The following is a 72,089-nucleotide window of genomic DNA, read 5'->3' as shown; positions in this document are numbered from 1 at the left end:
CACTGAAGTGCTCGACTAACACCATTACAATTTCAGCTTACCTTTTACCCTGGTTAAACTCAATTCTAACGTATTTGCTAATTCGAAATGTACGCCCTTCCTCTGTCTTTATAAACTTTCATGGTAAATTGGGACTCATTTTCAAACCCCAAAACCTCTTTAATAGTGCTAAGATGCATTTCTCTCACTTTTCGTTTCATCATCCACAAGTAACTAAAATGAAACAAATTTTCTGACCTAAGTTTTATTTAAAGATGTCGGACAATAATTGCCAAGTGTTGGAATCTACTCGGACCTTTTTTACCCCTAATCTGTCCACATCTGTCCAAATCCTGAATGACAAGCCATCAAACTGCAATGACATCAATGTCGAACCCCTCTGTTACTAAAAACCAAACACCAAAGAAAGCTTACCTCGCCTTGTACTCTGTTAAAATATGAGCAACAGAGAACTCACAAATTCCACCATTCAAAGAAAAATAACAATACATTTTTATGAACCCGAATAGTGAACACTAAACAACAACTATTCACAAGTACAAAACCCCCTTTTCTTAACTGCTTACTATCTGACTACAACTCAGAAAAACTCTGATAATATTAATCCACTTATTAAACGTTACATTAACTTAATGTCAACACCGCATAGCCTTTGTCTTCCCCGCTGTCTTCAGTCTTCCAGCTACTGATCTCACTGGGTCACGTTCATTCTGTTTTGTTTTACTGTAAATAAAGTATATTGGATGGAACATTTTTTTCTAATTTGAGACCAAGATGTTAGATGTCCAGTTAGCTTTCCCATTACGTTTCAAAAAAGCAGGTTTTCTACTCCCCATGACACATTCAATACTTATTGTTTGATTGGCTTCCAGGTGTTAAAGCAATAACGTTCAGCTTCCAGTGGTATCTGGTATCCTGGGTATGATTCAAATTGGTCGCATTGGAAAGTAATTTTTGGCATCGCAAGTAAGAGTCCCAGCACTCTCTCTAATGGATGTGATAGATTAGGGGGCATTCTTATTTCTGGCCAGGTATGTTAGATATCTTACCCGGTTTATCACCATCCTCAAATCTCTGTTTCGCAAATGAGACTTCCTTCTTTGCTGTCTGGTTCAGCCCAACATTCAAAGTAACGCTGAGGGCTGTAACCTGCTGCAACTTGGTTACAAGTGATCTGTCACGGTATGCTGTTTCAGCCGCATTCAGGCAGGCCTTGAGCATACGCTGTTGCTCTGCCTTCTGCCACTTCTGGGTCCCTGAGTAAAACATAATTAAACCCCTCGCATACGCCTTGGCAGTATTTGAGAGCACTAATGGATTACTGGCCGTACCCAAATTAATGTCCCAAAAATTTTTGAATTCCCCCGAAAAGTACTCACTAAACTTGCTATCCTTCAGGAAGAAAGGAATCATGCGCCAGTGACGTGAGCCTGTCCCCTCACCTTATCCTCCATGTCCACTGCTGCATGATCAGAAATGGCTATCTTCCCAATTCTGCAGGACAGCACAGAGTTCAAAAAGGTTAACAGGGCAAAAAAAATGCCAATCCTCGTACAGCACTTATGTGGCTGAGAGGAAAAAGTGAAGTTCCTCTCCACAGGGTGGAGACAACTCCACACACCCACCAACCCCAGCTCCCCGTTCAGGTCCACCAGCTGCCAGGATTGCGGTGACATACCCACAAGACCCGAGGGCATCCTGTCCACTTCTGGGTTAGTAAGTCGGTTACAGTCTCCCCCTATTGCTGTATGACGTGTCCCAAGGGCCATCAACCTGGAAAACGCATCTGTTCAAAATTTGTGGAAATGTGCCAGGCGCAGCATACATTCAAATTCCCATACATACCTCCATGAATTAAAGCTTTAAGAATCATAAACCGCCCATATTCATCCTTAATTTGGTCTCAGAGTTGAAATGGGAGATTCTTCTTGATGAGTTAGTAACCCCTCTGCTTTTCGAATTCAAGGATGAGAAAAAAACACACGTCTGAACACTCAGAGCGGCGAGGAGAGAAGGTGTAGTGAAGCGAGGGCTGCCGGGAAGGTAAGGGCTTAATTTATTTTTGGGCAGTTGCTAAACCCGAGATACTGTACATGTAGCATTACCCTCCCGCCCACCTCCAGTAATCGGGAGGAGAAGACTCGGTAAGGTAAGGTTTTTATTTTTTCTTTATCTTTCTTTTTCATATATTTAAGTGCATTGTTTGTGTTTACTTAGTTCATATAAAGCTAAGCAGACAATGGCAGGGGACCTCAGACCCGTGGCATGTGCCTCTTGCTTGATGTGGGAGCTTAGGAACGTGTCTGACATTCCTGACTCTTTCACTTGAAAATGTATTTCCAGCTGCAGCTCTTGTTTGACCGCATGAAGGCTCTGGAGCTGCGCAAGGACTCGTTGTGGAGCATCTGCGATGCTGAGGAGATCGTGGATAGCACGTTTAGTGTACTAGTCACACCACAGGTTACGATTGCTAAGAGACAGAGTGAATGGGTGACCAAAATACAGAAAAAGGGTAGGAAGGCAGTGCAGATATCTCCCTCTAAAAACAGGTATAGCATTTTGGATGCTGTTGGGGGAGATGGTTCACCAGGGAAGGGCGGCAGTTGCAGGACCATGGCACTATGTCAGGCACTGCTGTTCAGAAGGGCGGGAAAAATACTCGTTGGCCCACAATCATAGGGGATTCTATTGTGAGGGGAGTAGATAGGCGGTTCTGTGGCCGAAAACGGGACTCCCGGGAGGCATGTTGCCTCCCAGATGCTCGGGTCAGGGATGTCACCGATTGGCTGTTGGGCATTCTAAAAGTGGAGCGTGAACAGCCAGTTGTCTTGGTGCATATAGTCACCATTGATCTAAGTAGGAAATGAGATGAGGTCCTAAAGTAAGAATTCAGGGAGCTCGGATAGAAGTTAAAGGGAGAACTTCAAAGGTAGTGATCTAGGATTACTACCAGTGCCACGTGCTAGCCAGCGTAGAAATGAAAAAAAAAGGCAGGATGAACATATGGCTTGAGAGATGGTGTAGGAGGGAGGGATTCAGATTTGTTGGACATTGGAACCGTTTCTGGGGAAGGTGGGACTATTACAAAAGGGACAGTCTACATCTGAACCAGACCAGAACCAATGTATTTGGGGAAGTTCTTGCTCCTACTGTTGGGGAGTTTTTCAACTAATGTGGCAGGGAACTGGGATTCAGAAGAGTAAACAAGTAGGCAGCGAGGTTGAGACTGGAGACTGTAAGAATTATGAAGATGGCATTAATAAAGTGAAGAGTAGGCAGAGGGCAGATGAGTGCAAAAAACTGTTGGCATGAAATGAATCTACTTTCATACAAAGAGTATAGTGTGTAAGGCAGATGAACTTAGGGCTTGGATTGGTAACTGGCAGCATCTTGTTATTGCAATCATAGAGGCTTGGTTGAAGGAAGGGCATGATGATTGGCAATTAAATGTTCCAGGATATAGACGCTTCAGACAGGAAAGGGAGGGGAGCAAAAGTGGGGGTGGGGGAGTGGAGTTGCATCGCTGGTCATATCACGGTTGAGCAAAAGGAGCACACCATGAAGGTCATGGGTAGTGAGGCATTATGGGTGTAGCTGAGAAATAAGAAGAGTGCAGTTACAGTGTTGGGGCTGTTTTCCAGGCCTCCCAACAGTGAGCATGTGGTAGAAGAACAAATAGGTAAACAGATTATGGAAAGGTGTAGAGGCAACAGGGTAGTGGTGCTGGGAGATTTTAATTTTCCCATTGATTGGGATACACTTAGCGTCAGAGGTCTGGATGGGGTAGAATTTGGAAGAAGTGTCCAGGAGAGTTTTCTACTGCAGTATGTGAATAGTCCAATGAAGAAAGGAGCCATATTGGACACAGTACTGGGGAATGAGCCAGGGCAGGTGGTAGAAGTTGCGGTGGGGGATTTATTTGGGAACAGTGACCACAATTCTGTAAGTTTTAGAATACTCGTAGATAAAGTAGAGAGTGGTCCTAAGGGAAGAGTACTAAACTGGGTCAAGGCCAATTATAAGTTAGGACGGACAGAGTCGTCAACTCTGAATTGTTGCCGGTGCCACATGACAGTGAGGCAAGGAATAGGGAGAGAGTGCAGTTGAAAACGTGGCTGCAAGGATGGTTAGGAGGGAGGGCTTCAGGTATTTGGACAATTGAACTGCATTCTGGGGAAGGTGGGATCTGTACAAGCAGGACGGGTTGCACCTGAACCAGAAGGGCACCAATATCCTGGGAGGTAGGTTTGCTAGCACTTTTTTGGGGGGGGGTGGTTTAAACTAATTTGGCAGGGTGATGGGATCCGGACTTGTAGTCCAGCAAGTAGGTTAGCTGTTTTACAGGATGTCCAAGAATGTAGGGAGGCTGTGGAGAAGGTAGCACTGACAGGGAATACTTGCGGACACAGAGATAGGTTCAAGTGTGTATACTTCAACGCAAGGAGTATCAGAAATAACGTGGGTGAACCTAAGGCGTGGATCAGTACTTGGGACTACAATGTTGTGGCCATCACTGAAAAGTGGATAGAAGAGGGACAGGAATGGTTGTTGGAGGTTCCTGGTTACAGATGTTTCAGTAAGATTAGGGAGGGTGGTAAAAAAAGGAGGGGGTGTGGCGTTGCTAATTAGAAGTGGTACAATGGTTGCAGAAAGGCAGTTCGATGGGGATCTGCCTTTGGAGGTAGTATGGGCTGAAGTCAGAAATAGGAAAGGAGCAGTCACCTTGTTGGGTGTTTACCAGAGACCCCCCAATAGCAGCAGAGATGTGGAGAAACAGATTGGGAAACAGATTTTGGAAAGGTGCAGAAGCCACAGGGTAGTAGACATGGACGATTTCAACTTCCCAAATATTAGATTAGATTAGATAACTTACAGTGTGGAAACAGGCCCTTCGGCCCAACAAGTCCACACCGCCCCGCCGAAGCGCAACCCACCCATTTCCCTACATTCATCCCTTACCTAACACTACGGACAATTTAGCATGGCCAATTCACCTGACCTGCACATCTTTAGACTGTGGAAGGAAACCGGAGCACCCGGAGGGTGGTCCACGCAGACACGGGGAGAACATGCAAACTCCACACAGTCAGTCGCCTGAGGCGGGAATTGAACCCGGGTCTCTAGCGCTGTGAGGCAGCAGTGCTAACCACTGAGCCACCGTGCCGCCCATAATTGGAAGCTCTTTAGATCAAGTAGATTGGACGGGGCAGTGTTTGTGCAGTGTGTCCAGGAAGGTTTTCTAACTCAGTATGTAGATTGTCTGACCAGGGGGAGGCCATATTAGATTTGGTACTTGGTAACGAACCAGGACAAGTGATGGGCTTGTTAGTGGGTGAGCATTTTGGTGATGGTGACCTCAATTCTGTGACTTTCACCTTGGTTATGGAGAGAGATAGATGCGTGCAACAGGGTAGGTTTTACAATTGGGGAAGGGTAAATACGATGGTGCAAGACAGGATCTGAGGAGCATAAGTTGGGAGCATAGGCTATCAGGGAAGGATGTCGTTGAAATGTGGATCTTTTTCAAGGAACAGATACGACATGTCCTTGATATGTATTTACCTGTCAGGTAGGAAAGAGATGATCGTGTGAGGGAGCCTTGGTTGACGAGGGAGGTTGAATGTCTAGTAAAGAGGAAGAAGGAGGCTTACATAAGGTTGAGGAAACAAGGTTCAGACCGAGCGTTGGAGGGATACAGGATAGCCAGGAGGGAGCTGAAGAAAGGGATTAGGAGAGCTAAGAGAGGGCATGAAAAATCTTTGGCGGGTAGGATCAAGGATAACCCCAAGGCCTTTTATACATATGTGAGAAACATGAGAATGACGAGAACGAGGGTAGGTCCGATTAAGGACAGTAGTGGGAGACTGTTTATTGAGTCAGAAGAGATAGGAGAGGTTTTGAATGAGTACTTTTCTTCAGTATTTACAAATGATAGGGACAATATTGTTGAAGAGGAGAGTATGAAATGGAATGGTAAGCTAGCGGAGATACTTGTTAGGAAGGAAGGTGTGTTGGGCATTTTGAAAAACTTGAGGATAGACAAGTTTCCTGGACCTGACGGGATATATCCTCGGATTATGTGGGAAGCAAGAGAGGAAATTTCAGAGCCGTTGGCAATGATCTTTTCATTTTCACTGTCAACTGGGGTGGTAACAGGGGACTGGGGAGCGGCGAATGTTGTGCCCCTGTTCAAAAAAGGGAATAGGGATAACCCTGGGATTTACAGGCCAGTTAGTCTTATATCGGTTGTAGGCAAAATAATGGAAAGAGTGCTGAGGGATAGGATTTATGAGTATCTGGAAAGACACTGCTTGATTATGGACAGCCAGCACAGATTTGTGAGGGGTAGGTCTTGCCTTACAAGTCTTATTGAATTCTTTGAGGATATGACCAAGCATGTGGATGAGGGTAGAGCAGTGGACGTAGTGTACATGGATTTTAGTAAGGCATTTGATAAGGTTCCCCATGGTAGGCTTATGCGGAAAGTCAGGAGGCATGGCATAGTGGGAAATGTGGTCAGTTGGATAGAGAACTGGCTAACCGGTCGAAGTCAGAGAGTGGTGGTAAATGGTAAATATTCAGCCTGCAGCCCAGTTACAAGTGGAATTCCGCAGGGATCAGTTCTGGGTCCTCTGCATAGGGATCTTGGGGTCTATGTTCACAGCTCTTTGAAAGTTGCCACTCAGGTGGATAGAGCTTGTAAAAGATCTGTGGTGTATTAGCGTTCATTAGCAGAGGGATTGAATTCAAGAGTCATGAGGTGATGTTGCAGCTGTAAAGGACCTTGGTAAGGCCACATTTGGAGTACTGTGTGCAGTTCTGGTCGCCTCACTTTAGGAAAGATGTGGAAGCTTTGGAGAGAGTGCAGAGGAGATTTACCAGGATGTTGCCTGGAATGGAGAAAAGTTCATATGAGGATAGGTTGAGAGTGCTAGGCCTTTTCTCATTGGAACGGCAAAGGATGAGGGGTGACTGGATAGAGGTTTATAAGATGATCAGGGGAATAGATAGAGTAGACAGTCAGAGACTTTTTTCCCTGGGTACAACAGAGTGTTACAAGGGGACATAAATTTAAGGGGAAGGGTGTTAGGTATAGGGGGATGCCAGGGGTAGGTTCTTTACCCAGAGAGTGGCAGAGTGGCCTGTGGGAGTGGCAGAGTCAGAATCATTGGTGACCTTTAAACTGCAATTGAATAGGTACATGGATAGGTGCTTAAGCTAGGACAAATGTTTGGCACAAGATCGTGGGCCGAAGGGCTTGTTCTGCGCTGTATTGTTCTATGTTTTATGTTCTATATCAAAATTAGGCAGGAACTTGTAAATGTGGATTGGACACAGTTATTTGAAGGGAAGTTCACATTTGAGGTATGGGAGGCTTTCAAAGATAGGTTAAAGATAGTGCAGGATAGGCATGTCCCATTGAAGGCAAAGGATAGGAAGGGCAAGATTCGTGAACCGTGGATGATAGGAGAAATTGTACGACTAGCTAAGTGGAAAAGGGAAGATTACATAAGGTCTTGGCAACTAAGAACAGAATGGGCCATGTAGAAATATCGGAAGATAGGACATCTTAAACAAGGAATCAAGCGGACAAAAAGGGGCAATGAACTAACTTGAGCAAGCAGAATTAAGGCGAATCCCAAAGCATTTTCTTCTTATATAAAAGCAAGCGGGTAACTAGTGGAAGGATTGGTCCACTAAAGGATAATGAAAGAAGGCTGTGTGCCGAACCTGAGAGAATGGGTGAGATTCTGGATGATTACTTTGCAATAGTGTTCACTAAGGAGAGAGACATGATTAATGTTGAGATTAGAGATCGAAATTTGATTAGTCTGAATCACGTTGAAATAAGTAGGGAAGATGTGTTGGGTAGGCTACAGGTTATTAAGGTGGACAAAACCCCAGGACTGGATCGCATCTATCCCAGGTTGCTGAGGGAGGTGATAGATGAAATAGCTGGGGCCCTGACTGGGGAATAGCTGGGGACCTTTGTGGCATCCTTAAATACAGGTGAGGTGCCAGACGACTGGAGGGTTGCTCATGTTGTCCCCTTGCACAAGAAGGGTAGCAGCGATATTCTAGAAACCTACAGACCAGTGAGCCTGACGTCGGTGTTGGGAAAGTTGCTAGAGAGGGTACTGCGGGATAACATCTATTTATATTTCGAAAAGAATGGGATTATCAGTGATAGGCAACATAGTTTTGCGCAGGGGGGATGGTGCCTTACCAAGTTCATGGAGTTCATTGAGGAAGTGACCAAGTTGATAGATGAAGGAAGAGCTGTTGATGTCATATACATGGATTTTTGTAAGGTGTTTGATAAGGTTCCCCATGGTAGACTACTGGAGAAAGTGATGTCACATGGTGTGCAGGGCATTCTAGCTCGGTGGATAAAGAACGGGTTGAGCAGCAGGGAATAGAGAGTAGTAGTTGAAAGGAGTTTCTCGAAATGGAGAAAGGTGACCAGTGGTGTTCCACAGGGGTCAGTGTTGGGGCCATTGTTATTTGTAATATGCATAACTGATCTGCAAGAGGGCACTGTTGGTATGATCAGCAAGTTTGCAGATGACACGGAGATTGGTGGATTAGCAGAAAGCATAAGGGACTGTCAGTGAATACAGCAGGATATAGATGGACTGGAGAGTTGAGCGGAAAAGTGTCAGATGGATTTCAATCCAGACAAATGTGTGGCGATGCATTTAGGCAAAACTAATTCTAGAGCGAATTATACGATGAATGGCAGAGCCTTGAGAAATGTTGATGAAGAGAAATCTGGGAGTGCACGTCCATTGAACCGACGGTTGCAGCACAGGTGGATAGAGTGGTCAAGAATGCATACAGTATGCTTGCCTTCATTGGACGGGGTACTGAGTATAAGAGCTGGCAAGTCATGTTCACATTGTATAAGACATTGGTTTGGCCACGTTTAGAATACTGTGTACAGTTCTCGTCGCCACATTACCAAAAGGATGTGGATGCTTTGGAGTGTTTACGAAAGTTTATGAGGATGTTGTCTGGTATGGAAGGTGCCAGCTATGAAGAAAGGTTGAGTATGTTAGGTATATTTTCATTAGAAATAAGGAGCTTGAAGCGGGACCTGTTTGAGGTTTATAAAATCATGAAGGGTATAGAAAGGGTGATAGAGACAAGCTTTTTCCCTTTGTGAAGCATTCAGTAACGAGAGGTCACGCTTTCAAGGTGAGAGGTGGAAAGATTAAGGGGGATACACGTGGCAAGTACTTCACACAGATTGTGGTGGGCGTTTGGAATGCGTTGCCAGCAGAGGTGGTAGAGGCAGGCATGGCAGATTCATTTAAGATGCGTCTGGATAGGTGCATGAGTAAATGGGAAGCAGAGGGATACAGATGCTTCGGAATTCACCGAAAGGTTTAGGCAGTACATTTGGATTGGCTCAGGCTTGTTCTTTAGTTCTTCTTTGTACTCCCTGCTGTAACTTGAAATGCTCCTTACTGGTTAGATGTATTTCTTGCAGCAAGACGATATTAGTCCTCTTTTTTTTCAGGCTTGAAAGCATCTTTTTACTCTTACGTGCAGAATGATTCCCCTTAACATTCCAGGTGCACCACTTAACTGAATGGTTAGCCATAGCCATCTGAAATAGTGCATGACCCCTGGGAGGACGAACCCCACTCATAGCGTGCCGAGGGAAAACAGCAAACAGTTTGCATAAATTTAAAAATGCAACTTCCAAACCTACCAGATCAAAACTTCTAACATCTACGTCTACAACAGACCAACATCTAACACATTTGAAAGGAAACTTTGCCCCCTTGCCCACAGGGGGCTCTCATACTATCCACTAACCCCTTCATGTCACCTTCCAGCTGAAGCTGTTTTCCAAAGCCGGACAGCATCTTATAACAAGAAAAATATAAGTGTGAACTCAACCTGTCCTATCCATGCTTTAATCCTCGGTACTCCTGGTTAAAAAAAACAAAGCAAAACACCTCCGCTTCCCCCAACCACATCCCCATCCCTTATCAAGGGAGAGAAATGATAAAAATAAAAACAAAGGATAATGGGAGGAGAGAGAGAAGGGAGAAGAGATCGAAAAAAGAAGAAAGGTAGAACACCCACAAATATATATAAAAAGGATGAACAGGTAACCCACAGAGAAAAAAATAAACATTATTGTCCATTTTAAGGTTTCCAGGAAGTAATTTGCTTTTTATGGTGAGTCAAAATTAAACACGGATGCTCCATGGCTGAAGTGTAGTATCTTCCAGAGTTCTGGATATTCAAGTCCCTCCGCTGCCTTTTTAACTCATCAAAGGCCTTCGTTTTGCGAATCACGGTCGCAGAAAAGTCTTGGAAAAGCATAATTTGCAATCCTTTGTATACCAGAGTTTATGGCTCCTTCCAATACCGTTTGCATATCTCTGTAACTGCTGGTGTCACACTAGGACGGGGTGGGGGCGTTGGTCGGTTTAGGGCCTGTGCACTGTGACTGGTGGGTCCACTCACCCGAACGCGGCCCGACCCTACTCCCAGCTTGAAAAACTGCGAAGCCATTGCTCCAAGAAGCTGACCAGCTTCTGTTCCTGCAGCCCGACCAAGCAGATGTTCTTCCGACAGCTTTGATTTTAGAGCTCATCGACCTGCTCTTCCAAAGCCCGTACCTGCTGTTCCAGGCCCTGGACCTGAGACGCCAAGGATTTCACAGGCTGCAGTCCATTGCTCCACCTCCACGGTGTGCTGCCTGAGATGCTGGATTTCCTGGCCATGCTTCTGCAACATGACTGAGATCAGTTCAAGCCTGGCCCGTGTGTACTCCATCGCTGAATCGATCTTCTCCCAGAGTTTCAAGACGAGGCTGTGCTCCACAGGTGAGTCCCCGGGAGCGCTCGCAGAGGTCGATGATGCAGCCGCAGACATGTCCTTTGCCGTAGGGGAGTGCCCTACTTGTTGCAATCCTCGCAGTCCCCTCCCTTTACACATTTCTCGAACAATTTTAAACTCATACACAGCAGTGATGGGCGTCAAAAACTAATGATATCGACCACAATAGGTAATAAAGGGAGAGTGAGTGCCTACTTTTTTTTCTGGGGTCTAGTGCAGAGCTCAGCAAGGCGAGCGTACTGAATCGCTACCAACTTGAATCCACCCACCTATACCTTCTTAACAACCCTATCATCCTGTCAGCTTACATGGATCTATGCACATCGACACTGAGGTCTCTCTGGTTATCCTCATGCCCATGAATCTTTCCATTAGCCCAGTACTTTTTACTTCTGTTGCTCCTTCTGAAGTGTACTCATTTAACTGCATTTGCAAACTCTAAGCCCAGCTGCGAATGTTATCTATGTCCCTCTGTAACCCCCAACATCTTTCGGCACTATCGATAACTCCAAAGCCTTCGTGTCATCTGGAAAATACTAAGCCATCCTTCTGCACCCTCATCTAGGTCTTTTATAAATTTGACAAGCAGCATGGCCCCAAAACAGATCCTTGCGGTTCGCCATTAGTAACTGAACTCCGGGATGAATATTTCCCATCAACCTCCACCCTCTGTCTGCTTTTAACTAGCCAATTTCTGATCCAAACCGCTAAAACGCCCTCAATCCCATTCCTCTTCATTTTGTGGAATAAACTCCCGTGTGGTACCTTATCAAACACCTTTCTGAAATGCATATCCACCACATCAGCCTCATCCTCATCCATTTACCCTCATCCACCTGTTTGGTCACCTTCTTAAAGAACTCAATAAGGTTTGTGAGGCACAACGTACAGTTCACAAAACCGTGTTGACTATCCCTAATCAACTTATTCCTCTCAAGACATTTATAAATTCTATCTCTTGCAACCTTGCCCAATACTCTACCCACAACCAAAGTGAGGCTCACTGGTCTGTAATTGCCAGGGTTGTACCTACTCGCCTTCTTGAACAAGAGGACATTTGCTCTCCTCCAGTGTTCTGGCACTACGCCGTAGCTTCACATTGGTTGGGTCAAGATCCTGAAATTCTCTCCCTATCGGCATAATGGGTCAACCCACAGCAAGTGGACTGCAGCGATTGAAGAAGGCAGCTCACCACCACCTTCTCAAAGGCAAATCGGGATGGGCTGTCAATGCTGGCCAGCCAGCGATGCCTAAGACTCACAAACATATTTTTAAAAGCTCTTGAACTGGGATGGTATGGAATCAGATGAAGGAAATGGAGTTTGTCACCGTAACAGAGGGCAGTGACGCCCATGCTCCCGATATATAAATAGCAAGGGCAGTGAGGCAATGGGTCATCGCTGAAACTCAGTTGGTTAAAATGGAGAACCATGAGTAACACTGCCAGAAGCAAGGAGGTAGACAGTAACTGAATAAGTTCCCTGATGCAGTTTATAGTAGTTTGCAGAGTGAATATCTGGATTCAGAGTCTCAATAGGAGTCTCAATAGTCTCAATGGTGGCAAGAAGTGAAGACTATTTGAAAGAACAGTAATGCAGTCATAACTGGTTTATAAAAAAAATAGTTGGAGAGCGAGACTTACCAGGGAGACCAACGATAGACAGGAAAGGATAATAAAAGTATTGAATAATGCAAAGAGCAAAATAGATCCACAATGATAATGACAACCGATCATAATATGTAGGAAGGACAGAAAAATCATTGGATAAACTCCGTTCCATTGTTGGAATATTCCAGTCTAATGTTCTCAGATACTGATCTCTTCTCCCCTTCGTTCTGGAGGTGCTGGTCTCTGTTAGTGCGGTCGGTGATGTTCCCACCCATACAATGGAATAACACATTGAACGGAGCTCATTTATCATTAAAAGATGGGAACTCTCCACTGGGTTAATTATAATCCATGGAGATCGGCATTAATCACAGTCACTGAACAAACAGGCTCAGTTAATCTCTTCGTTACATCCCTTTTCATATCACAATAAATGTGAGCATTTACTCAGTCTGGATGGAAAGCATGAGCGTTACTGACGGATGGACCATAAATCTTTCAATCTATTTATTCGTTTTTCCTTGCATGTGGGCGTATTGCTGGAACACTGCAGGGTTGTATATCACCCACCCTGTTTATAAAAGGAGACGTGGATAAAATAACAAAGCAGCTACAAAAAATGACTGGTGGGGAAATTTCTAGAGGCTTTAAAGTAACGTACGATATTTATTGACAAATGACATTCTGTGACGCTACTCCTGGGTGCAAGTGCCTAGTTATCACATCCTTTCAAAACTTTGAGACAAAGCATTGGGACAGGTACTTAGGAAAGAGGGAAGCAATTCCCTCCCAATGTGCCTGTTACAGAAGGATAGGAGGAGGCCATTCAGCCCACACTAGCTTATTCCCACATGATGAGGTGGAAAGATGGAATGTTAGTAAGTTTTGTAAAGGGAACTATTCAAAATAGAGACAAGTGTTATGAAGCTGTATGAGGAGTTAGTGAGAGGGTACCTGGAGAACATTGTGTTGTTTGAGTTTCTGTAACTGAGAAGGGAGAGACCTTGATTTGATGCAGTTTACCAGCCGTTCATAATCCACGGGTTGCTGTGTCATTTAATGTCTCGGGCCTATTACAAAGGGTTAGTCAGAGGCCTTTCAACATCTTGAGCCTGTTGCACAGGGACAGGTGATGATCTGATACCTGAATACAGGCTGAGGTGACCAGTTGTAGTCAGGGGTGACCATTTAACAGATGCTTTTCATAATCTAGGTGGTAACAAGGCTTTGAGATGCAAATAACATGACAAAATGACTTCTGGGCTGCAAACTGACAATTCTGCTAAAGCCGTAGAAAATGGCTTTTATGTTTCTGAGTGCTAATACAAGTAACTAAGCACAGTCTGATTCAATAATGATTAGCAGACAATGCGCCACTTAAAGCATAGAAATAACACAGCTGCATAAGGCAGTTTTAGCCGGCCTTTGGGTGCAGGTGCAATGGCTCAGTTAGTGATACAAGAGTGGCCTGAGTGTTGGAACATAAAGTTGGTTCCCAGGAAATATCATCGGACCAAGGAACTGTCATATAAAGCAATATCACGTATTGATTGGCAATTATCTGAATGTACTATTCGATCATGGCCTGTATCCTTCCTTAAGAATAGCATTATAAAAAGTCCTTGTTTTCAGCTTTGTGCAGTTCCACCAAGGAACACGGAAGTGTATAACCTCTGTGTTTCTACATGCTCCATACTCGGCCGTATGAAAAATAAAGAATACATTCTTAACCGCCAGATCAATTACGAGTGTTTATTGACCGATCACTGAAGCGAGAGACTTTGCCGGGGGCCAGATCATCATCTGGTGGCGTGACTCGGATTCGGCATGGACAGATTGGAGACAATAGTGTAAGAGCCTACAGACCTCCACGATTGAGTGTAGAGAAATTAGCCGGCCAGACGTGAGAATTTTCTCCATTTGGTTTTCCTCATATTCAAACGTGGTTGACTCGGCCCCTCACTCTCTATTATCCAAGGGCAGCCCGAAATGGTCGTAATAAGAATACATTACGAAATGAAAAAAAAGAGTCTGGTACTCTAGGGAGTTGACCAAAAATCTGGCACACCAGAGCAGTATCAACTGGTTCAAGATTATCGAGCTATCAATGCTATTGCACTGCCTAATCATGCAGTGGTCTCCAATCCAGCTCATATTCGGGTCTTGGTACCATCAGACACTAAATGCTTCACTGTTGTCAATCTGCAACATGTTTGTTTTTTTCTCTCTGCTTCTTCATGAGGACAGTCAGCACCTATTTGTACTTACTTTTATTGGCCAGCAGTTGATATGGACTCGATTACCTCAGGGCTTCATACATTCTCCGATCCTTTTCTCAGGCCTTACAGAAATAATTGCAGAATCTCACCGTCACAGGTGGGTCTGCACTGATCCAATATAGACATGACCTCCTTGTTGCCAGTGTAGATGAAGAATCTGGTCACTCCGATGTTGTCCTCCTACTCATCTATCTGAAACGTCTAGGCTATGTTCCTTCTCCCGAAAAAGTCTCAATGTTACAGCGTCAGGTAATGTTTTTAGGTTTCATGCTGTCAGCTTATTCACGTTCCCTTGAGCAGATCCGTATTACTACTATCGTCAACTTCCCAGTCCCAACAACGTGAAACAGGTTCGCCCGTGGCTGGGTATGGTCAAATTCTGCCGACAATGGATCCCTAACGCTGCCCTCCTCGATCAGATGTTGACCCCCTTTATTTCCCGTGAAGGTACCTTCGAGCTCTCCTCAGAGGCATAGCAAGCCTTCGACAAACGAGCCTTGTCATAAGCTCCAGCTTTGGGAAGACATCTCTATGACAGACCTTTCCAACTTTACTGCACGATTCTAGATAACTGTGCTTCCTCAGTTCTCACTCAACTACATGGAGATCACCACTGCCCGGTTGCCTATTTATCTACTAAACTTGACTTTGTTGCCTTAGGATCTCCCCGTTGTACTCAGATCCTTACCACTATTTATCTTGGATTACAATCCAAAGAAACCCTTACACTTCAGCAGGACATTGCCATCTACCGTTCTCATGTGGTGATCGCCCAGTTGGGATAATTGTAAACTCAACATTTGACTGGGGCTCGCCAAAACCGTTACGAGATTTCCCTCTTCAACAACCTTTAGGCATTGTACCACCATTAATCCTGACGATTTCCTTGCACATCCCCCATTACCCATATCAACTTCAGATCATGACTGAAATCTCATCAATGAGGCCATCCAAATTCGTCCAGATCTTTCCCTTGCCCCTATCGCAAACACTGGCATCAATATGTTCACTGATGGTAGTTCGTCTACTAACCATACAGGTATTCACTTCTCATGCAACGCAATAATTGATGACCGTGGCTTCATCCTGGATTCAACTTCTTTTGAGATTTCCTTTTCTGCTTAACAAGCTGAACTTTTTGACCTGATCAGTCCCTGTGTCTTTGGACAGGCCTTCGAGTTAACATGTACACTGACTCCCGATTAACTTTCAGAGTTGTGAATGTTTTTGGTCCAATCTGGAAAAATGCAGGGTTTTGACCACTTCAGGTACTCACATCCACTGGCCAATCCCCGTCGACATTGGTAACAGTGCTGTTGATGAGGCTGCAATAGCAGCCTCTCACGGCCATCTTATGATTGTGACTAACGGGATAAGCCAGACTGAAAGCTCAAGAGTGCATCACAGCTTCAGAAAAGAAGCTTGTTGGAGAAGGTTTGCCTATTCAGTCAGTATGAGTGGAAGTTAGGAACAACAAGGGAACAGCCACCACCTTGGTGGTTTTCTACAGACCATCTAATAGCAGTATAGAGATTGAAGATCTCATAGGCAGGCAGATTCTGGAAAAATGCAAAAGTAACAGGGTTGTTGTTATGGGTGATTTCGACTTTCCCAATATCAACTGGGACCTCCTAAGTGTAGATGGTTTGGATGGAGCCATTTTTGTCAGGTGTGTTCAGGAGGGTTGCCTTACTCTGTATGTCGACAGACCGACGAGGGGAGATGCAATTTTGGATTTGGTGCTCGGTAACGAGCCAGGACAGCTGTCCCATTTCGCGGTGGGAGAGCACTTTGGTGACAGTGATCATAACTTCCTCATATTTAGCATAGCCTTGGAGAGTGAAAGGAGCAATAACAAGGGAAAATATTTAATTGGGGAAAAGGAAATTATGACCCTAGCAGACAGGAGTTGGGAATATAGACTGAGAACAATTGTTCCACAGAAAGGGCACAGTAGGCATGTGGAGACTAATTAAAGAGCAGTATTTGCGAGTGATGCACAAATTTGTTCCTCCGAGGCAGGTAAGAAGAGATAAGATTGAGGCGCCTTGGACGATGAGAACAGAGGAAGTTCTCGTCAAAAGGAAGAAGGCAGCTTACATAAGATGGAGGAAGCAAGGATCTAGCACAGCTTTAGAGAATTACAGGCTTGCTAGAAAGGAGCTCATAAATGGACTGAGGAGAGTCAAGAGTGGCACGAAAAAGGCTTGGCAAGAAGGATTAGGGAGAACCCAAAGGCGTTTTACTCATACCTGAGGAATAAGAAAATGAACAGGGAGACGTTAGGGTCGATCAGGGATAGCGGAGGGAATTTGTGCGTGGAGTTTGAGTAGATAGAGGCAGCCCTAAATGAGTTTTTTGCTTCGGTTTTCACCAAGGAGAGGGATCTTGTTAAGAATGATAACTTAGAAGAGCTAAACGCAGTAATCCACAGCGCAATTAATACTTCTATTTGTGATTTATTTATGACATTTTGATAGGAAGTACATCTGTTTCGTCAGTCTTAGCAATGCTCAATCCAGCTACATGTTCAAGTATTACCTTGTTACTGATATGAATTCATTTTGCTTTAGAAATCCGATATGATCACTTGGTATTATTTGGTGAATTTCTGGATCTTCTTCCATGAAGATAGTTTAAAAAAATGGCCATTTCCCTGTTCTCCATAATAAGCAATCCTCTCCCGATTACAAATTTCCACATTTGACCATGTTTTTATTTTGTTTCCTTTGAAATATAGATTATAGATTTCTGAAATCTTTGTGTTCCTGCTTGTTAGCATGCATGTTCTGTTTTTGATTTCGTTACCAGTTTCATGGCCTTTCTTTTCTGGATCGTTATTTTCTGAGAATTTTCAGGTTTCCTCAATAAGGATTCAGAAGAATGGAATTCTTCTGAAGTCACTTGCTATGATTAATATATTTTCTAATTTGTTATGTTTACCATCATTGAGTCACTTTCGCTTCCTTTGACGTTTGTATCTGAAATAAATAGATGTATTTTCCAGACTTTGCAATATTTCTGAAAATCTCTGGGTCCTGGCCTGATATATTTAGAAACACTGCAGAAGGATAGAGAAGAAATTGTTGGAGCTGGGTTTGGTTCTTTTCCATCATCTTTGGCCAATGGGTGAGGTCCCGGACGATTGGAGAACTGTGAATGCTGAGCCCATATTCAAGAAAGGCTACAAAGAAAAACTGGGAACTAAAGACTGGTAAACATAAAATCTAGTAGGTAAGTTACTCTAAAAGATTCTAATAGATAAAATATACGTGCATTTGGAATGACAGTGTGTGATTCGGAGAAAGATTATAATGGTGCTGGAAAATCAAAGCCAGCACTGTTTTGTGCATGGCAGAGCATGACTCACACATTTGTTGGACGTCTTTGAGGAAGTGACCAGAAACGTTGAGGAGGACAGGGTGGTATACGTAGTCTAGATGGATACCAGTAAGGCCTTCAATAAGATTCCAACAACGTACCTTACGCTGGAAGGTTAGATCACGTGGAATTGAGTGGGGGCAGGCAAATTAGATACAAAATTGCCTTGATGATAGGAAGCAGAGTGTAATACTGGAAGAATGATTGTCAGACTGGAGGCCTGTGGCTATTGGAATGTCTCACGGATTGGTGCTGGGACCACTACATATTACATATATCTATGATTTAGATGAGAATGTACAGGCATGATTTGTAAGTTTGAAAATGACACTAAAATATGCAGCATCATGGAGAGTGAGGAAAGTTATCAGAAATTTCAGAAATTAGAGCAGTACTTTGATCAGCTGGGGAAGTGGGCTGAGAATTGGCAAATGGATTTTAATATAGATTAGTGTACGTTCTTGCATTTTAGAAAGTCAAATCAAGGATCGTGTTTCATGGTGAATGGTTGGGTCCTAAGGACTGTAGTGGAACAGAGGGACCTTTGAATTCAGGTGCATGGTACTTTGAAAGTTGATTCAGAGGTAGATAGGGCAGCAAAGAAAGCTTTTGCCACACTGGCCTTCATCAGTGTATATCACTGAGTATCGAAATTAGGGAGTTACGTTGAAGTTATAGGGGATGCTGGTGAGGCCACAGTGATAGCATAATGTTCATTTTTGGAAACGTTGATATAGGAAGGGTGTTATTAAACTGTAAAGAGTGCAGAATAAATTCACAAGGATATTGCAAACGATTCAATGGTCTGAGTTATAGGGAGAGGTTGGGCAAGCTAGGAGTTATTACTTTTGTGTGTATGAGACTGAGGGGGGATCTGTTAGAAGTGTAGAAGATCATGGGAAGGATGGACAGAGTGAATGCACTCAATCTTCATTTTTTTCCCGAGGTTTGGGCAATCACAGACTAGAGGCCGTCAGTTTAAGGTCAGAGAGGAAAGAATAAAAGGAAACCTAAGGAGCAACTGTCATACACACAGGGGCTGGTACTCATATAGATTGAGATGCCAGCGGAAGAGGTTGAAACGGGAACATTTACAACATTTAAAAGGCATTTCGACAAATACAGGGACAGGAAAGGATTAGAAGGATACGGGACAATGGCAGGGAAATGGAGGTAGCGTGAATGGACATTTGGATTGGAATGTACGAGTTTGGGACAAAGGGCCTGTATCCATGCAGTCGGAGTCTATGACTCTAACAACCATTGATTATTTCCCACTGTATGTTATATTGCACTTCCCCAATTCACTGGAACGAACTTGACCTTCTAGCCTCCAGTCTTCCATGAAGTTTCACCAGAATGTTCAATCACGGTATACAGACACCATGTAAAATGCACCTTATTAATGTCACTATTCCTTAAAAGCTGCTTCAGACCAAGGTTAATAATTCGACCTTCTGACCACAAAACATTAATTCCGAAATAACCTGCTCTCTAGTTTGCTTCACAACATACTCTTCAGCCCCCCTCATATACACTTACGGAACTTATTTTTCACAGCACGAGCAGTCACTTAGTTAACACAGTTTAGATACAACTTGAGACCATTCAATAAGACTGCGGTATCCACAATACTTGCCTATTTAATTTCCAGAGCATATGATGCTCAGATTTTCTGGTACTATTTTGGTTTCGATATATAACACACCAATATTTGCTTCTCGTTGCTATCTGCAAGCTCTACCTAAACTGATTCTTTGGAATCTGAGGGAATGGTTTGTGTCGTTATTAGTGATAGACCTGAACAAGACATTCAGGGAGGCTCACGTCAACGCTGAGATGATCTGAAGAAATGTACCACACGACAGGACAAGCAACAATATGCTCCTCGCTCTGTCAGGATAAGAGTTACCATATACTCTCTGCTCCCTCACACGCACTGTACACCTGTTATGGCACCTACGCCTGAACAAGGTTCACACTCTATCTCCAAATAAGGCTCAGGCACTACCACTTTCACTATTGAATTCAGTAACGTTCTTCCTCAATTTCTCTGTCACCTACGCAATACCTCCCACACAAACAATACTTTATGGACTCTAAACTGTCGACTGACTCATTCCAGACATCTCACAACCTCCCCACCTACAACAGCACTAACAACTGGGTCACCCATTCCCACTCTCCATCCCGCCCTCCCTTTCTCCCATTCCAGGAGAAACAGCCTGGAATAGGACAGAAAGGGCCAAGCCGGGTAGTGGAGTGCCCGATATCCGTTCCCTCATCCCCTCCCCCTGCCATGTGGGGAGGACTCTGAACGAGCCAAAGAGGACCAGGACGCCTCATGTGGCGATTCTGAAATATCTATGTCCTACCGACTGATTACGGAGCAATGTTCAGTGAAAGACAATTCTCACTTTCAACCCACTGGCAGTTCCCACTGCAGTCCTTTCACCTCCAATAAAATGCAAAGATACCTCACTGCACAGACACACAGACACAACAATACACAGAGGTATTGCTAAACACCCCAATATACGAATACACACAATAGGAGATAGGCATAGACACACGCATAAACATACAGAGACATAAAAATCACATACAAATAGACACAAACACAGATAGAAACACAGACTGAAACACAGACAGACAGATGTAGACACGCAAACTCACAGATGGCAAGCACTTGGACACACACACACACACGTACATATACACATACATACAGACACACAGACACACAGAGGCATAGACACTAGTGTCATTAAGACACAAATCGATCCGTTTTTGATTTGAAAGTGGATCAAGGATTCTCGGGAGAAGGCTGAAGAATGAGGTCGAGGTACACTTTAGTGTTGTCTGCAAATTTACTAACCCATACACCTATGCGTCTAAGTCATTTATAAAAATGACAAACAGCAGTCGTCCCAAAACAGACCCTTGTGGCACACCACTCTTCATTGGACTCCAGGCTGAATATTTTCCATCAACCACCACTCTCTGCCTTTTTTCATAAAACTTGTTTCAAATCCAAACTGCTAAATCACCCTCAATCCCAAGCCTCTGCATTTTCTCCAACAGCCTAACATGTGGAACCTTATCAAAAGCTTTACTGAAGTCCATATATACCACGTCAACTGCCCTACTCTCATCTACATGCTTGCTCACCTTCTCAAAAACCTCATTGAGATTTGTGAGACACGACCTGCCTTTGATGAAACCATATTGACTATCTGAAAACAAATTGTTGATTGTGAGATGGTTATAAATCTTATCCCTTATAATGCTTTCCAAAAACGTTCCTACAACAGAAGTAAGGCTCACTGGTCTATAATTACTCGGGTCATCTCTACTGCCCTTCTGGAACAAGGGCACAACATTTGCAATCCTCCAGTCCTCGGGTACTAAACCTGTAGACAATGACAACTCAAATAACAAAGCCAAAAGGCTCTGCTATCTCCTCGCTAGCTTCCCAGAGAATCCTCGGATAAATCCCATCCAGTCCAAGGGACTTCTCTACTTTCACTCCTTCTAGAATTGATAATACCTGTTCGTAAATAAGCTCGATCCTTTCTAGTCTAAAATCTCGTACCTCAATCTTCTCCTCTACAATATTCTCCTTTTCCTGAATGAAAACCGTTGAGAAATATTCTTTTAGCAACTCTCCGATCTCCACAAGGTTCACACTCAACTTCCGGTTTCTGTCTTTGACTGACCCTATTCCTACCCTAATCATCCTTTTATTCCTCACATACCTCCAGAAAGTTTTATGGTTCTCCTTTATTCTAATTGCTAAAGACTGCTCGTGTCCTCTCTATTCTCTTCTTCACTCTGTCTTTAACTCTTTCCTAGCTGATCTGTAACTCTCCATCGCCTCATCTGAACCAGCTTGCCTAATCAACACATAAGCTTCCTCCTTCTTCTTAACAAAAGATGCAATTTCTATAGTAAACCATGTTCCCTAACCTTATCACTTCTTCCCTGTGTGGCAGAGACATACCTATCAAGGACACACAATAGCTGTTCCTGAAACCAGCTCCACATTTCCACTCTCTGCATTCCCTGCATTTTGCTACCCCATTCTATACATCCTAATTCTTGCCTAATCGGATTATAATGCCCTTACCCCATCTTGACCTGTGGCATGTACCTATCGCTTTCAATCGCTAAACTAAACATTGTAGCTCGGGTGCTCGTTGTTGTGATTCTGTTCGCCGAGCTGGGAATTTGTGTTGCACTATAAATGCCGAAAGAAACATCACAGAAGCACTTCACAGGAGGCTCCCAAGCACTGAGGATGTCACCTAGACAGGGGACGAAACGACTGCAACACAAATTCCCAGCTCAGCGATCAGAACAACAACTATGGTCACTCTCTCCAAAGTGTTCAACTACAACTAAATCAAAACTTAGCCTGGCTCATTACCAAGCACCAGATCCAATGTGGCCTCTCCTCTTGTCGGCCCTTCGACATACTGTGTCAGGAAATCCTCCTGTACACATTGGACAAAAACTGATCCATCCAACGTACTAGAGTTATAGCATTTCCAGTCAATGTTATGGAAGTTAATGTCCCCCATAATGACCACCCTATTCCTTTCACTCCTACCAGAATAATTTTGCTAATCCTCTTTTCCACCTCCCTGTAACTCTGCGAAGGCTATAAAAAGCTCCAAGCAGTGTGACATCTCCTCTCCTGTTTCTCAGCCCACACTACCTCAGTAGACGAGTCCTCAGCAAAAGATTTCAGAGCCAGCGTTATACTATCGTTGGCTAAAAAGACCACACTTCCTCCTCTTTTACCGCCCTGCCTATTCTTATTGAAAGATCTTGAACATCTCTCACCAAAGTTCCTATAATAGCTATGATGTCCCAATCCCATGTTCTGAAACATGCGCTGAGTAGAACAGCTTTCCCTGTAAAACCAATTGCACTGAAGTAAATGCATTTTAGTTCTTCAGAATTACTATATACTCTGATTCTCTCATCTTTCTTTTCTAACTGGCATGTTCTCATCACATTCAGAGATTTCTCCGTACATTCTACCATTTACACTGCTACTTAGAGTACCTCCACTTGCCTTGTCTGTCAATATAAAGTCTGCTTTTATGGGGTGAGCAAATTTCCCTGCTAAGATATTGATGGCTTTCCCGTTTAGATGAGAACAATCCTTTTGGAACGGGCCGTTTCCATTCCAAAAGATATTCCAATCTCCCAACAATCTGAATCCGTCAACAACACTGCAGCTTTTCATGTCTTTGATTTTTCTCCTTTAACCTGTTTTCCTTTCCCCGCTTGGATTTGCCATTGAGAGCAAACCAGAAATGACTATTTTAAGGTTTTATTTTTAAGCCTCTACATCATCTCTTTAATTCACTCCGGACTATTTTAATCTATTCTCTAAAAGTGTCATTCATACCAATATATATACAATAATTTCTGGCTTCTAACTCACTCCTTTAACAATATGCTTGAGACTTTCTGAGACGTTCTTAATCCTAGTACCGGGAAACCAATAATGCATCCCAAATGTTCGCTCACTGCAACAGAATCTCCTGTGTATGCCCCTGACAGGAGAGACCCCTGTCGCAATAATTACACAAAATCTTCTCAAACGCTGCCTAACATTAGAATTTTTTCCAACAGTCTTATAACCGATGGCTCTTCCATTTTCCTCAGAGAGACTAACCCCCTCAACAGTTCCAAAAACTGGACATCTGTTTGATAGAGGAATAGCCACCGGAGATTTTTGAACTACCTTCTTACCTGTCCTGACAGTCACCTATCTATCTGACTGATTTTGCTGGATAATAACTTCCAGACACCTCCCTCTCTACATTATATATATGGCCTTCATACCATTATGACTATAAACAGAATTTTTCATGACATTAAAATAGAAAATATATCCGTATACATCAAATGTATAAAAAATAAATAAAATCAACCATTTGGAAAACCAGCTCAGCAAAAATATTCCTCTTCAATAAATTTCTCGAAGAAAAACGTCTTCTCCAGAGCTGAACGCGTGTAGGACTCTCCAGAATGAAGGCACATCGTCCTATTAAAAATAGTTTTGAAACAAAAAAGAACTTTTGCATTTAAAACAAAGAAGAAGACTTTTGAAACATATATAGACTTTTCTAGTTTGTTTTTGTAGACACCCCCCCCCTCCGAAAAGCTTGTTAAACAATGTTTGTTTGAAAAAAGATTTTTTTTGCTTGTTTTTTTTTGTTTGTTTTCGAATGTTAATAAAACAAAATGGAAAAATAATCATATATTAACAAATTATATGAACTACATTAAATGGAAAAAAATATATAATTAATCTTTAACTATGCTTGCAATCCCAGGAGCGGCTGTAAGATCCATACTGCTCTAAGAACACTTTTTTTAATATAATTTAAAGAAGAGTTGATAAGGTGCTTCTCTTTTTTTTTATTAAATCCTGTGATTTGTTGAAGAAAAATGTTTCCTTTTCTGTTTATCTAATTTAAGACCAAGTTAAGCTTTCGAGAAAAAGTGGCATGAGATCTCAGAGCCATGTTATGCCATTTACTGAATGTGGGAGCTCAGTGACACTGCTGATCTGCGGATGTCCTTGTTCACGTACAGGATGTGTGTCCATCTGCAACTCTTGTTAGAGGGGATTATGGCTCTGGAGTTGCGAATGGACTTACCTTGGAGCACACACAAAGCGGAGGAGGTTGTAGATAGCACATTCAGTGAACTGATCACATCGCAGATTAGGATTGCTGAAGGAGAAAGGGAATGAGTGACCAAAAGGCAGAGAAAGAGCAGGAAGGCACTGCAGGTGTTCCCTGCGGTCACCTCCCTCCTTAGCAGGTACACTGTTTTGGATACTGTTGGGAGAGATGGCTCACCAGGAGCAGGCAACAGTAGCCAGGTTAAAAGCACCGTCATTGGCTTTGTTGTTGAGAAGAGCGGGAAAAAAGACTGGAAGGGTTAAGTCATACAGGACTCAATTGTAAAAGGAGTAGATAGGAATTTCTCTGGTCGAAACCAAGACTCCCGAATGGTATGTTACCGTGCAGCTGCAAGGGACAGGAATGCCTCGGATTGACTGCAGAACATTCGGAAGGGGAAGGGTGAACATCCAGTGTTCATGGTGCATGTAGGCACTACTGATATACGTATAAAATCAGGATGAGGTCCTACAAACAGAATTTAGGGAGTTAGGAGTCAAGTTAAGAAGTAGAACCTCAGAATTTGTAATCTCAGGATTGCTACCAATGCCACGTGCTAGTCAGAGTAGAAATGAAAGAATAGGCAAGATGACTGCGTTGCTTGAGAGATGGTGCAGGAGGGAGGACTTCTGATTTTGGGGACACTGGGACCGGTTATCTGGGAGATGGGACTGTTACAAATTGGACAGTCTACACCTAGGCTGGAATGGAAACAATGTCCTTCGGGGTACTTTTGCTAATGCTGCTTCGGAGGGTTTAAACTAATGTGGTAGAGGGATGGGAACCAAATGAGGAGGTTCGTCGATATTAATGAAATAGCAACTGCAGCCTGTAAGGAAATAGATAATGAAGTCAGTGTGAGTAAGGGGAAGAGTCGGCAGGGAGTAGATGATGAACACAAAGGGACACGTTATCTGAGGTGCAATTGTTTTAATGCAAGAAGTGTAGTATGTGCAGATAAACACAGGGCTTGGATTAGTACCTGGGAGTTGATATTATTGCTACAACTTGGTTGAGGGAAGGGCATGATTGGCAAGTAAATATCCCAGGATATCAATGTTTCAGGCGGGATAATGAGGGGGGTAAAAGGGGTATATGAGTTGCATTACTGATCAAAGAGGATACCACAGCTGTGATGAAGGAGGTTACTATGGAGGACTCGAGCAGTGAGGCAATAAGGGTACAGCTCAGAAATAGGAAGGGTGCAGTAACAATGTTGGGGCTGGACGACAGGCCTCCCAGCAGTGAGCGTGAGATGAAAGTACAAATATGTAAACAGATCATGGAAAGATGTGGGAGCAACATGGTGGTGGTGATAGGCAATTTTATTTTCGCAACATTGACTGGGATTCACTTAATATTAGAGGGCTGGATGGAGCAGAATTTGTAAGGAGCAGCCAGGAGGTTTTTTTGAGTAGTATGTAAACAGTCCAACTCAGGAAGGGGCCATTGTTGTCCTGGTGCTGGGGAATGAGCCTGGCCAGGTGGTTGAAGTTTCAGTTGGGGATTACTTTCGGACTATGGACCACAATACCATACGTTTTAGAATATGCAAGGACAAAGACAAGAGTGGTCCTAAAGGAAGAATGCTAAATTGAGGGAATGCCAACTATACCAAAATTCAGCAGAAGTTGGGGAATATAGATTGTTTGAAGGTAAATCCACATTTGATACGTGGGAAGCTTTTAAAGAGAGGTTGATTAGAGTTGAGGTCAGATATGCTTCTGTGGAAATGAGGGGTAGGAATGTCAAGATTAGGAAACCATGGATGTGAGGTGAAACTGTGAGACTAGCTTAGTGGAAAAAGGAAGTGTACATAAGGTCTAGGCAACTGAAGACAGACAAAGCTTGGGAAGAATATCGGGAATGTAGGACCAATCTGAAACATGAATTAAGAAGGCTAAAAGGGGTCATGAGATATATTTAGCAAATGCGATTATGGAAAATCCCAAAGACTTTTATTCATACATAAGAAGCAAGAGAGTAGCTAGACCAAGGGTTCGACAACTCAAGGACAAAGGAGGAAAGTTATGCGTGGAGTCAAAGAAAATGGGTGAGATTATTAATGAGCATTTTGTATCTTTATTCACCAAAGAGAAATGTTGAGATTAGGTATGGGTGCTTGATTACTCTAGGTCAAGTCGAAATAAGGAGAGAGGAAGTGTTGGTTATTCTAAAAGGCATTAAGGTCGCCAAGTTCCCAGGTCCAGATGGGATCTATCCCAGGTTGTTGAGGGAAGGGAGAGAGGAAACAAGTGGGACCATAACAGATATCTTTGCAGTATCTTTGAACACGGGTGAAATCCTGGAGTACTGGAAAATTGCTAATGGTGTTCCCTTGTTTAAGAATAGCGACCCTGACATTAGTGGCAGGGAAGCTACTGGAGAAAATACTGAGGAATAGGATGTATTCCCAGTTGGAAGAAAATGTGCTTATCAGTGATAGGCAACATAGTTTTGTGCAGGGAAAGTCATGTCTTGCCAACTTAACAGAATTCTTTGAGGAAGTGACAAAGTTGCTTGTTGAATGAAAGTCTTTAGATGTCATATACATGGACTTTACTAAGGCATTTGATAGGGTTCCCCATGGTATGCTGATTGAGAAAGTGAAGTCGCATAGGGTCCAGGCTATACTAGCTAGTTGGATAGAGAAGTGGCTGGGCCACAACTCACGGAGATTAGTGGAAGGGAGTTTCTGAAAATGGAGACCTGTGACCAGTGGTGTTCAACAGGGATCAGTGCTGGGACCACTGTTGTTTTCGATATAAATAAGTGATCTGGACAAAGGTATAGATGGCCTGATTAGCAAGTTTGCACATGACACGAAGATTGGTGGAGTTGCAGATAGTGAAGGCGACTATAAGAGAATAATGAACAATATAGATGGATTGTAGAGTTGGCATAGAAATGGTAGATGAAATTCAATCCGGACAAATGTGAGGTGATGCAATTTGGAAGATCTAATTCAAGAGCGAAATATACAGCAAATTTGAAAGTGCTGGGATAAATTAATGTTCAGTGATCTCTGGGTGTTCAGATCCATTGTTCCCTGAAGATGGAACAGTGTGGTCAAGAGGGCATATCGCATTCTTTCCTTCATTCAATGGGATATTGAGTACAAGCGTTGGCAGGTCATGTTATAGTTGTATAAGACTTTTTGTTCTCCACATTTGGAATACAGCCTACAGACCTGTTTGGCACATTTCAAAAAGGATGTGGATGCTATGGAGAGAGTGCAGAAGAGGTTCACTAGGTATGGTGGGCGCTCGCAATGAAGAGCTTTTGAGTAGATCAGTGTTATTTTCATTAGAAAGATGGAGGTCGAGCGGGGAACCTGATTGAGCTCTACAAAATCACGAGAGATATAGACAGGATGGAGAGTAAGATTTTTTCCCCAGAGTGGGGGACTCAATTACTAGGGGTCACGAGTTCAAAGTAAGAGCGGAAAAGTCTAGGGTAGATATGCGTGAAAATTCTTTTATGCCAAGGGTGATGAGTGTCTGGATCACGTTGCCAGCAGAGATGGTAGAGGCCGTCACGATAGCATTATTTAAGATGTATCTGGACAGATATATGAATGGGTAGGGAGCAAAGGGATACAGACTCTTAGAAGGTATGTGCCAGATTTAGGTAGAGGATCTGGATCGGTGCAGGCTTGGAAGGCCGAAGGGCCTGTTCCTGTGCTGTAATTTTGTTTGTTCTTTGATATCAGACAGCTTGGAATCTTTGTACATATTCTCAATCATATGGGAATTTCTCATTCTTTCATTTCACTCCAGTTGCAAAGGATCATATTTAACACATACATTCACAGGTATAAACCCAAAAACACAGACACAGATACACATGCATCCAAACATAGACCCATACACACATACACACACGCAATGCATTACTTTGTCGTAGAATATCAATAACATGATCAATAATTAGAATCATAACTGGAATTCAGGATAATGGAAGAATGAGAGAACTTGTCTTATTCTATTTGAAAAGACCATTATCTGAAGTTACTAAGGTAAACATCATACAACACCAGGTTATATTCCAACATGTGTATTTGGAAGCATTAGCTTTCAATGCGCTGCTCCTTCGTCATGTGATTGTAAGAAACAAAATTTATAGCAAAATATTAGACTGCCATGCAACTGAAATAAGTATATTGAACAAACCTGGATTTTTAAGTCTTTCAGCTTTTAGAATGTGTTGAAGTTTTCAGTTCATTAATATGTAAATCCCAGAACTTCATTTAAGCATCGTCTCATGATAATTTAAGGTTTTACAACCAAAGGTGACATCTCAGCTCAGACAATGCATTAAAGATGTAAGGTCAGAGTCTGTCTGTGTCCCAATCTTGAGTTAGACTGGTTCTATTTCCAACGTGGAATGTACAAAATATTTAATGCAATGACTGCCTGCTTTGGCTGCCTTTGAGAAAAACAGAACGTATCTGCAAATATGTGTCTGCAAATATAATGATATTAAACTGATGTGGTGGTTAATATAGCTTGTAGATTTTCCAATGCCTCCTGGCACTATTCTGTCCTTCTTTAGTAAATCTGTCAGTAGTGCCCCCATGCTGCTGAAATTTGGAACAAACTTCCTGTCGAATCTGCTCAGTCCCAAAAGTTGAAGCACCTATTTCTCCGTGCTCAAGGAAATTCCTCCATTGCTTTCGTCGACGCATTCTTTGGGATCATCCTTCCATGTTGGATGTTATGTCCCAAGAATGTCACAAATTGTGTATTTTTTAAAGTTTATTTCGAGTTTTGTTTTTAGGAATCACTCAAAGCATTTTGCCAGCTGTCACATGTGATCTTTCCACGAATAGCAAAAGATCACCACATCATCAGGTTATTTCTTAATCTGGCCACAAGTTTGTTCATGAGTCTTTGGAATGTGGCTGGTGTGCTCTTCATTCCAAAGGGAATGAATTGATACAGTCCATTTGGGTTTACAAATGCAGAAACTTCTTTCGCTTTCTCTATTAAAGATACCTGTTTGTAACAATGCAGTAAATCAACTTTGTGATATAACTGGCTTTTCCAACTTTCTCTGTACAGTCCTCCAAACTTTGTATTGGCTATGAGAACATTTTTGGTACGTCGTTGACCTTCCAATAGTCCAAAGAAAATTCTTGAGTTCCATCAGCTATGGGAACTAACAGGATCAGCGAACTCCACTCCACTCTGCCTCATTTCGATGATGTTTTCATTGAGTATCACATTCACTTCCTTCTGGACCTGTTTGGCTTTGAAAGGATTAAGCCAGTAAAGGTATTGCATTATTGGAACAGCATTCCCTACTTCCACCTCATGCACACTGGTATTAGTCCTCCCATTGTATTCTTGCATATGTCCACATAATGCTGCAACAAACCTTTTGACTGTGTTCTTTGCTCCTGAGATAGATAGCTAATTCTCCCAACCCATTCTTCAAGGACTTCTTCATTATTTAACGTATTTTCAGGCACATCAACTCCATTACGTCTGGATTTGATTTCTCATTCGACAGGGCAATAAATAACACCTGCTTCTCTAATTCACTGTCTCTATTATAGTAAGGTTTCAACATATTCAGATGACATGCCCAATGCAGCCTCTTTTCTGTCCAGCATCTTTATCAGATAGTTTGCCTGACTCAACTTTTTCTCAATTTGATAGGGACCGCTAAACCTGCCTTTGAAGGTATCTCCTACTACTGGCAACAAAACTAATACATCATCCCCTTGGGAAAACATCTGAACTTTATAGTTTCTATCTGCCAACTGTTTCATTCTATGCTGTGCCCTATTCAGGTGCTGTTTCGTTAACTCACCTACCCGATTTAATTGTTCCATCACCACTGTTATATAATCCAAGTGTGAGATCTCTGATTTTGATCCTATCAAATCTTTAGTTTCAAAGGCCCTCTCACTTCCTGTCCAAATATTAACTCAAAGCGGGTAAACTGAGTAGATTCATTTGGGACATCTCTCATGGCAATCTATACAAGTTCGATAGCTTGATCCCAATCATTCAGGGTAACCTGAGTGCATATTGTCTTCAGGGTCAATGCCACCTTTCCAAGGTCCCCTGGGATTTTAGATGGTATGGACTTGATTTAAAGTGCTGTAGATTAGAGTGGTGTTGGAAAAACACAGCAGTTCATGCACCATCCGAGGAGCAGGAAAATCGACGTTTCGGGCAAAAGCTCTTCATCGGGATTCCTGATGAAGGGCTTTTGCCTGAAACATCGATTTTCCTGCTCCTCGGATGCTGCCTGAACTGCTGTGCTTTATCAGCACCACTCTAATCTAGAATCTGGTTTCCAGCATCTGCAGTCCTTGTTTTTGCGTAGTTTAAAGTGTTATAAAGACTTCCTTCAAAATCTCAGCAATATAATGAGACCCTTGGCCTGATTGAATCTCTCCAGGTAGCCCATAAAGGGTAAAGAAAGCTACCAACTCCTCCACCATCCTTTTTGTCTTAATACTCTGTAATGGAATTGCCTCCGCAATCTAGCAGACATATGCATTAAGGTTAGCAAGTGCTGATTCCCACTTTTAGTGTTAGGGAGGTACCTCCACAATCAGTCATAACCAGTGTGAAAGATTCTTCAAATGCGGGAATTGGCAACAAAGCAACTGATTTTATTACTGCCTGTGGAATACCTACCATTAGGCATGCAAGACATGTGTGACAATATTCAACCACATTCTTGTGCATGCCAGGCCAATGGAAGTGCTTTGGTACATTTGCCTGAGTCCTCCTGAAACCTCGGTGACCTCCGTCTGGTAATTCATGCTCTACCCATTACACTTCCTGTCTTTTGCTACAGGCAACACAATCTGGTGCTCCTCTGCACTAACCTGCTGGGGTTTCTACTTTTGTTTTAGGCTTCTATCCTTAAGATAATAACACTCAGGAATATATTGTGATTCCTTTTCTGAGTTTGCCTCATAATATATATCTTTTCATCTTTCTGTTGCAAGTCTCTTAGCCTTTCTGGACTAAACACTTCTGTCTGACCCACTGCCTGTTAAGGGTTTTCCTGTACCATTACATCAAACAGGGTGTAAGCTAACTGAACCTCAACTTCTTCGTCTTACTGTTTAGTTTTCCTTCTTGCTGTAGCTTATCACTTTTTATTGTGACACAGTCTGGAAAACTTCCATGGCATTCTTCTTGTAACTCCTTTGTTCCCTGATCTTCCATTGGCGTCTCCACTACAAGGGGTGTCACTCCCACCTTGGATCCAGCTAAATAATTCCCACCATAAATTGTATTCCTGAAACTGAACTGCTGTCAATCACGCCTACAGTTATTTCCCCAGTCTTGATATGGCTCTCCAAGCTGATCTTACACAGGGGAATGCTAACTTTCTGTCTATCTATTCAACAAATTATTACCTTCTCGGGTAATATGTTGGAACGCGTTAAAATACTTTCATCTCTTACTATCAGAGACTTACCAGATCCCATACCTCATGAAATAATAACTTATTTTCATTCTCTTCCTGTTCACTCTGAGTAAACTTTTCCCATAGAGATAAAGTCTTCACAGAGATCAGCAACTGACTCAATATCCCACCCCTGTCAAGGCTGTGTACTCTCCTGCTGCTCCTCGGCTTTTCTTTGGGCCTCCTTTACTACTTTCCCTAATACTATTGGATTAGCCTTTTTTCCCACATCTTTTCCCATAATGTCATTCTTCCATGACCAGCACTGTGACGTTACGTGTCCCATCTTACCACCGTGAAAACACCTGAGGCCTTTTATTTTCTTGTAATTCTTTTCATCACCAAAGGAGAACTATTCCCAGTGGGCTCGACTCTTTGTTTTATAGTGAAGGATCTCCCCTGCTTCCAATTTCTATCCCTTACAGGGATGAAATTCGTGTCAGAAACTAAATTTCACGTCATGCATCAATGCATATTTCTCAGTCGTCTCTGCTGCCCTTCTCACTTCCGTTTCTGTTCATCACATAAGTTCTCTGGAAATGAGTTTATGAACCCCTCCGGCAGAATAAAGTCTCTTGACTTCATTTCCATCCTCTGAACTTGATTTTCCTGACGAATTTGCAACTACTGAAGTTCACACTCTCTCTCCCTTTCTCTTGCTCCTTCTTCTCTCTCTTTGCTCAGCGAAGAAGCTTCTCTCCTTTTTTGTCTCTCTCTTTTCAGTCTTTTACTCCCTCTCTTCTCAGTCTCTTTGTTTTCTCTCTCTCTCTTCTTTCTTCTCTCTTTTTACTCAGCTAATATCCTTCTCTCCCTTTCTTTTGTCTTCCCATTCCGTTTGGCTCATTCACAGTTTACGTTTTTCTAACTCTGCTGAACTTCTGTTTCTCTGCTATCCCTCAGTGTTTGACCAAGTCCATTTCAATTTCCTTATGTCCTTGCTTAAAACCAATTGTAATATGTTTGCTAATTCCAAAATAATATCCTTCCTCTGTCTTTCTAACCTTCCTTGGCAAAGTTGGGAAGCATCTTCAAACCTCAGAACCTCTTTAGCAAAATTAAGAGCCATTTCCCTCTCTTTTAATTTAACCGACCACATGTAATCCAAATGAAACAAATGATTTCACCTACGTTTTATTTAAAGGGTTATGACACTAAACACCAAGTGTGGAGCTTTGGTATCCCAATTTTGTTCAAACCTGTCCAAATCCCAGACGAGCCTTCAATCTGTTAAAATGCAGATGTCGAACCACTACTAAATAAAGCTAAACACACAGAAACGCTCGCCTCACCTGGTCATCTGTTCGAAATGTGAGGGACTAAAAGGGAACACCTAACTGCCACCATTTAAAGAAAAGTAACAATTTTCTTTCTGAACAAAACTAATAAGAAACTGAACATTGCTTCCCTTAACTAAGCACAACCCTATTAACATGCTGTTCTGATAACACACATTATATTAACTTAATCGGATGTCTACACAGTCTCAACCTTCTCTGCTGTAATCAATCTTCTACCCATTGATTTCACTGGCTCGTCTTAATCCGTTTCACTAAGCGAAAGTGAGAACTGCAGATGCTGGAGATTAGAGTCAAGAGTGTTGTGATGATGAAGGGCTTTTGCCCGAAATGTTGATTCTGCTGCTTCTTGGATGCTACCTGATCTGCTTGTGCTTTTCCAGCACCACACTTTCGACTTATTTCTTTTTACTCCAAATATGTTTTACAGCAAAAGATATCTTTTTGATTGACTGCTCTCTGATTTCTTTGAGAGCAATATTTTAGATAGGCAGTTAGCTCTTCGACTCTACAGCAGTTGCTCTGTTGTTCAGTGGCAGTTGCTCTAGCCAATTCTTAAAATGCCCACTCTTTTTTATACCCCCAACATTGTTCCCTGTCACTGGTCTGATGTCATCAAAACAATAAATTCAAACTCGATTGGGTTTTAATATCCCGGGCATGGCATAAACTAATTGGTTATATTTGAATTGTTGTCAAAACAGCAACCAAAATTCAAGTATCCATTTAACTGCCAATTGTTGCATGTAGCCATTTTGTAACAGCTCGTCTCCCAGCCCTTCCATTTGGGCAGTTGAGCCTCCATTCTGAGTTTACTTCATTATTCAGAAAACAATGATCATTTTAAATTGGATATACGTGTTTTGGCTTCGTAACAAATACCATTTAATAACACAAGACATTAACGAAGATTAATATTCGAAGTGCATATTGAATTATTGTCATACTTAAATTATTTGCAATTAGCTAATGCTCATACATTTCAGTGAGAAATTAAATTGGTTAAGAACGCTTTGTTAAATTCATAAGAACGCTAAATCTTTTTGATTGTTGAAATGTTTGCTCACTGTGAATATGTAATGGTTGAGAGGCAAACAAACTTTCGAAATGTTAGAGGGAGAATGTATTCATTTGAATACTGACGTTTAATATTTAATTGTGATCGTACAAAAATGTGGCAAATATTCTCTGTTCAATATAAAATAACATGTAGTTTTCTTTTATTTTGTATCATAAAGTGTTGTAATGAGTTTATATTTTAGTTCCAAACATATAGTAACAATGTAGTTCTTCTCAGAGATAATGCAAGCTTTGTGATGTGAAATAGTCGGAGTTCACATGGTAATGATGTCTACAATTTACAAAACACAGTAGATATTTTATTATTGTTCATACCGGGAAACTCATCACTTGGAATCACGACCTACATAATAAATAGATTCAGGCATAGTGCTACTGGAACTCACGGCTGCCTGTAATACTGAGTGACACACTTGCCTGCTCATCAACCTGTCCAGAGACATTACAACCTAGGTCAGGGCAGTTATTCAAATATACATTCACAAGAAATCATTCGCAGTTCACCCTGGGCAGGTGAAAACTAACCAACAGCCTATCGCTAGTCTTAGTGTAGACACACATGCTGTCCAAATTAGGTGCCAACGACTGACTAGCAAACAGGTCTTATAAATTCATCTTCAGTCTCAGCCTGCTCCAGGGAGCAGATGGATGGGCATGTCTTGCCAGAACACACCACACAAGCGACTTTACAGCATCTGGCCTGCCTCCTAGATTCGAGATATTTGCACCTGCACCAGACCCAGGATGAAGAAATTCACAATTTGACTGTCTCCTGTAGCACACTGTGTCTCTAAAGCCATAAGCAGTATATGTCACCTTCACACTCATCAGTGTCAAAATAAAATTGAACTTCCGTGTAGATGGCCAGAGATTAATACAAGGGTCACCCAACCTGCTTTTGAGTGGGCTTCGATCGAGATCAGTCCTGTAGAGTGCTTCTGAGGGAAACAGCAGCAAATGCCAAGCCGAGAACCACTTTAATAACTGAACTGTGTGGATTTTGTCTGATGTATGTCACCATACCCACATTGCACTGACACTTAGTTGAATGTAACAATTGGCACCATAAGTGTAAGTCTCGATCTAACGCCACTCCCCAGCTTTCTCAATTCACTCTCTCCCCCATACACCAATTGATGAGAATACACTACCTGGGAGAAACAGTTTGTGCTTCATCTCAGGTGGTCCACTCCATAATGGGCTGTTCAACCCACTTGCAGAATGCTTTCTATTTCAGGGCTACATGTGGTGGTGACTTCCTGAGCCAGTATGATTCCCAATATCCTGGAGATCATGGAATGGAAAACATAGGAAGGCGCTAACTATTTTCTGTGAGAAACTCCACATGATGAGAGGCAGGTTTGATCTACCAGAAGGGGAGTGATTATTGTTCACAAAGAGTCAGCACAAGCCGGTACCCTGCACACTCCAGCAGCATCGCTGAGAACACATGCCCTTGTGGAGAGACTTAATCAACGCTGCCCATTACTTATTACTTATTCCCCCTGCACACTGAGTGGGGAATTAATCAGCAGAAACTCATGGTATGTGGAGGTGATCGCTCAGTTCGGGAAAGTGGCATTTGATGCATCAATTTTTTTAAAAAAGATGATTCAACAAACATTGCTTCTTACAGTCTTAGATTTACAGTTTTGATTCGTAGATTTGGAAGCCTGATAACAAACAGTGAATGGTTATAGAAATCCGAAGTATAAATGAGCTACAGACTGTTCCTGGTGTTATATTCAAGGCTGTATGTCCTTTACCTTGGTGCTAGGATTATTACATGTCAGACAGATGTGATAAGAGAACAGATTGACACGTGAAATTGTGACTTGTTTTGACATCAGAGATGTGGTTGAAGGAGGTCAAGATTGGCAACTCTATATTCTGTAGTATAAGAACTATAGGCAGGAGATGCTGTTGTTTTATTAATTAAGGGATCAATTACTGCTGTTCAGAAGGACAATATCTTGGACAGGCCTTCAACTGAGGTTTCGAGGATCGCGATGACAGATAATTGCTAGGGTCTTATTAAAGATCACCAGTAAGAAAAAATACATAAGCCAATGTGTAACCAATCGCTGTAGTGTATGAAAACAATAAGAGGGTAATTATATTTATGATTTTCAATATGCAACATTTATTGGGGCAGTCACGTGCTTTTAAGAGGGGATAAATATTTTGACATTTATTGCTGAGAGCTGCTTGTATCAGCATGTGGAATATGCAACAAGGGATGGTTTAGTTATGGACCCAACCTAATCTAGTCCCACTAGCCAGCACCTGGCCCATATCCCTCCAAATCCTTCCTAATCATATATACATCCAGATGCCTTTTAAATAGTGGAATTCTAATTCTGGGTAAAGCTATAGTCGAACAGCGTGGAGTGGGGAGGGGTGTTCATGCTCAAAATGGATTTCATGAGGGTATGGGCCCAATATTTTACAATCTAAGATCCAATGAAGGAAAATGAGCCCGCAGAACCTTCAACATCTGCAAATACTCAGAGCTGAATAACAAAGTAAAGAGAAGCTTAAAGCAGCTAAAAAGTGAGCAGATCAATGGAGTCCCTAAAAGAATGTGGAAAGTGTAAGACTGAACTTAAGGAAATCAGTAGAAAAGCCAAAATGGGATGTGATAAAACATCAGTCGGTGTTCTATCGCTATACTGGGGAAGAGGCTAACTCGGCAAAGAATGGGGGGTACTCGGGATGAAGGAGGCAGCCTGTGCGTGGATCCAGAGAATATGTTAAATACCTCATTCATATCAGTCTTCAGTTTAGACAGTGACTTATTGGAATCGGGAAGAGTAGCAGAATAAAGAGTGGACACATCCCCAGATCTGGATGACCTGTATCTTAAGTGATATGGGAGCAGAAGGAGGAAATTACAAGTTTTGGCCATCTTTTCTTACTGTGCTTTTGCCACAGAGGATGTGCGATAGAACAGGGTGCAATCAAATGTAGGTTCAACAAGGTGTGCTAGAAATAAACGAGAAAATTAAAACCACCGAGTCTCATATCAGTGAGAGGGAAAAAAATGTAGAAGGTTCTGAAAGCTATTGAGCCTGGATCATTAAGTCTCTTCAAGCGTGAGAGACATATTTTTAATCGGTCAATGAAACAAAGGTTACCAGGAAAGTGAAGTTGAGGATTATCAGAACAAACATCATTGAACTGAAAGGCAGACCATACTCGGTGAACTACTGGGCCTACTGTTGTTGCCATTCCTTACGGTATTCAGTCTGCTACTATCCCTGTGTTCGCAAGAAAATCAACCTCTCTTGAGACACAGTTCAGATTGCAACTGACTAATTCAAGGAATTTATAAATGCTACACCGATAGCCAGAAATATGTTTGAAACAGGAATCCAATCTTTTTATTATAACTCTCATTCTTTGAAACACGAGGCAACACAGATCTAGTTTGTCATGGCCCTCTTTGATAGAGTGTTCCTTGGAAGAAGTCAGGTGAACCTTGCTTGCCATCTCTCTGTGGCAGTAATATATTTCCTGAGATAAAGAAGCAACATTGCAAATAGTCCTTCATGTACAATCTGGCCAAGCTCCTATTCAACTGAAGCAAGATGTTACTCCTCCAGTGCTGAAATCCTCTAACAATAAAGGTTCCCATTCCACTGACATTCTAAGTAGCTTGCTGCACCTGTATATTAGATGTCGGCAGGTTATAAACAAGGACACTTAGGTTTTATTTTAAACGGTACTTTCCAACATTGTAAGATTTAAGAATTATACTGCACATCAATTTCGCCAAAAACGTAGATAACTTTCTGTTTCCACATGATGATATTTGCACTGATTTTGCCCATGTGGACGCCGATTCAATCTTCATATTCTTTACATCTTCCTCACTGCACGCATTCCCACACAAGAATTACGTTTAAGTCCTACATTCTGTTTACTGTCTATTCACTAATAATTAATCGATTGGGTGGATTGGCTAAAATTGTTTGGAGGCCCATTGTGCATTCACAGGCTCTTCAAATGCACATCATTACCTCCAGCCAATATCCTGCCTTTCCTCTGTATCCTCTCTGACTCATCCTGAACACAATCTACTTATTTTACTTTTTTCTGTGAAAAGCAATCTAACTGTCTTTGTTGAAGAATAATCTCCTCTGAGTAAATATTCTCAACCGAAGAAAAGGCAATGAATGAAGTACATCACCTCGGCATTCAAATTGACCCTCAGCAGCCTTCTATCATCAAGATTGATTTGACACGCTTCAGGTTATCCACTCGACATCCGTCTGGTTCCCTGTTTTGGTTGGTATTGTTTAGTTCTTTAATTACACCTTAATACCTGAGAAAGAAACCCTTTTGCAAAGGAAAGGTTGTGACAGATTTGGACCAAAGGCCGGTAAACGGAATTATGTAACAAATGTCCTTAAATTGTGGAACAGGCGCAAAGGGTTCAACAACTTTGTCCTGTTCCTATGGTTTTTTTGTTCCATGTTGCAATGGCATGGTGACCATGCAGCCAATTACAATTTCATTTCAACAGATAAATATTTAATTAAATTATATGGAGTCCCGGATTGTAACATAATAAATTCGTATTGCTAAAAAAACGTAGGAACATAACCAGGAAATGTTATGCTGTCCATATACAAGGAAGGTTGCATTTGCTGTCCACCTTGGTTGCCATCACATCCACAACATTCACTGCCTCCACCATCGACTTTCAATGTATGCAATGTATACTTTCAATGTATCCAACAAGATACATCGTAGCTATTTACCACCGTTCATTCGACAGCACCTTCCAATCCATGACCATCTGCATTGTCAAGGGCAACAAATCCATGGAAATACCACCCCCTGCCAGTTACACATAAAGTCAATGACTGTCCTGACATGGAAATATATCTCTATTCCATGGGTTTCACTTGATGAATATCCTGGCTTTCTTTCCCTCACATTATTGTGGGTGTCCCTGCGCCAAACAGACTGCAAATGTTCAAGTAGGCAGTGCACCGCCACCTTGTCCAGAACAACAGCATATGGGTAATAAATGATGGCCCAGCCAGCAATATCTGATACCTATCACTGAACAATACACTAATGTTAAACAACTTGCAATCTGGGTTTCACTTTCGGAATAAATTTTGGTCTATACTCTTGACTTTCAGGAAATGGATACGTGATTTGTTTGAAATATAAAAGATTTTGAATTGCAAGGGCTTGATTGGGCAGATGCTGAAAATTTATTTCTGTGGGTCAGGGAGTCCAAAACATGATAACAGAGTCTTGGGATATTGGGCAATTTATTTGCGCCTGAGAGGATGTGAAATAATTTCAATCAAAGGGTATGAGTGTTTAGCAGTCACCATCTTAGGAATTGTGGATGAACTGTGAATGAAAACAGTGAAAAAATCACAGAGATATGGAGCAGCTCAGGGTTAGAGGAGGTTACAGAAATAGGGAGGTAAAAGTGCCGGAGAATGTTACAGATAAAGGGAAGCTGTAACAGGACAGAGAGACTGCCTGGATAGTGATGGGTTTATGGGTTGGATGTTAGAGAAGGCTGTAGGTGCTGGAAGAGTTTACAAATATAGGGAGGACTGGAGGAGCTTGAGGTGTTTATAGCGATAGTGAGGTATGTCATTTCGAGAGTGGGTTCCAGTCCTGTGGGGCGACGTACGTGCTGGAAGAATCCTCAGTGACAGGAAGAGGGGAAGATGCTGGAGATCAGTTGGGGTGGAGGGGTGGAAATGTTACAGAGATAGGGAGGTCTGTAGTGACTGAGGATATAACAGAGATAGGGAGCGTTGTTGGGGCTGGACGAGATTCCAGAGATAGGGAGAGTTGTAGGGGGCTGGAGGATGTTACAGAGATTGGAAAATGTGTAGGGTCTAGCATAGGTTACAGGGATTGGGAGGTCCGTAGAGTTGGTAGGAGCGTACCGAGATAGGCAGGTGTGTTTTGGATGGAGTGACACTTTAGCCATCAGAGATGTGGTTGAAGGAAATCAGAATTGACAACTTAATATTCTGTAGTACAGGAACTATAGACTGGACATGATTTGGTTTTATTAATTAAGGAGTCAATTACTGCAGTAAAGAGGGACGATATTGTGGAAGGCCCTTCAATTGAGACTGCCTGGATAGAGACTGGAATAAAACGATGACAGATACATTGCTCGGGTCATATTAAGACTCCCAGTTAGAAGAAAGTACAGGAGCTATTGTGTAACCAATCACTGTCGTGTATAAAACAATAAGAGGGTAATTCTATTTATGCTGTTCAATGTCCAACATTTATTGGAGTAGTCAAGTGCTTTTACGAGGCGACACATATGTTGAAATTTATGGCTGAGAGCTTCTCATATCAACATGTAGAAGATATAACAAGGGATAGTGCATTGCTGGGCCTTATTGTGGAGAATGAAGCCAGTCATATGTTCAAGGCTGGATTGCGAGAGAAGGTGAGGACCAATGAGCATAACATCATTTATTTTAAGTTCCTTAAGGAAAAGGGGAAAAAAGTCTTCAAAATATTGCGTTTTTGGATTGGGGAGACAGAGTTTATTAGAAAACAGGATCTGGCAAATTAGTCTGGGGACATTTACTTCTGGGTAAAGCTGTCATCGAATAGTGTGGAGTGGGGAGGAGCGCACAAGATCAAAGTGGAATTGATGAAAGTATGGGCCCAATATGTTCCAATCTAAGATCAAGTTTGGGAAAACCAGCCTAGAGACATTCTGAAGTCTACAAATATTCAGAGATGAATAACAAAGTAAAGAGTAGCTTAAAGCAGCTACAAAGTGAGCAGATCAATGGAATCCCTATATGTATGTAGAAAGTGTAGCGGTGAAGTTAAGGAAATCAGTAGAAGAGAATAAAGGAGGTGTGATAAAACATTAGCGGGTATGATTAGTAAGAAGCCCAAGATATTCTATCCACATATCGGGGGAAGAGGATAACAAAGGAAAGAATGGGGAATATGAGGGATCAAGGATGTAGCCTGTGCACACAGCAAGAAATTACGTGAAACAGGTATTTCATATCTGTCTTCACTTGAGCGAAGGTGTTCCAGGATTAAGGGAGAGTGACTGTGTGACCCTTTAACAGATTGATAGCGACCGGCAGGAAGAACTGAAAGTTTTGGCAGAGTAAAGACTGGACAAATCCCCAGATCTGTGAGCTTTATCTTAAACTGATATGAAAGAAGAGGGAGGCTTTGGGCTTCATTTATTTATTGTGCTTTTGAACAGAGTGGAGGTGCGATGTTCGTTTCAACAAACTGAGCTAGAAATAAACAACAGAATTAAAGACTACCAAGTATCATATCAGTGAGGGAAAGAATTGCAGAAGATTTAGAAAATATCTTCAAGGCTGAGAGATATATTTTTTTATTTAGTCAGTGAATCATAGGTGACGGCGAAAATGCAGGAAAGTGGATTTGAGAACTATCAGAACAAACATCATTGAACAGAAAGGCAGAATATACTCGGTGAGCTGCTGGGCATATTGCTGTCCCTATGCCTTATGGTATCCAGTCTGCTACTATTCCTGTGTTTGTGAGAACAACAATCTGTCTCCCATTGGAGTGAGACACAGTTCGGAATACAACTGAATTTAGAAATGGGACATGAATAGCCAGAAATTATTTAGAAGCGGGAATCTAATCAGTATTCTGTAACTTCCAATGAAAATAATTTTCATTCCTTGAAACACCGGAGAATACAGGCCAAGTCTCTCATGGACCTCTTCGATAGCATTGTCCTTGGTAGAAGCCTATTGAACCTCCCTTTTCCTCTCTCTATGGCAATAAAATATTTACTGAGAGAAAGAACCAAAACTGCACAGAGTCCTCCAGGTGCAGTCTGGCCAAGCTCCAATTCAACTGAAGCAAGATGTCTCTCCTCTTGTGCTTACTTCCTCTGACAATAAAGGTTCTCATTCCACTGTCTTTCCAAATGGCCTGCTGCACCTGTAAGTTAGACGTCAGCAGCGTATGGACAAGGACACTTTGGGTTTTACAATTTATGAAATACAATGTCTATTAGTTTCTACAATAAAGTGGATAACTTCACGTGTCTGCATCATATGTCAGTTACAATGACATTGCCCATGTGGAGGCCCGTTCAATTTTCATAAATATTTACATCTTCCTCACAGCACACATTCCCACACAAAAAATAACTGAAAATTCTTCACTCTGTTTCCTGCATTTTCATGAATACATAATCCATCCGAGTACATTCATAATTATAGTTTTGTTCGAGTGAAGGAGGCCCATAGTGTTCTCACTGTCCCTTCAAATAAGCATTATTACCTCCACCCAATTTCATACTTTTACTATGCAACCTCCTTGACGCATGCCAAACACAATCTATTTCTTACTTTGAAAAGCTGAAGAACTGTCTTTTCTGAAGAAACTATTCACAACAGAAGCAAAGGCAATGAGTGAAGGACATTACCCATCATTCAAATTGTCTCTCACCAGCCTTCTGTAGTCAACACTGAGTTGACACGTTTCTGGTTATCCACTCAACACCCATCTTATTCCCTGTTTTGGTTGGTATTGTTTCGTTCTTTGTTTACACCTCAATACCTGAGATATAACCTCTTTTGCGAAGGAAGGGTCGTGACAGATTTGGGCCAAAGGCAAAAGGAGTTATGTAACAAATCAGTTGTAATCTCCTTCAATTGTGGAACAGGCGCAAGGCGCTCAACAACCTCATCCTGTCCTGATCGTATTGTGTTCCACATTGCAATGGCACGGTGATCATGCATCCAATTACAAACAGATTTCATCAGATAATTGTTCAATTAAATTACATTGAGTCACTGATTGTAACAAATTGAAGTCGTATTGCCAAAAAGTAGCTAAAACCATTTCTAGAACAGCTATGCTGCCCATGTATAAGAAAGGGTATATGTGTAGTCGAGCTTGATTGCCACGACATCACAACATTCACTACTTCCACGATCAACTCTCAATGGAGGCAGTGTGTTCCAGCTACAAGATACATTGCAGACATTTATCAAAGTCCATTCGACAGCACCTTTCAAGCCTTGATCATCTGAAGTAGCAAGGGCAATAGATCTACGGAAACACTAACCCTGCAAGTTGCACATAAAGTCAATGACCATCTTGACTGGGAAATATATCTCAATCTCGCGGGTGTCACTTGATGAATATCCTGCCTTCATTCCCTAATATTATTGTGGGTGACCCTGCTGCATGGGCAGCACACAACCACCTTGTCCAGAACAACAGTGTATGGGCAATAAATGATGGCCCACCCAGCAATGTCTGATACCTATCAATGAATAATACACAAATGTTTCACTGTTTGGCATCTGAGTGTCCCTTGCTGCATTTGTGAATAGATTTAATCGATATTCTTGAGTCTCGGGAAATGCAGAAGTGATTTGTTTGAGGTGCAACAGCTTCTGAGTGGAAAGAGCTTTATAGGGCCGATGCTGAGAAACTATTTCTATGGGTCTGTGAATCCAAAACATGATGACAGGATCTCAGGATAAGGGGTAACTTAACTGGTACTAAGATGATGTAAAATTATATCCCTCCATGGGACTCAGAGTATTTAGTATTCGCCATCTCAAAGTTTGTGGATGCGTGTCAATGAATACAGTGAAAAGTTCACAGAGATATGGAGGAGTTTCGGGTTAGATAAAGTTACAGTGATATGGAGGTATAGGTTCAGGAGTGTGTTACAGATGTGCGGAAGCTACAATAGAACAGAGAGATTACCGAGATACGGACGGGTATATGTGCGAGAAGACTTTACAAAATTAGAGAAGGCTGTAGGGGCTGTAAGTTTTTCCAAAGGCAAGGAGGAATGGAGGAGCTTGTGAAGTTTATAGCGAGAGGGTAGTATATAATTGCTAGAGTGGGTCCAGAGATATGGAAGGATATACTTGATGAATGAAGCCACAGTGATAGGAAGGACTGAAGATACTGCAGGAGATTACAGAGATCAGTAGGGATGGAGGGCTGGAAGATGTGTGTGTTGGTGAAGGTTATGCACATAAGAATAGGTTTAGATGTTGGACGATGGCAGCTTTATAAGGAAGTGTGGAGAAGCTGGAGGAGGTGACAGAGGTCAGGAAGACCATCGATGATGAATGAAGTTCACAGAGATGGGGAGGGATAGAGCGGTTGGAGGAGTTTACGTAGATAGAGAAGAATGAAGTGGGTGGAGGAGATACAGAGATGAAGAGGGCTGTTGTGACTGGGTATGGTTACTGAAATGGGAAAGATGTAAGTGTTTACAGAACATAGAACAATACAGCGCAGTACATGCCCTTTTGCCCTCTATGTTGCACTGACCTGTGATCTAATCTAAGCCAATCCCCTGACACTGCCCCACCATGTTCTTATCTAAGAATTGTATAATGCCTCTAACGTGGTTGAGTTAATACAATGGCAGGCGAGGCATTCCATGCTCTTACCACTCTCTGAGTAATGAAACTGCCTCTGACATCAGTCTTAAACCTGTCACCCCTCAATTTGTAGCTATGCCCCATTCGTACAAGCTGATGTCATCATCTGAGGAAAAAGGCTTTAACTGTCTACCCTATCTAATCTTCTGATGATCTTGTATGTCTCTATCAAATCCCCGCTTGGCCTTCTTCTCTCCAGTAGGAACAGACCCAAGTTTCTCAGCATTTCCTCATTAGACCTTCCCTCCAGACTAGGCAACATCCTGGTAAATCTCCACTGCACCTTTTCCAATGCTTCCACACTCTTCCTCTAATGGGGTGACCAGAACTGCACACAATATTCCAAGTGTGGCCACACTAGCATTTTGCATAGTTGCAGCAGGACATTACGGCTCCAGAAGTCAATACCTCTACCAATAAAACCTAACACACTGTATGACTTCTTAACAGCACTATCAACCTGGGTAGCAACTTTCAGGGATCTATGTACATGGAAACCAAGATCGATCTGCACATCCACATTACCAAGAATCTTTCCATTGACCAAGTATTCTGCCTTCCTGGTATTCTTCCCAAAAGGAATCACTTCATATTTAGCTGCATTGAAACTCCATTTGACCACTCCATTTGCAGTCCAATTCTGCAGTTTATCCAAGTGCCCCTTCAACCCGCAAAATATTTCCACACTGTTCACTACTCCTCCGACTTTAGTGTCATCTGTAGACTTACTAACCCATCCATCTATGCCTGCATCTAAGTAATTTATAAAAATGACACGCAGTCGTGGTCCCAAAACAGATCCTTGTGGCGCACCATAGTAACCGGACTCCGGGCTGAATATTTTCCATCAATCACTACTCGCTGCCTTTTACAGAAAGCCAGTTTCAAATCCACACTGCTAAATCACCCTCAATCCCATGCCTCTGTATTTTCTACAAAAGCCTACCATGTGGAACCTTATCAAATGCTTTACTGAGGTCCATGTGCACCACGTCAACTGCCTTACCCTCTTACACATACTTGGTCACCTTCTCAAAAACCTCAATGAAGTTTGAGAGACATGACCATGTTGACTTTTTGCAATCAAATTGTTGCTTGCTAGATGATTATAAATCTTATCTCTTATAATCATTTCCAAAATATTTCCGACACACGCATAAGGCCAACTGGTCTGTAATTGCCTGGGCCATCTGTACTGCCCTTCTTGAACAAGGGCAAACATTTGTAATCCTCTAGTCCTCTGGTACTAAACCTGTAGACAATGAAGACTCAAATATCAAAGTCAGAGGCTCCAACAACTCCTCCCTAGCACCCTAGCACCCCAGATAATGTTTGAATTAATCTCTTTCGTTTTAGGGAACGTTTTTATTTTCTCTCCTTCTCGATTTGATAACACCTCTTCCTTCCAAACCTCGAAACTTTCTCGTCAAATATCTCGCATCTCATCTATAATATACTTCTTTCCCTGAGCGAAAACCAATGCGAAATGTTCGTTTAGCACCTCTCCGATCTCCACAGAATCCACACTCAACTTCCCACTTCTGTCTTTGACTGGCTCTATTCCTACTTTAGTCATCCTTGTCTTCCTAATGTACATATAAAAGGCTTTAGGACTCTCCTTTATTCGACCTGCTAAAGACTACTCACGTCTTCTGTTCGCTCTTCTTATCTCTCTCTTTAAATCCTTTCTAGTTAATCTGTAACTCTCCATCGTCTCATCGTCACATAAGCCTCCTTCTTCTTCTTAACAATAGATATAACTATTGTATTAAATCATGGTTCCCTTACATTATCATTTCCTCCCTGCTTGATAGGGGCATGCTATTTAAGGACACGCGATGTCTGTTCTTTAAACCAGCTTCACATCTCGATTATCTTCATCCCCTGCATTTTGCTACCCCATTCTATGCATATTAAGTCCTACCTAATCGTGTTATAATAGCCCTTCCCCCATTGATAACTCTTGGCCTGTGGCATCTACCTATCGCTTTCCATCATTAAACTAAACGTGTTTATGGAAGTTATATACATAATAAACGGTAGAGGTACTGGAGAATGCCAGAATTATAGGGTGGTATGGAAATGCTGGAGGAAGTTACAGAGATCATGAGAGCCTAGTGGTTGGATGAGGTTTACAAAGGTCGGGAGCAGGGCGCGGCTGGACAAGGTTACAGCGACAGGATATATTTGAGAGCAGCTTAGAGAGATATGTAGGTTGTAGGGGCTGATGTAAGTCACAGATAAATGGAGATATGTAGATGATGGAGGAGGTTAGAGAGAAAGGGAGGGATGTAGAGTTTGGAGGTGGTGAGAGAGATAACGAGGGGTGCAAATTTTGGAGGTGTTTAGAGAGATAAGGAGGAATCTGACTTTGGAAGAGGTTGCAGCGTTAGGTAGAGGTGAAGGAATTGGAAAGTATTAGAGAGATGGAGAGTGGTGTTGGATTTGAAGGAGGTTAGAGAGGTCGGGAGTGGTGTAGGCATTGGAGGTGATTAGAGCGATAGGGAGGGAACTGGGTTTAGAGTAGGTTGCAGCAATAGGGAGGGGTGAAGGAGGGGTGTAGCATTTGGAGGAGTTTAGAGATGGAGATAGAGTAGAGTTTGGAGGAGGTTACATAGATAGGAGGGGTATGGGGCTGGAGTTGACTAGAGAGACTGGGAGGGGTGTAAGGTTTGGAGGTGTTTAGTGAGTTAGTGAGGGGTGTAAGGTTTGGAAGACGTTACAGATATAGGGAGGGGTATAGAGTTTGGAGGAAATTAAAGAGATAGGGAGGAGGAAGATTCTGCAAATATTTACAGTGATAGATTGGTTGATGAATGGACAGACAAGGGGCAGAGAGTAATTGAAGGAGTGGGACCCTGGAGTGTCCAATCACAAGAGCCAAAGAGTCAGTGTCACACACAGGAGAAGCCCTTCTGCTGACTGTAATAAAAATAAAACGCCCTGTAGACCTTACAAACTCCTCCTTCATAATGCCTTGGAGCATATGCCAGAATTGAGAGAGATGTCCGCCAGACTGCTCAAGCAACAATGTGGCATGACAAATCCTCATGGGGTCATATCAAAGCCTGACACGGAAACCTCCTGCTGACTCCCCTACCTCAGCCTCACGGTGTCAAATCAAACACTGACACGGAAAACTCCTGCTGACTCCATTTCCTTTGCCTCACGGTGTCAGAACAAATACTGATACGGAAACATCCTGCTGACACCCCTCCTCAGCTGATGGATCAGTGTCCCTCTACATTGAACAACACTTGGATGAATCACTGAGAGTGTGACAGAGCTGGAGAATGTATACGGGGTGGGCCATTTCAAAACCAACACCAAGAGGGTCTCATCAGCAGCATTGCTGATCGAGGTGGTCGTGTCCAAAAGGACATAACTGCCTCACTGCATCTGCACTGGGTCGGGGGGAGCGACTGACAGGTAGAAACATCCTTGACGTCACCCTCACCAACCTACTGGCTGGAGGCACATTGTTTAATGACCGTATTGGGAACGGTGACTACCGCACACAGTATTTCTGGAGACAAAGTTCCACTTTTACATTGTGAAGGCCCCCTGTGTATGTGTGACACCATCACTGTGCTAAACAGGGCAGATTTACAATAGATTTTGGAATTTTGTGCTGGCCTGTGTGAGGTGGTTCAGGTCATTACTAACAGCAGAAGAATTGTACTCCAGTATAATTTTCTTTATCACTGCCTGGAGTATGATCCAATTTATCCTGACCATCAAGCCAGGGATACACCCTTGTTAAATGGAGCATACAGGAGGGTCTGCCTATAGTAGCACCAAATACACCTCAGAATGAGATGAAGTTACTCAATTGGGCCACTTACTCAACACATGGTATAAATAACAAATGATACACAGATCTAAACAAAGAATCAGACCTAATCTCTGCAATCCGGGTGAGTGGTGGTGAACAATCACACAACTCACTGGAGGAGGGGAATCCACAAATACCACCTTCCTCAAAGATTGAAGAGCCCAGCACAATAATAGAAAAGCTCAGGCTGAAACTTTCACAACAACGTTCAGACAGAAATATCGATGGATGATCTATTTTAGTCTCCCCCAGATGGCAGTCTTCAGCTAACCCGTTTCAGTGTGTGTGGTATTTCCAATCAGCTAGAGGGATTGGGGAATGCAAAGTCTGTGGGACCTGATGACATTACATTCAGGCTCTTCCTGCTGCGATACAGCACTGGCATCTACATGACAATGTGGGAAACTATCATGGTGTGTCCTGTATACACACAGACAAAGCATCAGGCAATCAATGACTGCCCCATTGCTGTAATCCCTGTCATTAATAAAGGGATGGCAGATGTCACCGACAGTAGGATCAAGCAGCACTTCCTCAGCACTAACCTGCTCGCTAAAGCTCTGTTTGGGCTCTCGTACCTTGGGCTCATTGAAGCCTTGGTTTAACGATCTACATCAAGAGAACACAGCTGAATTCTAGAGGAGAGGTGACAGTTACTGCACTTTTAACAAGATCATAACTGCATTTGACCAAATGTCGTATCCAGGATTAACGTCAAACCTGGAGCAAATAGGAATCGTCTGCACTGGCAGAAGTTATACCTGGTACAAAGGAAGGTGGCTGGCGAGCAGCCATCTCAGCTCCGTCGCATTACCCCAGGGGCGGGGTTTCTGGGCAAGCCTGCAGATCAGAAATGGAAAGGTAAGGCAGGATACTCCTGCAGGATGATCGGGCTGCTCTCTCGTTCGACAGAGACAACTGGCGGTAGTTTTACTGGACAGTCATCATGGATCAAGTAAGCGACAGATTGAGTAGGACAGTCCTTTAGTCACCCCAGTGAGTGCAGGAAATGAACCCACACTGTTGGCATTAAGCTGCATTACAAACCAACTGATTGAGCTAACCAAGTCCCACGCAGCTCCAATTAATATTCCATTCAGATATGTTGTTAAACACCTCTGGAGCAGGTGGAACTAGAAGCAAGCTTCATAGCTCAGAGAGAGGGACAGCATCGGTGAGCTGTAAGAGTGCTCTCTGCCCTAGGCCCAATAATTTTCAGCTGCTTCATAAATGACTGTAAAATCACAACTGGAGATGTTTTCCAATGATTGGACAGTATTCAACGCCATTCGTTATTTACTCAGATACTGAAGCAGTCCTTGTCCAAATGTACCAGGACCTGGAAATATGCAGGTGTGTGCTTAACAGTGACAATACCATTTCCATACACATGTGCCAGACAACAACTACTTCTAACAATAGAAAATTGAACCACATCCTCTATTGTTCAATGCCACCACCATAATTGAACACATACCAAGAAATATCGCGGGAATACTGTTAGCCTGAACTGGACTGATCATATGATTTCATTTCCCATTCCTGTGAAGGGCTTATGCTAAAACATTGACTTCTCCTGTACTTCAGATGCTGCCCGACCTGTTTTGCTTTTCCTGTATCTCTTTTTGTCACATATAAATTGATTGGCTACAAGAATGTGTCAGGGGCTATAAAATCTGCAGGAATAACTCACCTCAAAATTACCGAAGCCTGTCCCCTATTGCTAAGACACATGTTGAATGTGTGTGTATTAAATACTTCCATTTGCCTATGTGAGTGCAGCTTCACCCCTCATCCACTGACGCTCAGTAGCAGCAATACCTGACATCGACACGCTGCATTACAGAAATTTACCAAGGCTCCTTACAACGTACCTCTGAACCCCCGACCACCGAGAAGGACAAGGGAAGCAGATACACGGGACCTCCAGCATGGTCGTGTCCTGTTCCAAGCCATCTACCATCCTGATTGGGAAGTATATTGCCGTTCCTTCAGTGTCACTGTTTCAAGTTCCCTATCTATCAATAAATGCCGTCCCAATCACATTTCATGAACAAGTTAACATAAAAAAATATTGTCTAGACCTGTTCAATGCTGGACACTGTGTTTTGGGTTTTGTGAGCTCAGACTGGTTGGACCAGGCAGTAACTTGCTTGTGGTGAACAACTGAAGGAATATGCTGTTTGAAACAATCTGTCAGTCTCTCAGAGGCATGGCCTACATACTGATCATCACAGACACTGGCATTCTCATCCCATATTACTGAGCTCTGAGATAGACTGAAGCAACTAGAAACGTACTCATATCTGACTGGAACATGTTTAAACACACAGTGACGTTGTTGCAAGGAAAATGATTGTGAGTGAATATTAGCAAGGAGAAAGAGAGGACTGCAGATGCTGGAGATCAGAGTCAAAACGTGTGGTTCTGAAAAAAAAACTCAGACGTTAAGGCAGCATCTGAGGAGCAGGAGAATCGACTATTAGCTAACAATATTAATAGAAGGGAAAGTAATTGTGTATTTTCAAAGTCCTTGTACTTCATAATAATTTGGTCTTGGGTGTGGCAATGAGACTCATCATTTCAACGCTACTTACTGTGAGTTTTCATCATATTGTTGTTATGACAGTGTACCGAATAAATGGGTGGAGTTTGTGCTTATTGGACAATCTAAAAGTTGGTATTATGAAAGAATATCGGACCTTCAGTATAGAGACTTTACTTAATGGCTGTTAACGGTTAGAACAATGCTGCAAACATTTACACAGAGATTTCCAGCTCAGATCACACACAAGGTCATTGGGCTGGGATCACGCTGGCCATCAATGGAGCTGCACAATTCTGTTTGGATACTGGCATTGTGGGGCTAACTTACACTGGATATGGTTTATGATGGATTCAATGTAAAATGCCATGTGCTGCAGGGGTCCATCACCTTTACAACACCTTCATTCAGGATCAGGTCCAAGGTTCAGAAGTACAGAGTTTAGGTGGCACACAAAAAGAGATGTACTTGCAGGACATGGCTGTTTACAGGTCGTTGTTATAAATATTGAACTGCGTCTGGACCAGCGCCATGTGGTAGTCCATTGACCAGTCAACCACCAACACATTTCCCTGTTGTTCAGGTATGTCTCTAACCAGTCTATTGTGAGAGATTGTGTGAGTAACTGCCCAGCTCCAGTTTGGAAGCTCTCTGGACAGATTTTGGAGATGACCAGTGTTTTGAAGGTCTTGGTGAGGCCCAATAACACTGTGTCTGAATTCGGGCTTTTCCTCAAAGTTATTTTCAATAGCTTTGCTCATGCAAGATGGTGTGTTCACTGATCTCAAAATGAAGCAGCTGTTTACTACAGTTACTGAATTGTGTAATAGTTAGATGTGCGCTCTGGTAATTCAATTATTGTTCACTTCAATTGTTTTCAACTGAAAAACATTTATACTTGGTTTATTTTAAAATATGGAAGAAATAAAGTGATATTAACTCTTCATTCTAGAAAATGTGGAAGTGACCAGGTATATATTTCGCATTGACTAATCAAGCAAGTCAGATATTGTCTGTAAAGCAGGATGTTAGCCGCTTGCGCCTTAGCAAGACCTTTGATATGGTTCCTTATGGCAGGCTCATAAAGAAGGTGAAGTGAAATGGCATCAGCAGTCAGTTAGTAAGATGGATAGAAAACTGCTTCGTCATAGAAGACAGAATAGTGTTTTTGTGACTGGAAATCTATAAATAGATTGGCGGAGTTGCAGATTGTGAGAATGATTGCCAGAGAATACAGCAGAATGCAGGTCAGCTGCAGACTTGAACAGAGAAAACACAGATGTAACTTTATCTGGACAACTGTGATGTGATGCATTTTAGAAGGTCTAATGCAGGAGAGAAGTACACAGTGGATGGAAAAACTACTGACTTCATCAACATCCGAAGTGATCTTGGTGTACAGCTCCACAGTTCCCTGAAAGTGGCAACACGGATGGATAGGGTGATCAAGAAGACTGATGGCAAACTTGCAGACATGCATCGGAGCATGCAGTATGAAAATTAGCAGGCCATATTGCAGCTGTAGAGAAGCTTATTTCGGGCACATTTGGAATATTGTGTACAGTACTGGTTGCCACAAGATGTCGAAGTGTTGGAGAGGGTATGGAAAAGGTTTACCAGCATGTGCTCTGGTTAGGAGGGTATTAGCCAGAAGGAGAAATTGAACAAACATGGTTTGTTTGCACCTGGGCATAATTGACTATCAGGCAACCAGATAGATATTTACAAAAATGTCAGACGCATTGATAGAAGGACAGTTAGAGGCTTTTACTCAGAGTAGAAATTACGAGGGACCATAGGTTTTAGGTAAAAGGGAGAAAATTCAGTGGATATGATAAGTAAGTTTTTTTTTGCTTTTCCAGACAGAATGTAAAAGTGCCTGGAATACACTGATAGAAGGGAAAAACTATTATAGCAAGGTTTAAGAGGTCTCTTGGCACAGAGAAGAGACAGCAGCGAATAGAATGACATAGAATGTGAAGAAGCAAAAACTTTCGTTTTAACTTTGAAGGGCATCATGTGTCAGTGCAGGCTTGCTGGGCTGAAGGGCCTGTTTCTGTGCTGGACTGTTCTTCAAGACAAGATTTGAATGCAGCGGTGGCAAGATGCTGAATGAATGATTCCTGATGATCAACAATCACATTCATGGAGATCACTCCTCATTAATTTTCACTCTTGGGAAACTCAATATGGAGAATTTGGCATGAAGGTCGGAGCTGGTAACTGGAGACTCCATCTCACCCCTCGATCCTGCAACCTTCTATCTTGGACAGCAATGTCTGGGGAACCCTTTACTCACAGAAGCAGCATGTACTCCACACCCACCAATGCTGGCATCTGTCACATGCCAGCCTTACCATGCCATCCCAGCCCATCTCCAACCTACTACAGTATACTTCTGTACTTCAATGCTGCAGCTCAGGGTGCACTGACAACTCTCATTACAATGCGGCTGCAAGGACACTGTGCTCATGGACACACACCCAGCTCATGGACTTTCCCTCTGGGCTGCTCACTCCGTGTTTCTACACACTCAATGCTGCTGCAAGGACACTGTGCTCAGAGACACACACCCAGCTCATGGACTGTCCCTCTGGGCTGCTCACTCCGTGTTTGTACACACTCAATGCTGCTGTAAGGACACTGTGCTCAGGGACACACACCCAGTTCATGGACTGTCCCTCTGGGCTACTCACTCCGTGTTTGTACACACTCGCTTTGATATGCCTTGAGTGTTCACAGAACTATTGCCTTGCCTTACCCTCCCTCAGCAGCGTTTCCCCTCAGCCAGAGCTATCAGGCTCACCAGCCTGCTGTATTGTCTTGGTGTTTAGCATAGACACAAACACAGGAAGCTGAATATCATTGTCCACAGTCAGTCACAGTGCCCAGTAGTGAGACATAGGGACACTCAGATCCCAGTCCGGGAGCTTGGACACGGTCAGGAAGCCTCTTGTGGGCGTTAGTGTTAGGATCCTTCTCCTGTGAGGGGGTGAGGATCTGAATGTTGGGGACACCCACGCCTCTCTTGGCAGTTTCTCTCCTATTTGTGGGATGGTTCTTCTGGGATGTGAAAATTAGCAAGAGGTATTAAGGGAGATGGAAACGGTTGGTGCATCTGTTAGAGCGGGCACAGCTGGGCGAAAAATGGAAGGTGTCCTGAGTGAGTGAGTGGGCAGCACAGACAGCAGGCAGAGTTTTGTAGAGGGGCAGTGATGAGGTTGGAGAGACTGAGAGAAGGTGCTGCATTCAGTGAGGGTGGGAAAGTTCACATGCAGTCACAGGGGTGAGGGTGAGGGTGGGAGATAATGAGCCTTGGTGGGAGGTGGGTGCAGTAACAGAAAGAGAGTGAGGGTGAGGTCACAAAGTGCAGATGTTGGTACTTACCCTGGTGGAGTGGAGAAGATCACTGACCTCCTTCCTACACTGCTGGGCATTCACCCAGAAGGCTGACACCTCACCGACCCAGTGGTCAGCCTCGGACCAAGCTGACAGGGTCTGGTGTCATGGCCTCCCCTGCCAATCCTGGGGGAAGATAATGTCCCTCTCCTGCACCATGTCATCCACCAGAACCTCAGGGGCTTGTCCACAAAGTGGGACCCCAGTTATACCCCCTCTGCTATGTCCAGGGCAGTTTGGAGTGACAATCCAAAAGTGTGATGACTTTTTAAAGTTGGTCTCTGTAACAGAGAGGCCGGTTCATTTCTGATATCGAGGCAGTGGACAGTTGTTATGATGAAGGGGAAAAATCATCGTGTCCGTATCAGATGGGAGGAGACCACGTGGACAGGGAAGGTAGTTAATAATGCAGATTGGGGATGGTTACATGAGAAAATACACAACCTTGTGGAGAGAAACCCTCCATGAAACTCGACTAAAATGGGACTTGACCAAATCATAAGATGGTTTAGACCTCTGTCTGTCCGAATCAAAATAGGGATGCAGTGTGAAATATTGGGAGCAAAAAAACTTGGAGTGGAGAATTATGCAGGAGAATAAAATCCTTAAAAAGAATAACACAATATTCCAGACTGTTAAAAGGAGCCGGGGAAAATCGCCTGCCTTATAGTTACCTATATTATCGGGATCTGGGAGTCACGCATGGAAGCAGAGTAGAGGCAGAAACTCTCGAACCATTTTAAAAAGCTGCCGGGTTCTGCACATGAAGTCCGATATTCTCTGGGGAGACAGAACTGGGGCTTCAAACAACAACGTTACATCTTGTCCAATGCAGGCAGTGGACAGAGTGATCTCCTCTATACTGTGCTATTTTCTGAAGTTTTCAAAGGTTACCAACATCTGATAGGATCAATACGCAGGGATGAGGGGAGTGGGCAGGGAGGAGTAGTGTGTGAATTGATTAGCATCACATTAATACTGATCCCATCCTTTATACACAATGCTCTTCCCTGTGTTGGCCTATTTATCCTTCCTGTAGAAATGGGGATAACCTTTCATTATCCAGTTCTCAGTCGTGGTCACACTGCAGCCACATCTCCATAATGCCAGCTCCATCTTACCTGGTTCACACTGTTTAAAGCTAAAGTACATGCTAACTTGCGCTGGACACATACTCCTGCAATAAGCTCTCCTCCATGTAATCCAGGAATACTTACCCCTCATGACCCTGCACCACCAGTAACCACGTCTATATGTGGATAAATTAAGTCTCTCAGTATAACTAATCTGTAGTATTGTCATCGCTCTGAAATTACCCTGCATATTTATTCTCTGCATCGTTTATTTGGTTGCTGGCTGACAGACTGTACCTTACAGTTTAATTGTATGCTTGTTGTTCTGTAGCTCCAGCCAAATTCATTCTGTTCTTGGACGGATGCTGTTTCTCTTGGACTCCTTAACTAACGCTAATCAAAACCAATGCTTCTACCTTCATCCTTTCCCATCCCTTCTATTATTTTGGAATCCTTTATACCCAGCAATATTTAACACCAAGGCCTGCCATTCCTTGAGCCAGCTTTCAGTGATCAATATTTCCACACACCAATCTGCATCTGGAACTCCGCACACTCCGAGTATTCATGCCCATGCAGAGTACCTCAGATTAAGGCTTTCTTTCTTACTCCATCTCCCACTGTTAAACTTGCTGTTGTAAATTAGTACCAACTGCATCTCCCCTTATTTTGAGAATCCTGGTAGTCTCCTCTAATATTCCTTTTTGGATCCTAAGCACACGCCTAGTTATATCCAATTCCTCCGAAACACCCCGTAAGAAATTCAGTCCTGGCTCTGTCACGTTAGCCCATCCAACTTGTACAGTTGCTGCCTTTCCCAGGACCAGTTCCAATGTCCCATGATGCCGAAGCCCTTCCTACTGCACCATCGTTCCAGTCACACTCTCATCTACCTACAACTCTGAGTTGTGGTCTCACTTGTGCATGGCATAGGGAGTATTCCAGGGATTGCTACATTTGAGTTCCTGCTTGCTAACCATCCACCTCGCGCCCTAAATTCTGACACCCAGACCACTTCACCCTTCCTACCCATGTTATCCCTACCAATGTGGACATGACCTTTGCTTGCTCACTGCCCCACAGACGAATGTCCTGCAGACACCGTGACATTCTTAACCCCACTATCCTGGAATTACAGACAGGCTGACATCTTCTTCAATTTCCTGTCTCCCCTGTGAATATTGCTCCTCCTTCCTTCTGCTTCCCCTCCTGTAGAGTCAGGCCTTGGGATACCACAGACATGGCTAAGACTGCACTCCCCTGAGAAGCAAGCACCTTCGGGAAACTGAATTGGGAGGGAGACACCAGGATATTATTTTATTCCCTGACTGTTTCTCGGTGGCACAGTGATTAGCACTGCTGCCTCACAGCGCCAGAGACCTTGGCTCAATTCCAGTCTCGGGCAACTATCTGTGTGGAGTTTGCACATTCTCCCAGTGTCTGCGTGGGTTTCCTCCCACAGTCCAAAGATGTGCAGGTTCGGTGAATTAGCCATGCTAAATTGCCCGTAATGTTAGGTGAAGGGGTAAATGTAGGGGAATGCGTCTGAGTGGGTTGCTGTTCGGAGGGTTGGTGTGGACTTGTTCTGTCTATTTCCACACTGTAAGTAATCTAATAAAATAAAAAGGACCCTCAGGACATAAGAAGGTACAGAGAATGTGGGGAATTGCAAATTAGTGGGATTGCAGGAGCTGGAAGAGCTAAGATGGATAAGGAGGATGAAACGTACCAATTTAGCACAACCAGCCGCTGTAATTCACAGAGATTTAAGGAAGGGAACCTGTGCTGTCATTGAATACCGTTATATGGAGAGACACAGATACTGAGGGGTTCCACATTTAGAAAGAAAGAGGTTATAGGTGATCAGAAGTGTAAACAAAAATAAAGAAATTTGAGAGATCACTAGCACAGATGGGAATGGAGGTGGTGAGACATTCTGATGAACAATAAGTGTTGTCGGCAGAGGAGGATGTCACATATACAGGAAGAGCTGCATTGTCTGTATGCATTTACATACAGCATTGTAGCACCTGCTGGAGGGTACACAGATAACAACAGTTCAAATGGCTGGTGCATTGGCTCAGGAAGGCAGCTCACCACCACCTTCTCAGGGACAACTCCAAATCAACAATACATCCAGCAATGCTCATGACCACGAGAGAATAAATGAATAAAAGATCTACAAGCAGCTCAGAGCTCACTCAGGAAGGCTTTTTCAACAGCACTTCAGGTCTGGGTGGGTGCACTTCGGCGGGTCGGTGTGGACTTGTTGGGCTGAAGGGCCTGTTTCCACACTGTAAGTAATCTAATCTAATCTAAAAAAAACCGGCACCACGATACTCTGGAAGGAAAGGAGCTCCAGGTGCACGGAGCACCAGTATTTCCAAGGTTCCCTCCAAGCCACGCTCCATCCTCCTAACACTGTATCTGTCCCTACACACAAAGGACTACAGTGGGTGAGGAAGGCCGCTCACCACCATCTTCTCCAAGGAATTACAAATGGGAAGGTAATAATGGCTGAGCTAGTGATGGCCACATCCCATCAATTAATTTGTACAATGGTAATTCATGGACTGTCCATGTCCCCTTTGCTTCCTGCACACAACCCACATTCCCATCTCGTTCTGTGTCAGCAACAAACATGGAAGCAGTAGATTTTGTCCATCCATAAAATGCATCGAATCCCTTTGTGAATAGTTAGTGGTCAAGCACTAATCCATTTATTCCCGCTTACCTTTCTGTTAAAGAACTCTCAAACCATGCCAGTACATTCCCTCCAATCCCACATTTGGCAATATTGTTTATCCACCTCTTCAGTGGGACCTTGTTGAAAGGTTTCTGAAAATCCCGACAAACCATTCCTCTCTCTTATCTACTCTGCTTGTTCACAGCCAGACAGGAAAACAAATCCAGCAGGGTTTGTGAAATGAAATTTCAGTTTCAGAACAACCTGCTTGGCGTGGATAGAGAATTGGCTGATTAGCAGAAGACAGAGTGGGTATAAAGGGGTCGTTTTCACGATGGGAACTGGTGACGAGGGGAACTCAGCAGAGGTCAGTGTTGGGACCACGCTGTACATGTAGTACATTAACAGTCTGGAAGAAGCATGTGAGTGGATACAAGACTAGTTTTACAAGAAAGAGCCCAGGATGAAATGTTTGCCATATGAGAAGCAGGTGAAGTCTCTGGGTCTGTACTTGATGAAGTTTCAGAGGCGGCGGTGGTAGGATCTCATTCAAACTTACAGGTTACGGAGGGGCCTGGATGGAGTGGACGGAGTGGGGGGGAGTTGTTTTCACTAGGCGGAGAGACTAAGGGCCAAGGGCACAGCTTCAAAGTGAAGGAACAAACCTTTAGAATGGAGATGTGGAGGAATTTATTCAGCCAGATTGTGATGAATCTGTGGAAAGGTTCCTGCCATTGGGATGGTTATAGATGAGGGTGACATTTACTCAGAAAAGGCTACAAGAGCTGGAGAAGGTTATGGAGCTGATTAGATGGATGGAGATACTAGAGGAGCTTACATTGACAGGTTGAATGATAGTGACGGGAGAATGTTACATAGATAGTGACTCTTGTAGGAACTAGATTGGGAGAGTCACAGTGATTGGACTGGGTTCTCCAGATTGGGAGTATTGCAGTGACCTGAGAGATGTACACAGGTAGGGAGGATTGTGGGGTCTCCACATGTTGAGAGGGTTTCAGGAAGAGATTACATCGATAAGGAGGGATGTTGGAGCTATCGTAGTTTACAGAGATTGGAAGGTTTGGAGCTGTTTAATTGTTAGAGGGATATTTTAGGGTCAGTAATATAGAACGCAGAGGGAGGGTTTAGATTTTATTAGATTTTCGACAGTATGGAAACGGCACTTCGGCCCAACAAGTCCACACCAACTCTCCAAAGAGTAATCCACCCAGACACATTTCCCTCTGACTAATGCACCTTACGCTATGGGCAGTTTCGAATGGCCAATTCACCTGACCTGCACGTCTTTGGACTGTGGGAGGAAAATGGGGCACCTGGGGGAAATCCATGCAGACACAGAGAGAATGTGCTAACTCCATGCAGACAGTTCCCGAAGACTGGAATCGAACATGGGTCTCTGACCCTGTGAGGCAACAGTGCTCACCACTGAACCGCCATGCCACCCTAACCTGCAAAGCTACACAAAGAGAGGGTGTTTAAGGTGCAGGGAGGAGCGCACAGAGATGGGGAGTGTTGTTGCCGCTGGAAAAGGGTCTGGAGGTGTTTACATGGATAAGAAGGTTGGTCGACATGGGAGATGGCGACAGAGGGCGTGTGGTGCAGTAGACCAGGAGGCAGAAATGTGATCGGGCCTGCAGAGGTTTACAGTGATATCATGTTCTTTTGGAAGGTACATAGGTGGATATTTCGTTCCGGGCTGGAGGATTTTACAGAAACAGGATGGACTGCAGTTATCGTGGAAAACTACAGAAATAGAGATTATTGTACTGAGTGCAAGATGATATTATTGACATGGGCATGTTGTTGAGACTGGAGCAATTTACAAATAGGGAGAGTCGTCAGCATTACAGTAGGTTTCAAATATACAGCAGGATAATGGGAGCAGTGGAGGTTAGATAAATAGGAACTTTTCTGGCAGTTACAACCACTCAAGACACTGGTGCAGATGAGTTGGACCAAAAGGTGTGTTTCCTTGCTGTATGACTCTATCACATGAGATGAGAACGTGTGAGGGTGGAATAGGGAACAGAAAGATCCCACATTTCAATACCACCTTCTTAAGGGAGGCCTCCTTTCCCCTCTGTTGTCCTGATGCTCATTAAGACAGCACAAGCCTGGATTGATAACTGTGAACTTTCTGCATTGTCATAGGAAGGCTCAGAACTGCAGAGATGAAAGTAAACAAGAGAGTGAGGATTGAGCCTGGGACCTTCATGCTCTGTGTTCACCCTTCAGCACTGTGTCAGGTCTTCCAGACCAAACTTCGATCCCTTAAATTCGCTCTGCACTGTTCACTGTGAGTGATCTTACCTGGCTGCAGGATTTATTGAAGACTCCAGATCTCTATGCCCTCTGGCAGACCAATTGTGTTCAATGAGATGATGGATGAAACACCCAGCAGTTGAGAAGTTTATTGAGTCAGGAACGTCCTGAATACATGCAGGAGACAGAAATAAACCGAATGGGAAATTAGACAGATACAGTGAGGGTTACACATGGACAATGGCACTGAGTCCAACAGAGATCTGGAAAATCCCAGTCTCCATCCCTGGCCTGCGCTGCCTCGTCTCCCTGGAGTGCAGAATTCTGTTCGCTCAGGATCTGGAGTAGCTGCAAAAGCTGCAGTCACTGGCAGCAATTAAACACTCACAGTGACAGATATCACATGGAGAGATACTGAGTGATATCACAAGAGTGCAGAAAGGTGTCAGGATCAAACCACGGTCAAAAAGAAGGGCTTTGATTCATGGTGCACTGAGATCAGTACTCAGGGATGAGACAGCTATCAGTGGGCCAGGTGATGGCCTAATATTACCCTCACTAGCCTGTTCATTTTGAAATTAATGCGGTGGCAGGCGTATCCAACTGAATCTGGATCAGTGGTGCTGGAAGAGCACAGCAATTCAGGCAGCATCCGAGGACAGGCAAAATCGACGTTTCGGGCAAAAGCCCTTCATCAGGAATAAAGGCAGAGAGCCTGAAGCGTGGAGAGATAAGCTAGAGGAGGGTGGGGGTGGGGATAGTGTAGCATAGAGTACAATAGGTCAGTGGGGAAGGAGATGAAGGTGATAGGTTAGGGAGGAGAGGGTGGTGTGGATAGGTGGAAAAGGAGCTGGGCAGGTCGGACAAGTCCGGACAAGTCAGGGGATCGTGTTGCTGGAGGTTAGAAACTAGGATGAGGTGGGGGAAGGGGATCTGAATGCTCAATATCCTTTCAGGAAGTAAATCAGTGGTAGGCAGCTAGTCTAACCTTCATATGACTCCAGACCCAGAGCAATGGAGTTCACTTTAAACTGCCCTCTGTAATGGTCTAGCAAGCCATACAGCTCAAGGGCAGCTCGGAAGTGGGCATGAAATGCTGGCCAGCCAGCGACACCAATATTGCACGAGTGAATTAAAAACAACATCGTTGGGACCAGTGTCCTTGCCAATCATGTCTGTAGGTTTATGGACAGAGCTTTAAGCTGACATGGAGGATGCAGGGACAGGGTTAACACGAAGGGAGCTTTCCAAATCCAAAGAGAAAAGGGGACGCATTGGAACAGCATGGGGATGTGACTGAAGACAAGCAGAAAGGAACAGGAAAGGACAGAGTTTAACTAAAACTGTACATCAGTGAATCCGTTTGTGACAGGACATTGTGGGAAAGAATAAATAATAATGTTGTTTCTTTTGGAATTGCCAAAATATCTGCAATAAGGTAATAGACTTGTGACACAGAGATAAGTGGGATTTAGTCAGCAGAGAGACGTGGATACAGGGTGAACAAAAGGTGGAGCATAAATATTTAACGGTTCACAATCTTGTGGGATCTCGGGCAGAAAGGGAGTGCAGGATGTGTAACTCTGACGGTAATCAATAACAAAGGCATTACAGAGAAAACATTTGGCCTCAGATGATGTGGCTGAATCAGCCTGAATGCAGATTCTGGTTCCCATGTGTCACAAACGCAAGCAGAAATGCCTTGCAGCATTTCATTGTTCATCCCTGTATTAAACAGGAATTCATTGGAATTTGTAACAAAGGCATTATGATAATTTTGGGAGACTTCAAGTTTTGCATGATCTTGGACAGTCACCCTGGCAAGAGTGATATTATCAGAGCTCCTCTTTGAATGTTTTTTGTCAGTGTTTCTTTGAATAACATATTGTGCAAATGGCTCGGGATGTCACTATCTCAGATCGACCCTTGTGTGACGAAGCTGACTGAAGGTGTGATGTCACACAGAGATCCTCCAGGAGATTTCAATACAGTGGAATTCAAAGAGATTATCAGGTTTTCAAGTGACCATAAAGCAAACCCGAGCATCAGAAAAAAAGCCAATTACATGAATTTAAGTGGAGAACTGAGTAAGGTAAACAGGGGAAACAGACTGAAATGTCAGGCTGTAAATGAACAGTGGGAAACAATTAGAGTCAAAGAGATGTACAGCAGAGAAAAAGGGCCCTCAGTCCAATTCGGCCACACCGACCTGATATCATAACCATTCTAGTTCCATTTACAGGCACAAGTCCCACTAAACCCTTCCTATTCATATACCCATCCAAATGCCTTTTAAATGCTGCAATTGTACCAGCCTCCACCACTTCCTCTGGCAGTTGATTCCATACACACAGCACCCTCTACGTGAAAAAGGTGCTCCTTAGGTCCTCTTCAAATCTTACACCTGTCCGCCCTGAACTTATGCTCACTCGTTCTTGACTCCCCCACCCCAGGGAAATGACCTTGTCTGTTTATCGTATTGATGCCCCTGTTGACTTTATGAACCTCTATAAGATCTCCCCTCAGCTCCAGGGAACACAGCCTTAGCCTATTTAACCTCTCCCTATAGCTCAAATCCTCCAATCCTGGCAACATCCTTGTAAATCTTTTCTGAACCCTTTGAAGTTTCACAAAATCCTTCCGATAGGAATGTGACGAGAATCGCACGCAATATTACAAAAGTAGCCTAACCAATGTCCCGTTCAGCTGCAAGATGACCACCCAACTCTCATACTCGATACTCTAACCAAACGTCCTCTTCGCTATCCTATCTAGCTGCGACTTTACTTTCAAGGAACTATGAACCTGCACTCCAGGTCTCTTTGTTCAGCAACACTCCCTAAGACCTTACCATTAAGTATATAAGTCCTGTGAGGATTTGCTTTTCCAAAATGAAGCACCTCACATTTATCTAAATTAATCTTCATGTGCCATTCCTCACTCCATTGGCTCATCTGATAAACAGGAAACAGAGAGGACTGCACCTGCTGGCGATCAGAGTGGAGAGTGTGTTACTGGAAAAGCACAGCAGGTCAGGCAGCATCAGAGAAGCAAGAAAGTCGACATTTCGGGCTGGTGCCCTTCATCAGAAATGAGGCTGGGATCCTCGGGGGTTGAGAGATAAATGGGAGGGGCTGGGGGAAGGTAGCTCAGAGTGCAATAGGTAGTTGGACATGGATGTAAGAGTGTTAGGTCAGAGAGGAGGGTGGAGCAGATAGATGGGAAGGATGATTGACAGGTAGGACAGGGCATGAGGGTGGTGCTGAGCTGGAAGTTTGGAATTCGGGTAAAGGGAAATGAGGAAACTGGTGAAGTCCACATTGATGCTCTGGGGTTGTGGGGTCCCAAGGCAGAAGACAAGGCGTTCTTCGTCCAGGCATCGGGTGGTGAGGGACTGATAGTGGAAGAGATCCATGACCTGCATATTCTCGGCAGAGTGGGAGGGGTATTGAAATGTTTGGCAACAGGTCGGTGGGTTGTTTTTCAGGTGTCCTGGAGATGGAGATGTTTTGTGAAGGGCACTGTGAGAAGGCGCCCAGTCTCCTCATCTCGTATACATTGGGGACATGGGACACCTTCTCACAGAGCACTTTTGAGAACATCTACGGACACCTGCACCAATCAACCCCACCGCCCTGTTGGGCAGGATTTGAACCTGTGTGGGCAAGTCCCAATGGATTTCTAACCCATCGCCTAAACCACACCACTATAACTACATGCTTACCGAGGTTACAGAGCTAAGGAGGATTGTAGGGTCTGGAAGAGGTTTCATAGTTTATGAGTGTATTGTGGACTGGAGGAAAATAAAAAAAAATAGGGAGGGTTTAAGATTGAAGGATTCTGCAGAAAAACTTTCCAGTGTTAATGCAGGATTCTTGATAGTCTGGAGTAACAGAAAGATCTTGGGGTCAACGTCCAGAGTTCCTTCAAAGTTGCCACCCAAGTTGTTAGGTTTGTTAAGAATGCCAATGTTGTGTCGGCTTCCGTTAGCAGGGGCACTGTGTCTAAACGCCGTGAGGTTATGCTGCAGCTCGATACAGACTATAATTGGAAAATTGTGTTCAGTTCTGGTTGTCTTATTACAGGAAAGATGTGGAAGCTTTGGAAAGGGTGCAGAGGTGAATTATCAGGATGCTGCTTGGACTGGAGGGGAAGTCTAATGAAGAAAGGTTGAGGGAGCCAGGGCTTTTCTCTTTGGAATGAAAAAGGATGAGAAGTGACTTCATAGAAGTTTATGAGATGATGAGAGGCAGACATAGAGTGGGTGGCCCAATATTTTCCCCATTGAGAAAATGGCTAGAACTAGGAGGCAAAATTGTAAGGTAATTGGTGGAAGGTTGAGGGGAGATATCAGAGGTAGCTTCATTGCACAGTGTGTTGGGTGAGTGTAATCTATCGCCAGTGTTGATGGTAAAGCCAGATGCATGAGGGACATTTAAGTAACTTTTGGATAGACACATGAATGATAGCAAAATGAATTTCTCAAAATGGAGACCTGCGACCAGTGGTGTTCCACAAGGATCCGTGCAGGGACCACTGTTGCTTGTGATACATATCAATGATTTGGAGGAAGGTATCGGTTCCTTGATTAGCAAGTTTGCAGATGACACTAAGATTGGTGGAGTACCAGACAGGGAAGAGGAATGTCAGATAATACAGCAGAATATAGATAGATTGGAGAGGCGGGCAGAGAAATGGCAGATGGAGTCGAATCCGGGCAAATGCAAGGTGATCCATTTCTGAAGATCCAATTCAAAAGTAAACTATATAGTAAATGGGAAGGTCCTAGGGAAAATTGAGATCTGCGTATTCAGGTCCATTGTTCCTTGAAAGTGGTAACGCAGATCAGTAAAGTGGTCAAGGCGGCATTCGGCATGCTTTCCTTCGTTGGACGGGGTATAATGTACAAGAGTTGGCAGGTCATGTTACAGTTACATAAGACTTTGGTTTAAAGTGGTCTCCACATTACCAAAAGGATGTGCATGCTTCAGACAGGGTGCAGAGGAGGTTCACCAGGATGTTACCTGGTATAGAGGGCGCTAGCAATGAGGAGAGATTGAATAGATTCAGATTATTTTCATTACAAAGACGAAGATTGACTGGGGACCTGATTGAGATCTGCAAAATCATAGGATGTATAGACAAGGGGGATAGCAAGAAGCTTTTTCTCCCCAGAGTGCGAAACTCAATTACTAAGGGTCACGAGTTCACAGTGAGAGGGAAAAGGTTTAGGGCGGATATGCTTGGAAAGATCTTTATGCAGAGGGTGATGGGGGCCTGGAACACGTGGCCGGCAGAGATGGTACAGGTGGGAACGATAACGTCATTTAACATGTATCCAGGCAGATGCATGAATGGGCAGGGAGCAAAGGGGACAAGATCCTCACAAAATAGTCGAAGGATTTAGACAGAGAATCTGGATCAACGGAGGGTTAGCGGGCTGAAGAGACTGTTCCTGTGCTGTGATTTCCTTTGTTCTTTCAATGGTCTGCAGGTTAGTTTGAACTAATAGTAGGATAAAAGCAGCACGGTGGCACAGTGGCACTGCTGCCTCACAGCGCCAGAGACCCGGGTTCAATTCCCGCCTCAGGCAACTGACTGTGTGGAGTTTGCACGTTCTTCGCGGGTCTGCGTTGGGTTTTCTCCGGGTGCTCCGGTTTCCTCCCACAGTCCAAAGATGTGCAGGTCAAGTGAATTGGCCATGCTAAATTGCCCGTAGTGTTAGGTAAGGGGTAAATGTAGGCGCATGGGTAGGTTGCACTTCGGCGGGTACTTGTGGACTTGTTGGGCCGAAGGGCCTGTTTCCACACTGTAATGTAATCTAAAAAGCTCGACACAACATTGAGGGCTGAAGGGCCTATACTGTGCTGTACTGTTCTGTGTTCTAAATAGGGAGGGTTACAATGGCAGGAAGAGGGTTCAGGAGGCTGGAGAGGATGGGATCTGAATGAATAGATATATTAGGAAGGGTTTACTAGGATTGACGGAGGTAACAGAAACAGCAATGGTCTGATCTGGAGAAGATGACCCAGGCTGGGAGGGTTTTGGGGACTGGAGGTGGTTTCACAGGGAGCACATGGAGCCACAGGATGTTACAGAAATGTGGAGAGCTGTACTATCTACACGTATTCATGAACATGAAGCGGTTGGGAGGGATGGAACAGTTTACAGGGAGAAGGATGTCAGTAGGATAGAGCGGTTTACACAGACAGGGAGGATTTTCGGCGAATGGAGCAGATGCCAGAGATAAAGTAGGTTGTATAAACTGGAGGACCAAACAGATATGGAGGGTAGTCATGACTGAAGATGTTTATCGATATAGGAAGTTTTACTTTTGCAGATTATTTAGATATGAAGGGTGTGGAGCCTGACAGAATTTCCAGAAGGGCAGTAATTTTGGTTGGAGACAGTTTCAAAGATAAGGAAGCATAAGTAACCTCCTCCAGTTTGGTCAAAGTGCAAAGGGTTGTAGGGGAGGGTGAGTTTACACAGGTAGCGGCGTAAGATCTGGAGAAGGTAATGGAGATGAGTAAATGGCTGGTAATACAGGAGGGGCTTACATTGAAAGGGTGGGTGTTAGCGATGGGATGATGTTGCACAGATAGTGAGTCTAGTCAGAACTGGATCGGGAGAATCACAGGCTTTCAGTGGGTTCTACAGATCTGGAGTGCTGCAGAGACCTGAGAGGATTGTTGTGTCTCCACCGAGTGATCGTGTCTTTAGGACTGGAAGAGGTTACGAGAGCCTCAATATCCCCCATCAGCCAGGGATCTCTAAACATGCCAGCTTTTCCCTTCACTCTAATAGGGACATATTGGATTCTTGAGATCACACTTTTAAAAAGCCTCCCATTTGTCAGTCATTCCTTTTCATTCAAACACACTCACCCAGTGGATGGGAGCATGATGTGGAGGAGCTGGTGTTGGACTGGAATGGACAACGTTAAAAATCACACAACACCAGCTAACAGTCCAGCAGGTTTATTTAGAGGCACTGGGTTTCATTGCGCTGCTCCTTCATCAGGTGGTTGTGGATCGCAATAAACACGCACAGAATTTATAGCAACAGGATTGCAGTGTGATGGAATGTAATACCAAACAAATTTAGTTTAAGTTTTCATCTTTCAGAATGATCACCTGGGCTTCGAAAGCTGGTGCTTTGAATTAAATCTGTTGGATTATAACCTGGTGTTGTGTGATTTTTAATTCACCCAATCAACCTCTGCTCGATCCTGCAAAATAGCCCCAAAATTAGCCCTGCTCCAGTTTAAGACCTTAATCTGTGGACCTGTCTGATCTTTTTCCATAACTAAGTTAAAACAAGGACAGTTGTGGTCATTGGACCCAAAGTGCTCTCCGACTGACACATCAGCCACTTGCCTGACCTCGTGTTCTTAGTGGAGGTCTCGTTTTCAGCTGCCTGAGTAGAGTGGGGCCCTCTCCATATTAATCGAGAAAACTTTCTTGGACGCATTTGACAAATTCCACCCTATACGGGTGGAATTCTAGGTGGTCCAGTCAATGCAGGGGAAGTTAAAATCTCCAACCAATACTATTCTATTAATTCTATAGGTACCTGCAATCTCTCTTCACATCTGCTCCTCTAGAACCCACTGGCTATTTAGGGGTCCAGAACACCATCCCAGCAGACTGACTATTGCCTTTTTGTTTCTAACTTCTAACCATATGACCTCATTTGATCACCCCGAAAGAGTATCCACTCTAAGCACTGTTGTTATGTCCTCCCTTATCAATAGGGCAGCTGCTCCATCTCACTTACTTGTCCTTCTGTCACGCCTGTAGCTTCTGTGTCCTGGAACACTGAGCTACCAGTCCTGCCCTTCTCTCAGCCATGTTTCTGTTATGGCTATAATATCCCAGTCCCCAGAGCCAATCCATGCTCGGAGCTCGTATGCCTTCCAGTCAGGCCTCATATGTTGAAATAAATGTCCTTTAAACCAGAAGTCTTTTCCCTCCCTATACTGTGCCCCGGATATCCAGGATAGGAAACTTGCTCTCGATGGCTGATGTATTTTTCCCTGACTGGTTGATGGTACCTCTCTTACTCAGAGTCCAAACACCTGCCAAACTAGTTTAATCCCTCCAGGGTAAGACAAGCAAATTTCCACCCAGGAATACTGGTAACCTTCCGGTTCAAGTCAAAGCCGTTCCCCCTTGTTCAGGTTACCTCTACCCCAGAAGACATCCCAATGATCCAAGAACTGAAAACTCTACCTCTCCACCAGCTCCTCAGCCACATGACAAACTTCCCTCATTCCTGAAGAAGGGCTTATGCCTGAAACGTCGATTCTCCTGTTCCCTGGATGCTGCCTGAACTGCTGCGCTTTTCCAGCAACACAGTTTCAGCACACGTCCATCTGGCCTATCTTTCTATTTTTATCCTCACTGGCATGTGGCACTGGGAGTAATCCGGTGATCGCAATCCTTGAGGTCCTGTTTTTTAACTTCTTTCCTCACTCCCTGTACGTATTTGACACGATCCCATCTCCTTGACTAACTATGTCATGTGGACCGATGTGGACAATGATCTCTAGGTATTTAACCTGTCACTTCAGAATGTTCAGTAACCGCTCAGAGACACCCTTGACCCTGGTACCCGGGAGGCAGCACACCATCCTGGGGTCTCTTCTGCAGCCACACAGCCTCCTGTCTGTCCCCCTCACAACTGAGTCTCCAATCAGTATCACAATCATTAGAGAGGATCTGGCAAACAGGGACTGGGAGGACAATCTGCTGTTGGTTCTATATTTAGAAAATGAGAGTATGTTAAAGTGATACAGTGAGAATTCATGGCCAGTGTGGTCCTGACTTGGGAATAGTAAAGGCAACAAGTCCAGCGAATACTGGTTAAGCGATATTGTGAGTTTGATAAAGAAAATACAATGGAATAAACTCAGGTGAAGCCTTCGAAAGTATAGAGAGTGCAAGGGGGCTCCTTAAAAATGAAGGACAAACAATGGCCAGTAAATATCCTAGATAGATAGTGTTAAGGAAAAGCCACAAGGTATTTTAGCAGTATAGTTAGAATACGAGAGTTACTGGGGAAAGTGTGGGGCCCGTTAGAAACCAAAGGGACAATCGGTACATGGAACCAGGCGAAGTAGGTGAGGTCTTCAATGAATGCTTCCCATCTGTATTCACACAGGAGCAAGGTATTTTAGCCAGAGATTTCAGTTGGGATGGTGAGATTCTCAAACATATTAAGATCAATAAGGAAGAGGTATTAAATGTTTTCATAGGCTTAACGGTGGAGAAATCTCCAGTGCCCAATGAAATGTATCCCACGCTGCTATGGGAGGTAAGAGAGGAGATTGCTGGGGCCCTGGTGGATATATTTAATACTTTGCTGGCCACAGGTAAAGTACTGAATGACTGGAGGATAGCTAATGTGGTTCCTTTGTTCAAAAAGGGCAGCAGGGATAGGCCAGGTAATTACAGAGCAGATAGTCTGACAGCAGAGGGAGGGAAATTATTGGGAACAATTCTGTGGAACAGAATGAATCAAAATTTGGAAAGGCAGAGATCTATTAGGGATACTCATCATAGATTTGTTAGAGTAAGATCCTTTCCCAAATTCAGCTGAGACTTTCATTTGAAATTACGATTGAGGATTTTGATGAGAGCAGTGCAGATGATGTGGGTTACATGGAGTTCATTACATCGTTTGACAAGGTTCCACATAGAAGGCTGGTTCAACAGACCAATGGGATCCAAGGCAATTTGTCAAACAGAATCCACAACTAGTGGAGGGCTGATTTTACGATTGAAATTCTTTCACCAACGGGTGTACCACAGGGATCTGTGCGGGAGCCATTGCTGTTTATTATAAACATTAATATCTCTGATGTGAAAACAGAAGGTATCATTAGTAGGTTTGCAAATGACATGAAAGGTGAGGGTGTTGTCCACAGTGAGGTGGATGGTGCCAGGTTGCAGTCTGAAGGTAGAGGCTGGGACATAATTTCAAGACAGGAACTTAAGTAGAAACATCAGGAAAGAACACAGCAGACAATGAGGGAAAATTGATTGATTAAAGTGCATTTATTTCAAAATAAAATGCCTAACAATTAAGGCAAACGAAGTCGGCGCATGGATGAGAACATGGGACTGGAATACCATTGATATGGCAGAAACACAGCTTTGAGTGGGAAGGATTGGAAGCTCAATGTTCCAGGGTACAGATTCCATAGGGAAGATAGAACAGGAGGTGAGAGAAGAGGGGGTGGAGTTTTTGATCAGTGAAATATCACTGCAGCACTTAGAGAGGATATTCCTGGGGAACACCCATTGAAGCTATAATAGTGCAATTGAGAAATGGAAATGGGTCATCAGTTTGATATGACTGTACTACAGGCCCCCAACAGTCAGCGAGATTTTGAGGAGCCAATATGTCGGGAGATCTCAGATATTTGTAACAATGATCTGGTTGGAATGGTCAGGGATTTCAACTTTCCAAACCAACTCTGCCAGAGTGCTCAGAGCTTGAATGGGTGGAACGTGTTAGGCCTGTACAAGGAAAATGTTTCAGTCAGAATGTAAACGGTTGAACTACAGGAAGGGGTAAAACTTGACCTCCCCTTGGGGAACAAGGTAGGGAAAAGGATTGAGGCATTAGTGGGGCAAAACTTTGGCAGAGTGAGCACAATTGTATTAGTTTGAAAATAGCGATGGAAAAGCACAAGCCTGGTCCACAAGTTAAAGATCAAAATTTGTCTTGCCGCAATCCAGAAGGTATTAGTGAAGAGCTTTTGGCAATTGATTGTGGAGGGTATTTGCAGGTAAAGGGATGTCAGGCAGGTGGGAAGCTTTCAAAGGAGCGATGAAATGAGAGTTCAGGGACACCATATTTCTGTTAGTGAGAAGGACAATGCTGACACAAGTGGGATACACTGGATGACTGGGGGTATTGAGGCTCAGGTCAACAAAAAGGGGGAACGTGTCACATATAGCCAGCTGAATTAAGGGAATCCATTGAAGAACATAGCAGGTGGAGTAATTCACTTAAGAGAGAAATCAGGAGGGCACAAAGGGGACCACAAAAAGCATTGGCAGATCAGGCTGATGAAAATCCAAAGAGATTCTTAAAGTATATTCTTCAGGAGATTAACTAGGGGCAGAATATGGCTCCTTGATGACGAATGCGGCCATCCAAGTG

This window comes from Chiloscyllium plagiosum, chromosome 11 (assembly GCF_004010195.1).
Source record: "Chiloscyllium plagiosum isolate BGI_BamShark_2017 chromosome 11, ASM401019v2, whole genome shotgun sequence".
Lineage (NCBI taxonomy): Eukaryota > Metazoa > Chordata > Chondrichthyes > Orectolobiformes > Hemiscylliidae > Chiloscyllium > Chiloscyllium plagiosum.
This window is presented reverse-complemented; position numbering follows the sequence as displayed.